At 41.7% G+C, this 72089-nt stretch overlaps 1 protein-coding gene across 2 annotated transcripts; it reads right to left on the bottom strand.

Moving 5' to 3' along the window:
- Positions 1–48228: 48228 nt before the first annotated feature.
- LOC147620930 (alpha,alpha-trehalose-phosphate synthase [UDP-forming] 5-like) lies at positions 48229–66479 on the bottom strand. Of its 2 annotated transcripts, none has more exons than XM_086825204.1 (6): positions 65944–66479; positions 63089–65165; positions 62710–62983; positions 62224–62543; positions 62053–62109; positions 48229–48584 (listed from the first exon to the last, which is right to left on the bottom strand). In XM_086825204.1, exons 2-4 carry the CDS (start codon positions 65074–65076, stop codon positions 62241–62243), a joined length of 2565 nt encoding a protein of 854 aa, XP_086681330.1. In that variant the 5' UTR covers positions 65077–65165; positions 65944–66479; the 3' UTR covers positions 48229–48584; positions 62053–62109; positions 62224–62240. The 2 variants fall into 2 exon arrangements, with proteins under 2 accessions (XP_086681330.1, XP_086681331.1); XM_086825205.1 differs by lacking the exon at positions 65944–66479 and adding an exon at positions 65532–65720.
- Positions 66480–72089: the final 5610 nt, after the last annotated feature.

The following is a 72089-nucleotide window of genomic DNA, read 5'->3' as shown; positions in this document are numbered from 1 at the left end:
TAAATGGATCCAGACAAGGGAAAGTTAATTTGATTGGAGTGGATGAAGAAGTATAAATTTTGGGCAATAAAAGGACTAGAGGGGTAGAAGTAGAGGATGAACTAGGGCCTGTTAGTATAAACTCAATGCTCGTCTCTGAGCATGTATCTCACTTTGATGTATAATGCACATTTGTTAGGCCCCCATTATGAGGAGTAGCCATGGTGCATATGTCTTCAGTGGGAACCCTAGCTTAGACGCCGATGGGATCATTATTATGACCATTGATGATGGTTAGGAGATGGAGGCGATAGTATGAGGAATATTCCCTAAAATATTCCCTTGGATACCAGGTCCATCGTTAGTGGGTGGTGGTCAGTCGGTGGGCCGCATTCTTGATACACGAGCAATGACTGTGTCTATGTAGTGTAACCACCCTCATTGTATACGCATCTACCACAATGCCTACAGTACTATATATGGACATGGTTGCCATATGAGCTAAGACATCCAATCCTTGTGAGTATCTACCCCCTTCTACACTTCGTACATCCTCCATCTAGAGTCTGTTTAGATCACTATCTAAGCTCTACTTGAGAGCGCACGGGTGGATAGCACCATCACTTTTACCTCTTTGAATTTTTGAATTCTCTCCATTGTATATCTATTGCACTGTCTAATGTGCTTTGTCTTGCTATCTCTTTTTGCTATGCGCCATATTCTTATAGGGCCATCTAGGAGGAAAAAAGGAAAGCAGGTGGAGGATCAGTCCAAAGAAAGTAGGAAGAAAACCAGGTCCAGGAGGCACATAGGCATGCAGGATTTTCCTTTGGGTGTCCATGAGGAAGAGTATGATCTGATGATGAGAGACCATCTAGAGTCAGTTTAGATCACCATCTAAGCTCTACTTGAAGGCGCTCGAGTGGACAACACCATCACTTGTACCTCTTTTGTATAATCAAAATATTTGAATTCTCTCTATTATGTATCTTTTTTTCATTGTCTATTGTGATTTGTCTTGCTATCTCTTTCCGCTGTGCCATATTCTTATAGGGCCATCTAGGAGGAAAAAACAAAAGCAAGTGGAGGATCAGCCCAAAGAAGGTAGGAAGAAAACTAGGTCCAAGAGACACATAGGCATACATGATTTTCCTTTAGGTGTCCATTAGGAAGAGTATGATCTGATGAGAGACCTTCAGCAGAAGGGACCTAGTCTAACATGGCCCCAACTTTTGCAATTGTGCCCCAGACTTAGAAGGACATGGAGGAAATTGGTCAGCACAAGATGCCCTAGGAAAGAGAAGAAGGGTGGTCAGATTAATATAGTACATGTGAGGGGTAACAAGGATTATTTGCCAGTTATGGATGCCTGAGTGAACAAGCACAGAGTTCCCAAAGTTTATATTGCTGGTGGTGCCCAAGTGTGTGTAATGACCCAACAAACAATGGATGCTTTACATATGAGGTTGGAGCCCCATTTGAGTTTAGAGTTAGAATGGCAAATAGTGCTAAAGTTAGATGTTTGGGAATTGTAAAGAAGCTATAGGTAAATGTTCTGGGATTGGAAGCAGAATTAGATGTGCATGTAATGCCTACAAAGTCTGAAGCATATCCATTGATTCTTGGGAGGCCATGGCTGATTGCTATGAGAGCATGGTAGGACTGGTGGAGAGGACATCTAATCTTAGGACTGGACCAGCCTATGAGGAGGAAAGTTAGATATGACATGGCTAAAGGAAGGGAATTGATTCCATAGGGTAGTACATGTGAAGAAGAAGAGGAGGAAATGAGGATTCAAAAACAGAGGAGGTTAGTTTAGATGATGGGGAGGAGGTCCAGTTGCTAGAGCCTGATTTTGACCTTATGTGTATGTCTGTACAGCTGTGTATTGAGGAAGGCAAAGAGCTCAAATTTGAAGTTGAAGTACAGCCAGGTGGAGAAGGAGTATTACAGAAGATACTAGCTAAGAATCTAACTAAGGCTAAGAGAAAGGAGTATAAAAGAATGTTGTAGCAATTTCTGGACCTGTTCATTTCTTCTTATACACAGGTCAGGAGAGTGACTGTAGTGCAACATGAGAACCAGCCAGAGCCTAAGCCAGTTGTACAGAGGTTGACAAGATTGGGAGTTATACAACAACAGGTGTTGAGAGAGGAAGTGGATAAACTATTGAAGGCAGGATTTATATATATATCCATTTGATAATTTAGAATGGGCTTCTCAAGTAGTAATTACTCCAAAAAGAAGAATGGTAAATGGAGAGTCTGTGTTGATTTTAAAGCTTTGAATGCAGTAACCAAAAGCGATCATTACCCACCACTACCTTTAGAATGGGCTTCTTAATTACTCCAAAGAAGAATGGTAAATGGAGAGTCTGTGTTGATTTTAAAGCTTTGAATGCAATAACCAAAAGCGATCATTGCCCACCACTACCTTTCCAACATGAGATTTTGGATAGTGTGGCTGGGCATGAAAGATAAAGTGTATGTGATGGATATTCAGGTTACTTTCAGATCTCAATTTCTCTAGAGGATCAGAGGAAAACCCTCTTTATTACCACCTGGGGTGTTTTGCTTACAGGGTTATGCCTTTTGGGCTAACAAATGCCCCTGCAACCTTTCAAAGGTTTATGAATTTGGTGTCTGAGCCTATCTAGGGTCCTTCATCAGGAGTGTTTATTTTTGTATACACAGTGGCAGATGGATTCATTGTGAGAAGTTGAGGTTGGATTTTGTTAAAACCCTAAAGATCTCTCTAGCTAATAACTATGCATAAACATGCATAAGCCAGACATATACTCATCCACCTGCCACCCCCGAGTCCAAGGGTGCACACATAAATACAATGAAGTACCACATACCTTACCTTAGTGTCCCATACCACCAAGAGATATGACTTCACTCCAATAGCACATAGCTCTAGCATGAAATGGCAAGAGAGTAGACACAATGCTATACACAACAGAACATCCCTTGAGAGTTACCCATGTCCCTATTATATAGGAGGGCCCTCAAGTGTCTCTTGACTCTCCATTTTCATGTGTGACCCTTGGTTGCCTAACCCTAACCTCAACCCAAGGTTAGACCTAACCCTTGCCCCACTAGAGCATGTTCCCATGCTCCAATGTTCACATGCCTAGGGTGGGTTGGCCTCCTAGTATATGCACATATAATATGCACATAACATACTTCCCCTCTCTCAAAACATTGCACTCTTGCAATGAAAAGAAGGAAAACTACGTTGAACGTTCTCAACTAACTCCCAAGTCAAATCCTCAATTTCCCTATCTTTTCACTTAATTTTAACCTCAGGGATTAAGTGACTATGAAGCTTCCTTTCCCTGAATTCAAGTACCTTTTCAGGTTCATGTGGAACATAAGACAAATCTTCAACTTCAACGAGTTCTTAAGGAGTAACTGTGTTATCCTCACCTCCCAGCTTCTCTTTCAATCTACTCACATGAAAGACTGGATGAACTCTGACATGTGGAGGTAGTTTTAATTCATATGCAACCATGCCAATCTGATGTATGACTCGGAATGGACCACAATATCTAGGAGATAATTTTGAGCACTTTCTTGTTGAAAAAGTTTGAGAATCTTTACGAACTTTCAAATAAATCAATGTTCTTGGCTCAAAAGACCGAGGTGAGTGTCCCCTATCACCATAAAACTGTGCTCTATCCTGAGCTTGGGTTAGCATTTCGTGTATATCTTGCAAGAAATCCCTCGATGCATCAAGCTCAATGTCCTTAAGACCGACATCAACAGGTGCCTTGGGTTGATACCCATACACAAGCATGAACGGACTATAACCTATGCTTAGAACTGTTATAGGCAAATTCCATCATTGGAAGATATTTCCCAACTCGATGGTTTTCTAGAGACATATGCACGAAGCATACCCTCTACAATCTCATTCACACGCTTTGTTTGCCCATCAAACTATGGGTGATCAAAGAAACTCATACTCAAAGTAGTTTCCAATTTCTTGAAAAGTTCTTGCCAAATGAGCCGTGAACTTAGAGTCCCAATTGCTCACAATATCAGAAGGTAGACCATACAGTCTAAACGGTTGCTCGACAAATTGGTAAGCCAATTTTGACACTTTAATTGTTGTCTTTGTGGGTAAAAACCTAGCCATCTTTGTCAATCTATCCATGACTACCCAAATGGCATCATGACCCCTGTTGGTACGTGGAAGTTCCGTAATGAAACCCATGGAAATACTTTTCCACTTTCAAGATGGAATATCTAAATGATGTAATAACTCAACAGATTTAAGGCGCTCTGCCTTATTAATCTAACACTGATGACATTTGACCACATAATTCTGAACAAAATCCTTCATTTTTGGCCAATAAAAAGTCCTTCTAACCAAAGCCAAGGTATGTTGTATGCCCGGATGTCCTACCAATGGCGCATCATGGCACTCAAATAGGATCCTCAGTTTAATTTTTGGCACATCCAGCATGCAAACCTTATTATTTTGTAATAAAAGACCATTCCAAATAAAAAATTGGTTGGCTTTTTCTTCATTCACTAGGTTTTGATCTGCCTCAAAGTTGGACCCTGATTTTGCCAAATTCTAATATTTTCCAAAGAAAATATATGTACCGAGTTTTCCCTTGAGTGAATCGTACAAGTTAGAAGTAATTTTCGTGAAGCTAAGTTCATTAACTTCACCAATTTGACTTAACGCATCAACAATGCTATTCAAGCTACCTTTTCTATATTTAATCATGAAATCAAAGTCCTACATCAATTTAGCCCCATCTGGCCTTTCTACCTTTCAAGTCCGATTGATCACAAATGAATTGCAAAGACTGATGATCTGTCAAGACCATAAACTAAGACCCGTAGAGATATTGTCTCCATACCTTTTCTATATTTAATCATGAAATCAAAGTCCTACATCAATTTAAGTCCGATTGATCACAAATGAATTGCAAAGACTGATGATCTGTCAAGACCATAAACTAAGACCCGTAGGGATATTGTCTCCATGCCTTTAAAGAATAAATTATTTCATACAACTCTTTCTCCTGAACTAGGTACCTAGTCTGTGCATCGTTGAGTTTCTTACTCTCGAAGGCCACATGCTTCCCATCTTGGAACAAAGCTGCGCCTACTACAAAATCACTAGCATCAGTCTCAACAATGTAAGGCCATCTAGGATCTAGTAAGGCTAATACAGGAGCATCTCGAACTTTATATTTCAAATTAGCAAAAGTTTCCTATAGCTTCTCATTCCACTCAATCGAAAAATTATACTTCATGTTTTTACCCTTAAGAAGATTGGTAAAAGGCACTGTCAACTTTGAATAATCCTTGACAGATTTTTGAAGAAATACCACGGAACCTAAGAAAGATCTTAACTGCTTGACTGTATGCGGAACTAGCCATTCCAAAACCTTTTGGATCCAATCCAAATCTATACTTAAGCCATCTTGAGAGATCTTATGACCCAAGTATAACAATTCCTTTTTAAAGAAATCACACTTAGATAATTTACAATACAGTTTCTCCTTCCCGAGCCTTCCTAGAACCTCTTTAAGATGATTCTCATGCTCAGCCAAAGTTTTATTGTATATCAAAATATCATCTAAGAAAACCACCACACATTTTCCTAACAGATCCTAAAATATATCATTCATCTATTGGAAAGTTGTTGGTGCATCAGTGAGACCAAAAGGTCACACTAAAAATTCATAATGGCCATAACGTGTCCTAAAAGCAGTTTTAAGAATATCTTCCTTTGTAATACGGATCTAATGATAACCGGTTCACAAATCAAGCTTTGTGAAATACTTAGCTCCTTTGCAACCTATCAATAAGATCATTTGATCTAGGCAATGGGTATTTGTTCTTAATTGTAACCTTGTTAAGATGTTTGTAATCAATACACATCCGCTAGGTACCTTGATCTTTTTTCTTAACCAGGAGAACTGGTGCACCCCAAGGAGACTTCCTTGGTCTAATTTGACCCATCCTCAAGTATTCAGGTAGTTGCTTTGCTACCTCATCTTCCTCAGTTTGGCTAAGCCTATATGGAGGAAGATGAGGTAGTTGCTTTGCTACCTCATCTTCCTCAGTCTGGCTAAGCCTATATGGAGGAATACTAACAAGTTCATAGTTAAAAAGATTTTCCATTAACTCAAGTTCATTAATAAAAGCTTCCTTGGGTACAACAATGTTTTCCTTAAGAGTAACAAGGTTTCCATTGTGATGGAAAGATATCGAATGTTTGAACCAATCAATAGAAAAATCCTTATTTTTTCGATGAAATCATTCCATCCCTCATAACATGAAAATCAAGTCTATTTGAGTACAACTGGATGTCTAACAGTAGTTTGGACACCTTCTTATCCCAGAATTGGACTTGTCCTCAAGCCATCCTGATCTTGTACATGTGATCATTTTTGTGTGGTTTCCAGCTTCATCCTCTGTACCACAATGTTTGTCAATAAAATTGTGAGTACTACTTGGATCAAACAAAATATGAACTTGATGTCCATTTATTGATCCATTAAACATGAAATAATTTGTTTGGACCAAAATTGTCTTCAATCACTGAAAGTACAATCTAAACATTGGCTTCCTTTAAGATGCGTAATATTGACTTCAGAAAATTTACCTTGAAGTTCTATGATGTGTACAGATTTCTTTGCTATGAACTTCTTCGGTGCCGCCTTTTGTCCAGGCACCGAAGGTGGTGTAACTCCATTCAAAGGGGTGTCCCTTTTCCTTACATTTGAAACATGTGATATTATCCTTGCTCACAAATTTCCGCTTCTTGCTGACGTTGTTAGAATTTTTTTGTTTTGGTGTGAAAACCAACTTTCTTTTTTGTCCACTATTTGAAAAAGTGAACATGGATTTCTTTTCATTAGATGATGGTTTTGAAGTGTTGGCGCGCCGACCATAGTATGAAAAACCAGAGCGCCTGAATAACATCCTTAGCCGTTTTGACCTTGCATTTTTTTACCTCGTATTGATAGTCATCACAAGCTAGACCATTGATGAAAACCCCACACAAGGTATGATCATCAGACTTGGCTTTGGCAACCAATTGTCTAAACTTCTGCACATAATTGTCAAAAGATTGATTTTTTTACCTCGTTTGATAGTCATCACAAGCTAGACCATTGATGAAAACCCCACACAAGGTATGATCATCAGACTTGGCTTTGGCAGCCAATTGTCTAAACTTCTGCACATAATTGTCAAAAGATTGATTTTCCATGCTATTTTTAACAAGCTTGGTAATTATTTCAAATTTATCCTCTGGTTGGAAAAACTCTTTTTTAAAAGCTTTCTTGAAACTTTGCCAAGTGGTAGGAATGGAATCTTCTTTGAGATCCTTCCACCAAGTTAATGCCTTTCCTTTTAATAACCCCTGTGCCATCTGTAGCTTTTGTGCATCAATGTGAATGCAAAATGTGTAGTCCACCTATTAAGCTAAGCATCTACACATTCCTGAGTCCTTTTTCTCACCGCCGTACACTTTTGGTGTAAACGAACGGAGCAATGGCTTTGGTAGGAGCAGGAGGTGCCGCCGCCAAAAGATCTTTTTTCAAAGTCAAAATCTACATCTTTATAGTGACTCCATCTGGTCATGGCATTTGGCAATAGTTGCCTCTAGACGCTCTGTCACTTCCCAAAATTCACTCTTTCCAACAACCTCCTCTTCTTCAACTTGGAATTTTAGATCTTCCCTACCTGAGTTCGGATGATCACTCATCTCATCGACATTATCATTGACTGAGAAGTCAATATGAGCCATGGTAATAAAGTTCTTCAAAAATCACGATTCACAAACGGAAACAACTACAAATACGAGGCACACTCGCATCATTAATTATATGCGAATAACTCGCATCTATCTAATGTCAGCATGTAAAAAACGTACAACATTAAATAACCCTCGAAAATATTAAATTCTCAAGAAAAAAGAATTATCATGATTTTTTCTAATTTTTGTATTTTTCTAGGGCCTTAAAATTTACTAATTTTGAAATCCACCAATCTATCTTATGGCACTCCAAATATAAAATTTTTCAAAAAGATTTAGCAATAAAATTTACCGAAATATAATTGATATTTTAAAATACCAATTTTTAAGATTTCTAAAATAATTTTTAAAAATTTTCTAAGTTTGGTAATTATTAAAAAAAATACCCTAAGAATCCCATCGATCATGAAAATTTTCAATTTTGCCTTATAATTTTCAAATCCAATCGAAATCTACAATTTTAATAGAATTACTAATTTTTTGGGCAAAAAATAGATTTTTTAAGGATTTCGAATGGTCATGGGTGCCCAAACGGACACGCCACATATCGATCGACAAACCCAAAAATTCCAAAAATTGAAAATACATTTATCTAATTTTATATTAATTTTTAAAGAAAAGTCAAAATTTTTATTGCACCCCTAATGCATTAGTATACGAACGGTCAAAAAAATTTTGGAATCCGAATGGTCACCCTAGAATGCGGGCAGCCAAGGGAAAAGACAAAAAACCCCAGAATACAGAAGGTAAAAGAAAAGGACCCTAAAGGTCAAAGGGCTCAACATGATTTTTTTAAATTAAAAAATATAATGAATATGAAGAAATTTTCTTTCTCTTTTTTAAAGCTTTAATCAAAGATTAATTAAGCTTTAATTAAAAGCTAATAAAGCTTTATTAAAAGATTTAACTAAGCTTTTTAAAAGCTTAATATTTTTTTTTAAGAAAACGCGGGGGCGGGGCGGGGGGCATTGTGCACCGGCCGCCAGTGAAAAAAACTCCCCCCCCCCCTGTGCGCGATTACGAATGGGAGTGGAGGGTGGGGGGGGGGGGGGGGGGGGGGTAAGCTTCCCTTCCTCACTTCCCATTTCTCCATCTCAATTCCTACTCTTCTCTGTTAACAAAGAGATTAATGCCTAATCTTGATTAAACACTAATCATTCCTTAATTATGATTAGTATTAATAAAAAATATTCCCACCTAAAAGGTGTTCACATGCGGGAGAGAAAAAATGAAGGGAAATTCAGATTTGAGAGATGGAAAAATGCCACGAACACGGGAGAGAACCCGATGAATCAACATCAACCCCCCTACTGAATTTCAATAGAAAAATCTACAGAAAATTGATAACATGCCCGCGGGAAACTCGTAAAAAATGCATTAAAAATGCCTTTTTACAAATAAAATGTTCTTAAAATTTCCTAAATAATTAGGAAAAATTCCTAAAAATTGTAGAAGTTTAGGGAATCGTTTCTACCAAAAATATCTATAATAACATGTGAGGTATTTTGGTAAAGAATCTATAAAATGCTTATTTTAACCATAAAAATAAAAAAATAGCATTTCCACTCACGGAATTTTTTCGCAATACGTCCATCTAAGTTGAGAAGCACCACGTTTTGACTGCCATATTGACGTTCCCAATGCATAGACCACCAAAACAAACCGAAAAATAACATTTTTTGCTTAGTAAATGTTAATATTTACTTTATTATTAATACTAAAAAATTAGAATAATGAGAAAAATAAGAGGAGAAAAACATCAAAAATTAACTAAAGACTGCTTTGATACCATTGTTAAAACCCTAAAGATCTCTCTAGCTAATAACTATGCATAAACATGCATAAACCAGACATATACTCATCCACCCAACCACCTCGAGCCCAAGGGTGCACACATAAATACAATGAAGTACCACATACCTTACCTTAGTGTCCCATACCACCAAGAGATATGACTTCACTCCAACAACACATAGCTCTAACATGAAATGGCAAGAGAGTAGACACAATGCTCTATACAAGAGAGCATCCCTTGAGAGAGTGCCCCATGCCCCTATTATATAGGAGGGCCCTCAAATAACTCTTTACTCTCCATTTCCATGTTTGACCCTTGGTTGCCTGACCCTAACCTCAATCCAACACGTGCCCCATATAATGTGAACATAACAACTTTGAAGAGATTGGATGATTTGGGTGGGCAGCTTAATCCTAACAAATGTCATTTGGCTAAGGCCAAAGTAACTCTACTTGGTCATGTGGTTACAAAGAATGAAATTGAAGCTGATCTTGAAAAGGTGAAGGCTTTGCTTTTATTGAAAGCTCCTCAAAATGTGAAGCATCTGCCAACTTTTACCCATAAGGTAAGATATTTGGCTAGGTTTATCTTTCTTTTATCTGAGGCTTCATATCCACTACAACAGGCATCCCAAAAGTTTCCCTTTAGTTGGCAAGATAAGGAGGAAGAGGCCTTTATGCAGGTGAAGGAGATTCTGAGTACTTTGCCAGTAGTAATGCCTCCTGATTGGACTAAAGTATTTTATGTGAACCCCAATGTTAGTGAGGATGCTGTAGAAGTAGTGTTGTTGCAGGCACACTCTTATATGAGGATCGTATATTTTGTCAGCAGTAGGACAAAGATACAAGGGGAGAGGACTTATTCTGAAGCATAATAGGTAATGGTGGCTGTGGTGTTTGCTCTGAGGAAATTTAGATCTTATTTACTCCCAAAGCCTTTTACAATTCTTACCCATTATTCTTTGCTGCCTCATCTGATTCAGTCTGACATTCCTTCTAAAAGATTGTTTAAGTGGTTGATTGAGCTGCAAGAGTTTCAGTTTACATGTATGGTGGAGGACAGCATAAGGGCTACCCTAGCTGATATTCTGACATATAGGCAGAATCCAGTGGTACTGAAGGAGGAAACAGTGGAAAAGAAGAAGGTGCTCAAATGGAAGGACCCTTAAACAGGGCTGTCAGATGCTTTCACCCTATTTTTTGATGGGGCTTTCAAGAGAAGATCAGGAGTGGCCAATGGAGGAATAGTTTTATTTGGATCCAGAGGGTAAGGAAGAGTTTCAAGAAGGAATTAAATTACAAGTGCAAACTAGTAATGAATATGCCACTTTGGAGTATGGCCTTCAACAATGTATCAAGAAGGAAATCAGAAGACTTATCATTAAAGGAGATAGCTTGTTAGTCATTAAACAGCTTCAGGCTGTCTGGAAAGCTAAGAATCCCGAATTGAAAGAATGGAACTTTCAGATTAAGAGGATGCTACATAGATTCCAGGAAGTCCAGATTTAGCATGTGAAAAGAGAGTTCAATCAAGTTGTAGATGTATTAGCAAAGGAGGGGTTGGGTAAGGATCTGGAAGTACATGCCATCACTGTAGCACATCCCAACTATATTGGAAGAGAGAATTTACAAGACATTAAAGATTTCTTTCACACAAGTCTTGTACTTGTACATTTGTCTAAAAGGCAGAAATATGTTTTTAAAAGAAAGGCTTTACAATACACTATTCTAAATGATCATTTGTATATGAAAGGCAAGGACCTGATTTTGAGAAGATTTCCAAACAGGGAAGAGGTCTTTGCTATTATGGACTTCTCCTACCATGAAGGGGTATGTGGAGGACATTTTGCCTTAAAGTTGACATAGGAAGATCTTAACTACTAGATATGTCTGGCCCAGTGTTTATGGCTCACCCAAACCCCCCTTGGAACAGTGTTTATGGCTCACCCAAACCCCCCTTGGAACACATCCACCAACAAGAAGATTACCTAGTGAACCATAACTGTCGTGAGGATCTTTCCAATGGTCGAGCCCATAACCCTTGAGGTCTCCAAGCTCTACAACTCCTTGAGAAGCAATTCCACCGCGCCTCCCACGAGCGTTGTCATCCCATCGCGTTGCACTACGTGTACATGTCCCTCCTCTCACCTCACTTCACTCACACACACTCACTAGCATGGATTAGAGAGAGATTAGCAAGAACAAGACTCTATTGCACAATTGGAGAGTCTTTTGTATTATGAGAGATATTCACTTATATACATGGCCATAAGTGTTCACCCTCTTTGGCTCACAAGAGGCCTAATGCTATTACAATGACTACTCTCATAATATATCCATGAAATACATCACTTGGGACTTCATCCTAACTTTCTACCACACGCTCTTAAATCTGAAATCGCCATAACTACCACACGCTCTTAAATCTGAAATCGCCATAACTATTCCATCGAACCATTACAGGCCCTCGTCCAAGTTGTAGATTTGGACACCATTGCTTTATATCTTGAATGTATTGACCTTTTGGTGTATCTACCTTGAATCCTTGATGTAAGATAATGGTGGTAGCTCTTGTTAACCCTAGGAATGGGTTAACATTCCCCCCTTTTTGATGTCGATCGTATCCTGTCGATCACGTCCTCATGATCACGTTGAAGACCTTTGTGTGGGGAGAATTGATAAGCTTTGTTGATGGCTTTAGATGTTGAGTGATATTCAATGGTCTTTGTGTGGAGAGAATTGATAAGCTTTGTTGATGGCTTTTGATGTTGAGTGATATTCAATGGTGTTTGTTCCTCCGAAAGGAATAAGAAGGGCTAGTAAGTAAATTAAAAGGTTAGAAATTAGCGGGAATTCCTAATGGGGTGGGGGTGGTGGGGGTTTTGCGAGTGATTGCATTTTTATAATTTTGTGAGCATTTTTAAAATATTTTTTGCTCACTTTTTTTTGGCAATCATAATAAGAGTTACATGTGATTTGTGTTAGTTGGGAAACTAAGATATGTTAATGATGGGGGAGGAGAGAAGGAAGAATCCAGAGAAATGTAGACAAAATCATCAGAATGAGATTGTGATTCTCAGTTCCTTATCTGATTCATTGAAGTGATATTCATCATTTGAAGAAATTGGCCGTCGATGATGTATCTTTGTGGGAGGATTATTGTCAAATGTTATTGAGTAGGACCTGTTCCTGCATGGTTCTTCCCATGTGTTTTTAATGCTTTTATGTATAATTAAGTATTCTATGAAGCAAGTACAGTAAATGAGTCAAATGGACTCGTATTGAGCTGATGTTTGTTGAAGTAGCCACTTGTTGGTGAGGCATGAAAGAATTACGTCGACTTGCAAGGCTAATATAGCCATCTTCACTATAAGGAATAGAGATCAATGTGTTGTGAATATTTAAGTTTTCGTTTGGAGAGGTTTGCAATTTGAAGGTAAATTCCAGACGATGGGTTGTACCATTAACTAGGTTGTCACCCACCATGGCCCCCCCATCCAGAGATGTACCTCGAAAGTTGTCAATGATGAGGCTCTGGTGCAAATGTCCTCCAGTGCATGAGTATTGATATGTACTCATGGAGCAGCTTTGCTACATTAACTTAGCCAAAAGAATAGTAAGCCATAAGCTTAACAAAAATGTATTGGCTCTATTGAAGATTGTTGGGAATTTCTTGTGATATTCTACCATATTTAGGTAGGCCATATGTGTGACTCTCTTGTATTTTTATCTTTTTTTTTTTGTTTGTTACCACCTTGCAAGCAATATAGGTTCTTATAGCTACTCTCCTTTTTGAGAGAATAGGTTCTTATGTCTGCGGCGTAGCTTCTTCACTCATGCTTCTCATCTAGAGGGGTGAAAAGAACGTTGTGAGTTTGTCTTTGATGCGCTCATAAGTCTCCATTTTGCAGACGTGGGGATTGATTCTTGAATTTGTGGCTCAATTGCTGTTGAGGAGGTAGGTACAGCTAATGATTGGTTTGCCATTGGTGTTGACTGAACATGCAAGCTTTTGTGTCTATGTTGTATGCACAAGAGAGGTTGAATGGCTTGCTTGGTGTTGCTTGGGTCTCCATTCTTGTCAAATGAAGGAAGTTTTTGGAATTAAAGTCAGTGTGGTGAGGCTTTCTTCACTTTGTTCAATCTTGGCAACCATATGATTGTATTACCATCATAATATCCTTGTTGTTGAAGCACATTCATAGGCACCCATATTTGATGAACATTAGGAGTTAGTGCCCTTGAGGCTTCTTTCTTTGAGCAGGCTTGGGGCAATTCTTGATGTGCTTGGGAATCCAAGCTTTGGTAGTACCCTTGAGCTTACAAATAACCTTTTTGGTACCTACACTTGTTGAGTTGTCAAAGTTCTTTGAGGAACTCGATTAGTATTTTGTGAACAATGTTGTGGAGTACTTGTAATCTTCCTTGGCCTTTGAGTTTTGCGTTGAGGAAGAGACTTTGATTGTCGAGGCAGCCAAATTGGATTGGCACCTTTGTAGTGTGTGTGTGTAGCGGCCACCGCAGGAGGAGGAGGAGGTATGCGTGCATGTGTGTGTACTTAGAGAGAGAAGAGAGAGTGAGTGAGGGAAAAGAGAGAAGAGAGAAAGAGGCCACATCTCTTTAATTAGGGTTGACATGTGGGCAACCACATCTTTTTGATGAGGGTTTACATGTGGGTGATTGGTCGGACCGACGGACAGTCGAGCGACCAGCCAGACATAAGGCCACCCGAGAAAAAAAACAATCTAACACAACAAAGGACGGGATGGGATTCAATTGAAAATTGATAGTTTAAACAAGATTTGGCCGATGACACAAATAAAAAACAAATTTCTTTTCAAACAAAGCATCAAGCATTCAAATCCACGAAGTTTCATTTTTTAACACTTGTTTTGGAGTGCGTTTGTGAGTGTTCTTTGCCGCATTGGCCATGCGATTGGGACCCGATTTACAAATTGGCCATACTGTCGCTAGGCCACAATTTTTCTTATATTTCATATGATACAAGAAGGTGACCTAACGCATGTACAAGATGGTAAGGCCCTCGGAAGGGTTGACCTATGGCCTCTACATATGCTTAATTGATTAACTTCAATGAGGAATGATGAATAAATGGCTTGCTACTGAAACTAACTTATAAAATATGAAAGGTTGCTAGCCGGCCAGTAATAAAAGTTGTTAGTTGGACTTGATATTCATGAAAAATAGCCTTGGGCTACAAGTAGCCGCTTTTCCACCCACATTTGGATAGCATTAAGATACCTTGATTTGAGTATAATTTTTGAGGGAGCTTTTCTTGGTTGCCCTCTCTCTCTACTTGAACAATCTCTCTCTAACTATTGCCACCACCATGTCCACCCACCATCGCCCCCAGCCTAGCCCATCCCAACCCCACACCACCCTCTCTCTCCTTCTTCCACCCTCTTTCCTCCCCCTCTCCCACCCTTTCACTCTCCCTCTCTTCTCTCCCTTTCACTCTCCCACCCACCCTCCGTCTCTCACTCTCTCTATCCTTGTCTCTCTCTGCTAACTCTCTCTATCCTTCTCTTTTCTCACTCTATGTATCCTCCCTATCTCACTCTCTCTATCCTTCTCTTTCCTAACTCTCTCTATCCTTCACTCTCTTTGGTAGCTCTCTCTATCCTCCCCCCTCTCTCTCTCCTTCACTTCCCTCTCCCTCCCTCCCTCCCTTTCACTCTCCCACCCTCCCTCTCTCTGCTTCTCCCACCCTCTTCCCTCTCCCTCTCTCTTCCCTCCCTTTTACACTCTCCCACCCTCCCTCTCTCTCCTCTCCCACCCTCTTCCCTCTCTCTCTCTCTCTCTCCTTGTCCCACCATCGCCCAGCCCACCCTCTCTCTCCTTCTCCCACCCTCTTCCCTCCCCCTCTCTCTTCCCTCCCTCTCTTCCCTCTCTCTATCTTTGTCTCTCTTCTAACTCTCTCTATCCTCCCCCTGTCACTCTCTCTATCCTTCTCTTTTCTCACTCTCTATATCCTCCCTATCTCACTCTCTCTGTCGTTCTCTTTCCTAACTCTCTCTATCCTTCGCTCTCTTTGGTAGCTCTCTCTATACTCCCCCCCCCCCCTCTCTCTCTCTCTCTCTCTCTCTCTCTCTCTCTCTCCTTCATTTCCCTCTCCCTCGCTCCCTTTCACTCTCCCACCCTCCCCCTCTCTCCTCTCCTCTCCCTCCCTCTCTCTCATTGTCCCACCCTCCCTATGCATAATCTCTTCTTCCCTCCCTTTGGCCCCTGTCTCTCTTTCACCTCATTTATCTCTCTCTGCCTCATCTTCATATGCATTTGCATTACATGTGAGTTTATTTTCTACATTTGTATTTTTGCATTTGCATGACATTGCCTTCTCTTTATTATCCAATTACATGATGTCAATGCATGTATGTGCCATTATAATACATTACATTGCATGGCATGGCATGGCATGGCATTATATCTAGATGTTATTACATGTGCATGTCATTGCATGGTACTCCATGCCCTTTGCATAGTGTTGTAGGTCATTTGCATAGTGTTGCATGTCATTGCAAAAGCAGTTATTATCCAATTGCATCTCAATGCATGTATGTGCCATTACAATACATTGCATTGCATGGCATGGCATGGCATGGCATCTGGATGTTATTACATTTGTATGTCATTACAAAGTACTCCATGCCCTTTGTATAGTGTTGCATGTCATTGCATGCCTTTATTATCCAAATGCATGCCAATGCATCTATGTGCCATTAGAATACATTGCATTGCATGGCATCTAGATGTTATTACATGGTACTCCATGTCCTTTACATAGTGTTGCATGTCATTTGCATAGTGTTACATGTCATTGCATTCCTTTGCATGTGTTTGTATATCATTTGAAGCTTTTGCATGTGACGACATATGATTGCATGTGAGTACAATTAACAATAATGTAAAGAATTATACATACAAGATAATTTCATTCTAGGCAAGATATCTACTATGCCTTGTGTACTGGATATTAAGAAGTAGTGAAGAATGTAAATTTATTAAGGTCAATAATTTTTCATTTATGATTGAGATCATAGCCTAATTATTTGAGAGGAAGAGAGAGAGAGAGAGAGAGAGAGAGCACGAGAGCGAGAGCGAGAGGGAGTGAGAGAGATAAGAACATGATGACATTACATCCTTAGGATCAAAAATACCGCTTTAAATTATAGATAAAACCAAGTTCATTCACATACACCTTCTAAATATAACTCTTCTATCATAACTATTATTCAAAGCATACAACAAACTGAGAATTTGACGTAATTAATCAAAACAATAACAAATCAAAAATTTGCTAAGCAATTAATAAAAAAGACAAAGCGATCTATAGTTGAGACCACTTTATTCCAAAAAAGGTTATTACATCTGTAACTAAGTACTTATAAGGGCTACTGCAATCAAACATTGTTTAAAATTGATAACATACCATAACTACCTATGGTTCCTACACCTATATGCTTTTTTGGGCTACTCTATTCTTTAACTCCTCTCATAGGGGCTCCTCCGTCTCTTTGGAAATATACCTATAACTTTTCCAAGTGCCGTTAGTGCTTCTAATCTTCATATTCCACACATACAAATCTCTAGAATCAATAGGCTCATCCACTAGCATCTTTGTCCAAAGATTGTGGGCCTCTGTCTTGCTGATTCTGAGACGTTCTGCCATATCTCCCCCTGTTTTCTTGTATAAATCTTTGCAAACCCTATCTAGGGTTTCCTTCAGAGTATAGCTGGGACCATTGGAAGAAGCCATTAGAGATCAACAAAGATTAGTTTTGATGATGGTGAGGGTTATAAGGAAGAGAACGATAGTGAGGGAGAGAAATACAATGACAGGGAGAGGGAGGCAATAAGATTTGGAAGTGAGGATTAGAGTAAGAGGCAAGGGTCAAATTTATACACAAAGCAAAAAGCAATTCACAGTTTTCACTAGTCCTTAGTCTCTTCCAAGGTCTTGTAGAGGTTTTTGCTTCTTCAACTCATCATGTGTCAGGCCTTCCTATGTCCTTTGCTCCTCCACTTTGCGGAGTTTCTAAAATTGTTATATTTTCTGTTTGCCAAAATTTGGCCCATAATTTGCACTACATGCCGCCAAGCTATAGAGCCTTGTTCTCCCCACTCTTGTATCCATCTTCTAAACAACTCTAGGGGGATCTTCCTCACCCCAAGGCAACCCAAAAATCCTACAATGCACATGCAATAGGTTTTGTTCATTTTCTGGATTAAAAGTACTAGGACACAAAAGGGGAAACTACTAGGTTGTATGAGGCCACTGTCTAAGAGTTCTTCAATTTGCCATTGAATTTCTTTTTGTTGAATTTGATTTTGCATATGAGGGGCCATCTGAGGTGGTCAACTCTACCGGGGAGAATCTCAATTGTATGATCTTCTAGGTAAGATGTAGGTAGGCTTGGGGGTAGGTAATATCTACAAAAGAATCTTTGAATTGATCTAGAAAAACTTATTAACTATGTGATAATTTATGCTTAGTTATTTTAGTTTTGCTCACATAAACCAAATAAGCTTTCTCATGTTTCCATAATGTATGTTTTACTTGAGTGTGTGATAAACAATGGATAGAGTTTATGCATACCATCACTATGAAGAGTTAGCGTTTCATAATGATGTGTAATCTATATCATATTTGTGTCATAGTCAATTTGAGGATTAAATTGATGACAAAAAGGCATACCTAAGATAATATCACTAGTGTACAGAGGTGCAATTAAGAAATTTCTTTTCTCTTTATAAGGGGAGATGAAAATTTCTAATTGTCTAATTTCCTTACTGCCATTATAACATGTACCTTGGAATGCATATTTACCTTATAAAATGATAGGTGTGTCTCTAGTTGTAATTTCTCAACTACATGCTCAGAAATAAAATTGTGTACTACCATCATCACGGAATACAATAATATCATGACCATTAATTTTACCCTTCATTTTGAGCAATGAATAAACTGAAATAGGATTACTTCGCACATCTCTTTAGTCGAGATTACCATCATCGTGTAGCACGTCACTCACCATATTTGTTAGGCACCTTCTCATCGATATTGTGAAGCTTATCAAATGGTTTTTTAGAGATCTTCCAACAATGAGCAGTAAAGTAACCTAGTTGGTTACACTTATAGCACGTAGGGCGAGGTTTTTTAGAGATCTTCCAACAATGAGCAGTAAAGTAACCTAGTTGGTTACACTTATAGCACGTAGGGTGAGGTTTCTTGGCAATATTAGTATTGTGACTAATTGGCTAGGGTTAAGTTACATTGCTTGGATCATTAACAACCTTTACATTTGATTGGAATTTGTGCATGCATTAATTTAAATCTATGTCTGAAGTGTAATTGTGGTTTTTCAAATTTTTGAGTAAGCCCATGCTTCCTCTTGGTGTATTTTAATCATACTGCTTGAAATAACTTGTGATTGAGGAGTCAAAATAGTGTTCACTTTTATAAAAATATCGACTTTAACAAAAATAGCTTGCTTTATTGGTCGTGCAAGCCAAACTACTCAAAATAGGTGTAAATCTTAAACCATATAAATGTGTACATCTCTTGTAAAATTAAATATGCATAAGGGAGTTTTCACATGTCCCAATTATCCATCAAGAATAAATATGGACACTATCCCAAAATAGAATAAATGGCACGCATTGTCACAAAATCAAATAGTATTCTGCCCTCGACACCCAAAGTTAACGTAATAAATATGGATGCTGTCCCAAAATAGAATAAATGGCATGCGTTGTCACAATATCAAATAGTATTCTGCTGACACCCAAAGTTGAATGTCGCAAAATCTTCCTGACCACCACTAACTCAAACCTCTCTCCTCTCATACCTAATCTCTCTTCTCTCTTGTTTGTCTTCTCTCTGCTCTCATACCTAATCTCTCTCCTCTCTTGTTTGTCTTCTCTCTCCTCTCTAAGGCCTAATCTCTCTCCTCTCATACATAATAATCTCTCTCTCTCTCTCTCTCTCTCTCTCTCTCTCTCTCTCTCTCTCTCTCTCTCTCACACACACACACACACACACACACGCAAAGTACAACACACATATATACACAAGTCACCATTACATTATAAAAAATTATCTATTACAAAATTTCATTATTCAAACTTAAAAAATAGGCTTAGAAGAACTAAATATGGTAAAAATGATTATAAACATGAGTATCAAGAGCACTTAGAATCTATCACTAGCAGTTGCTTTTTAGGACTTCCTATACCTTTTTTTAACACATATATGCACATAAGCCATCATTATATTACAAATTATTTTTCAAGTATATAGTTTCAGACTTTTATCATAAATAGACTCAAAAGGCCCAAATATGGTAAAAATTATTGTAAACTTGGGTATCTTTTGAGAATTTTTATGGATTTCTAATATTGGGAAAAAATTTCTTGAAAGCCCTCAAGGCTTCCCAGAATTTTTTTACAACCAATTTTTCAATTGCAAAATTTCAAAGTTTTGATATCATATATAGACTCAGAAGGCCCAAATATAGTAAAAAAGACTATAAACTTGGGAAACTTTCGATGTCTAAATGGACTCAAAAGGCCCAAATATGGTAAAAACCCCAATCTAAACTCCTTCAGGAGAATTTATAAATAATGAGAAATGTGAGGATATAAAATTCTATAAATTCACTTCTCATAACACTCTCTCCTCCCCAACCCCTCTCTGAAAATAATTTTAAACACAAAACCCCCCACCTCTCCCATCCTAAGTGGCAAGCTCGCCACTTGGGATGTGGGGAGGTGGAGGCTTTTTGTTTCTAATTGTCTTTCTTTTTATTTGTTGAACCTCTCTCTCTCTCTCTCTCTCTCTCTCTCTCTCTCTCTCTCTCTCTCTCTCTCTCTCTCTCTCTCTCTCTCAAAGTAATTTGGAAAAAAAAACCCCACCTCTCCCATCCCAAGTGAGATGAGCTAGCTATAGAATGTGGGGGAGGTGGGATTTTTTAATTATTTATTTTAAACTCACTCCTCTCTCTCTCTCTCTCTCTCTCTCTCTCTCTCTCTCTCTCTCTCTCTCTCTCTCTCTCTCTCTCTCTCTCTAATTTGAAAAAATAAAAATAAAAAAAATAGAAAAAAAACCAATGCCACCTCCATCCCCAAGTGGTGAGCTTGCCACTTGGGATGGGGGAAGTGAGGGTTTTTTTTCATTTTTATTCATTTACTTTTAAACTCACCTCTCTCTCTCTCTCTCTCTCTCTCTCTCTCTCTCTCTCTCTCTCTCTCTCTCTCTCTCTCTCTCTCTCTCTCTCTCTCTCTCTTTGTTCTCATAGACACTCTTTTCCACACCCATTGTTTTGGATTTAGTTGGTTTTTTGGATTAGATCTTTTCATTGCCATTTTCCTCCCATGTCTTTATGACCTTGTCATTGCCATTTCCTTCCCAGATTCGTGTGACCTTCTCACTCCCAACACTCCTAGGGGATTTTCGTGCATCTCTTGAGTGTAGAATCCACTTTTACCATGTTCATAGTTGGATCATGTCCTCTTGGACTACATTTCTTTATTCTCTTATATCGTGCAACTCCTACTAATATGTGTTCACAATAGGACAATATGACGAGATCAGAGCCTCAGTTCACTTTTCGAGGGGAGGCGGTAGAGTACGTCAGGTCATATGTCTACTTGGGAGAGTTACTTTCATAGGACCCACCACCACAGGACCCACCGCGTTTCTCCCTGAAGGAGGCACTAGCTTGCTAGATTAGCTCGAGGGCATGCAGCCTTGGGGGCACTTGAGAGGCAGTGCGCACACATACAGTTTCAGGAGCCACGCACCAAATGGTGGCTATTTGATATGCTTGTCACACCGACCCTCCTGTACGGAGCTCCAATTTGGGGACCTACTATATATACATCACAGATCTCAGAGAGGGACAGATGAGGAATGGAGGCAAATGGAGAGACCACTGATTATGATGATTGTCCGCATGATTCGGAGCAAATCGTCAGTACCACATGAGATTGTTCGGGCTGATCTGGGTGCCCCACCAATAGTAATCGAGGCCCTATTCCAGGCAGTTACCTTTTTACAGCGACTATGGGAGCTCCCTCAGCAGAGGTACTCTCGATTGGCATTGGCCTCATCCATATAGTTGGCAGAGGTTGGAGATACTCATTGTTGGTACGCTCAGATGAGATCATGGTTTGACCTACATGGTTTACGGATAGAGGCACTACCACCCTTTCAATACAGTCTGGATTGTCCATTTTTGGATCTCACCCGCTCAGAGCAAAACCGCGTGATCAGGATAAATATCATCAGAGTGGACACAAAGAGGACATGGACTAGCCCCCTTGAGCCCTTGGGCACAAAAATGGCTCATTACAAGAGCCATTTTCTACACCTCTCACTCGATGATTTTATCACCCGCCCGGCGTACATGGATGTACACCTATCACATGGGATACGTTGTGCCATTGGACAGATCCGGACCTCATCACATCAGCTGCAGATTGAGACAGGGCGATATGTGCATCAGATCTTAGATGATCGCATTTGTCAGCTATACTACCAGGAGGTAGAGACAGAGGAACACTACATTTGCCGATGTACAGTCTATTATGAGATCCGAGGGAGATATCACTGCCTCTTCCGAGAGGGTTTTGGGCCGTTACGCAGGGTCATGGAGTTTGAGGATCAGAGATGCGTAGGATTGTTTCTACTTGAGCTCAGGAGACGTAGAGAGACTCTCTTGGCAGACAGGAGGCCGAGCCATGATGTACCTAGACAGATTTCTTCGGCACCAGCACCAGCAACCCAGCCCACACACCTCCTGATACCTCCTCCATTGGGCCATCAGGGCACCGACCACGCTCCTCCCAGGGAGTCACCACCACACTGATAGAGCAGTTATCTTATGTCGTGCTCGTCGACCACGCCCACCAGGATCCCAACCACGACATCCTCACCATGGCCAGATTAGAGCCATTATTGCTCGGCATATCGGAGGCGCCTACCTCGCTTCTACGATCTCTCCATTCTAGACAGCCCCATGGCGGAGATACTTGATCTAAGGAGAGGGCAACACTTCAACTAATCAACATACATGGATCTACCTCATATACATGGATCAACATACATGGATCTATCTCATATACATTTTTCAGTATTTTCTAGTATTTTTTTCTACTCAGTATCATCTCGGAGTCTTACAGTTTTGTTCTTATAACTGTAGGACAATCAGTTTATTGTACTTTTTAGTCTCATTTAGTTGTTCTCTTTGATGAGACACCAACTTCAGATGTACTCTCAGTTTTGGTCTCATAGGCCACTATGGCCTCTTAGAGATGTTAATATATCATTTCATTTCATTCTCTCTCTCTCTCTCTCTCTCTCTCTCTCTCTCTCTCTCTCTCTCTCTCTCTCTCTCTCTCTCTATGTTCATAGACACTCTTTTCCACACCCATTGTTTTGGATTTAGTTGGTTTTTTGGTTCAGATCTTTTCATTGCCATTTTCCTCCCATGTCCTTATGACCTTGTCATTGCCATTTCCTTCCCAGATTCGTGTGACCTTCTCACTCCCAACACTCCTAGGGGATTTTCGTGCATCTCTCGAGCGTAGAATCCACTTTTACCATGTTCATAGTTGGATCATGTCCTCTTGGACTACATTTCTTTATTCTCTTATATCGTGCAACTCCTACTAATATGTGTTCAGATAGGACAATATGTCCGTCTATGACTAGGCATATTGTAATAATTACAGGTTTTTTATGCTTCTCTTTGGCTAAACCTCCCACCTCCTCCTGTTCCATATGGTTGATTATTTGGAGGTGCATTATCAAAATGTTTGGTGGGCTCATGTTGTTGCCTCTTTGCCACCCTAGGATTCTTATTCTTGGTATTATAGTAGTAGGAGTTGTCAATAGTGTGGTTGGTCTTATTTTGCAGATGGCATTTGTAACCTTCATATTTACCCTTTGTACACCAAACATCCATCCTGCAAGAAACTAGGGTTGGCCACTCAAAGCATGGAGTGACAACATGGGTGTAGGTTACCATCTTGGCCACTCAAAGCATGGAGTGACGACATGGGTGTAGGTCACCATCCTAGGGCGGCCGGCGCAATAGCCAAGAATGCCATGGAAGCTTAGGCATGAGCACCAAGAAGACATGAATGTCTATAGAGTGAATATGATTAAAAAAGGGTACAATGTCCATGAGCCCTATGTGAATATGCCTCATATAGGGTACTCTAAAAGTACACATGTAAATGTCCCTACGCCCAAGTGCCTAGGCCCCATTACCCCATGTGCATGTGCACCCAAACCTACTTCATTACAAACCATCCCCTACAATGATTTCGTCCTTGAAATCGAAGGGTGGTCGTGCCGCCCAAAGAAAAGACATATACAAGTGGCTATGTACAAAAGCAAAAAAAAAAATCACATCCATGACTTAATGTAGCGGAAGACCTGTGCATGAATCATATGACTCCCTGGGTCAAATGGAAAGGATAGAGGACTCTCGTCGATAATGAGGCTATATATGCAACCTCCTGGATCAAAAGGAAATCCGAGGCATGAAAAATCCAAGGCAATGGCTCCATGATAATCTGGTGCAAGTGGAGTAGATAAGGAACCACTATGATGACGAATCTAGTCGAGTATCCTCCAGGATCAAAGGGATATGTATGGTATATACCCCGAACTGTCGAAGCTGGAATGGTAGTAGCTCCTAGATATCAAAAGGAAAGCTTGACTCCAAAGAGATAGTAGTCCCAGGGTCAAAAGCAAAACTCATAAGCCCATCCTCATAACCACACTCTGAATCTAGCATGGAAGGTATCCGCCGAAGAAGAAACTCGAAACTCCTGGCCAGAATCTCAAGTGGTCCTGGCACAAAAGAATCATCATGTATGCCAAGACTGGAATATGTCATAGATGCATCTGAATGTCAATCCATATATCCACAAACTATGCTCCTCAAATAGCAAAGAATGCATCCAAAGAAAAATGTCCCAACTCCAAAGAACACAAGATCGTGCCGACATCCGAAGGATCCAAATGAACATAGCTCAAGATCGGCCTCATATAGAGTCAAATGTGAACTCATGCCTCCGTCATATGTAGCACCACTCAAAGAGTCAAAAGCATGATCCACCATATCTATGTATGTATGAGTATGATCCGACCCATGCACAATATCTCCATGTGTATGACACTCTATATGTATGTGACCCTCTAAAACAGAAGTTGGATCATCATAAAGATCGTCATCACTAAGCACTGTGACCAAGTGACCAAGTGTCTACACAAGAGGTATAAGTGGTATCAATCAACTCACTACCAATGGAATCTCCAAGGTCACTAAGGTCATCCCCAAAGGTATAGACCAACTCCATCACTGGTATCCCTATATGTCCTAAATACCATGATAGATCAATCTCCAATAGTACTGGATCTAAGGAAATACCTAGATCAACTGTAAAACTCTCAAAGTCAATGTCATAGGATATGCTAGAAATATGGTCAACAATGTCTCACCTCTATGAACTCATCACTACTCTCATGCACTATCCTTGACTGCTCAATCACAACAACTCGATCCACTCGAATGCTGCCAGGAATGCTATGAAAACTAGGAGTAGTGGTTGTATCCAAAATCTCTCCATATGTAACAAATCTAGAGGAGTAGCCCCAAACACATCTAATACTAGAACCTCGGGTCTATGCTCCTCATGGTCTATGATGTGATCAACGACATATGAAGTGTCAATCCTATGTGTGACTAAAGATGTGTGACTAAAGATATATGACTAGCCGAATGATCATGACTAGTCACTTGCCAATATGTGTGGAAGGAGAGGCGGAGGCGGTTGGTTTCTTCCTCAGTGCATGTAGCTCACTATTTGAATTTGTGGGCTTTAGTGTGGGTGAGGGAAAGGGCTTGGGTTACGCGCTATTCTACCTCTTGGGCAGCTTGGAGACGGTGCTAGAGCTCAGTGAGCTCGGTGGTAAGGGTGGTGGCGAGTGTGGCCTTGTGGTCCTCCAAGGCTACATGTGGAGTTGTTGGATGGCGAGCATAACTTGGTGGGGCTTTCTGCTTCTGGTCTATCTTGGGGAGATGAGAGCATTTTCTGTTGGGCTACGGTGACCTGCTCCTACTATCTTCCTGCATATAATGTGTCTTGATGAGAACATGTGTTGGGCAAGGTTGGAAAATCCATGTGCAAAATCCGGGACAACGCCATGGGTTGAGCAGATGCCCTCGGAAGCGTGGGAGCAGAAATTGCTCATGTGGGCCCAGTGTAGCATGTCCATGCTATTTTGTTGAGAGGAGTATGGGGACGAAAGACCTACTTTTGAAAAGGGAGGGGGTGGAGAGGATAAATGAGGAGGGGGGTTTCAAAAAGGTTCTCTTCAAAAAATTGGGTGGTGCGTCGGAGATCCTCCTCTTCCTGCGCTTTTCTTCGGGATTCTATTTCATGTTCCTCCTTGAGCTATGCCACGGCCACAACAATAGCTTGGTGGTGGGTGGCCTTGTGTTCCTTGGTGTTGGTGTGATGGCGTTTGGGTGGTTGGAGAGCTGAGAGACATGGTCGGGGTTCTGGGAGAGGAGTGGGAATGGGGGCGGTACTCTGGAGGTGAATGGGTTGGGGGAGTTCGCGCCATCCGGCAGCATGGTAGATTACTTTGGGAAGAAGGGAGGAGGCCACAAGCCTGCCATGGGAGGTGGCGCATACCGTACCGCATGTAGCTCCTTGTGGATGTACTCCACACGCCCAATTGACCTACACCCCTTGATGAACATGTGTGAGGGTGGACAAGTAGCACTTGTTGAACCTGTCTGTCCATTGGGTGGTGAGGAGGAATGAAAGAGCCAGGGCTAGCATTATGTGCTCTGGGCGTGAAATATTCTACCATTCCACACCGTCCTTGGTTGTGGGCCCTTGGTATGTACCCTTGACGTGGGGCATCACATTGGCCAACTGAACATAGGGCTACATGTGGGGGAGATGCATCACCTCTCGAACGAGGTCCAGACTAAGGTGGAGAGTCTGGGGGTGGCCCTCGTTATTGCTAACCTAGCCTGTAGCCTAGTTGGCATCATAAGTTTCCATGAAGTAGAGGCAGTTGAGAAGATTTGGGCCATAGGGCTCAAGAGTGGGTAAACCTTCAAGCCCTATCTACTCCAAGAAGGCCACTATGGCAGGATTGGTTATGGCCCTGTAACAAGGTTCCATATAATAGAGCAACTTGTGCTCAACCTTGTGGTTGTTCTTCATTAGGATGTGGACAATGTGGCCACTCACTTGCCACATATAAGGGGCTTATCCAGGTGGGAAAGTTAAGTGGGGTGTTTCCCGTACTCCTCTCAAAACGTGGACTGACAAGTCGTTTCTTCTTTTGGGGTGTATAAGGTAGGACCTCATAGGAGTCAGAGTGGGCGGGAGCTGCCCATGATGTTGAGGATAAAAAATTGGCCTAGGAGTGTGAAAGCTCGAGAGAAAAAATGGTAAGAGTTCACCTAGGGGAGAGAGAGAAAAATGAGTGAAATGAAAGTGGTGGGCCCCTTTATAGATTTCCAGGAAGTGAATGGCCATGGCTTCATGAGCGAACAACCATGGTTAAGGAGATTACGGCCATGGCTAAATAGAGTGAACGACCGTGGCTTCCTTGAGTGAATGGCCGTGTCTTAGCAGCAGATGAGGAGTGAATGCCCGTGGCTTCATGAGTGAACGGTTGTGGCTAAGGAGAGCGTACGGACATGGGGGGCTAAACAGAGTGAAATGAAAGTAGTGGGGCCCTTTATAGATTTCCAGGAAGTTAACGGCCATGGCTTCATGAGTGAATGGCCGTGGCTAAGGAGCATACAGCCATGGATAAACAGAGTGAATGGCCTTGGCTTCCTTGAGTGAAGTCATGTTTTAGCATATGAGGAGTGAATGGCCATATCTTAGCAGATGAGGAGTGAATAGCCATGGATTCATGAGTGAACAACTGTGGGTGGCTAAAGCAGGTTACAAGGGAACGCCTATGGCTTAGATGAGTGTACGGCCCGCCATGGCCAAAGGAGTGAATGGTCGTGGTGGACAAGAGAACGGACATTGCTTCGTTGAGTGAACGGCCGTGTCTATAAATAGGGCACCCTGTAAATAAGTTTTGTATCTCAAGGCTAGATAGTTAGCACCCCATTGTGGGTTTTGTACTGACTCCTTGCCCAGTTTGCAAGAGTGAGAAGGCGGCTCCAATTAGGTTTTGGCAAGGTTGGTAGCTCTGTTGGGAGCTTGGAGGCTTCATTAGAGGGAGCAAGTGGGGAAAGGGGGATTGGAGAAGGGAAGGATTGAGTGGGGGTGCGCCAAGGGAATCGGATGATAAGGACTCGTGGAGTTGTCGAGGTTGAAGGTACATCACTATCGGAGATAGTGGATGGGGTTATACTGTCGTGGATTCCTCATAAATCTTTGCTTTCCTTTTGTCCCATGCGGTAGTAGCGGGGGTGTCAATGGAGGCTATCTTGGGCTGCCATTGGAATTTTAGGGGTTTGGGGATCATGGGAGTAGGAACGGTGTACCTTGGTTGGCGTGGTACCCAGATGTGCCAATTGTCTTCAGAGAAGTGTTGAGCTTGTAGGAGAGGCTTAAGGATCCACTTGTAGGTGGTCGTAGTGTGAGGGTGAGGTTGGTGGTGATGATGGCTTTGCTACATTAAAGGTCTTTGTGTCAGGGGTTATCTTGCATCCTGTGGGCTTGGGGCTATTTTATGGGAGGGTGGTGTGAGGTACGAGTCATTGGTTTTGCCAAGGTGTGAATGCAGGAAGTGGGTCTTTGGGGGACCCACAAAGTTGCAGCACCCGCATAATTATAGCATTGGGATGCAAGGTTCTTTTTGGGCACCTAGTGTGAGAATTCCGCCTCCATGAAGAATTATTTGTGGACACGTTATCTTACATGGACATCCACATCAAGCCGCACTCTCTCTTTAGCCACTGATGACATATTGTGGGTGCCCTCCAACCTCCTAGAGTACATCAACCACAACGAAAGGCCCTTCCAAAAGTGGCTCAGAAGATTTGAAGCAATGGGCAATGAAATCTGGACACTTCCTAGAGCTTGACAAGAAGCAAGTACACAAGCTGCCATTGGCCATTGCTTCCTATCATGGCTGGCCTGCTTTGTTTCTTCCTTTCAAATGGAGAGTAGGAAGAGGAGGTTGAAATGCCATAATTGTGCCGCCTTGAGCAGAATCATCCACCACGATAAGGAAGAGCCTTAAAGTGTAGTGCACATAGGTGTGTAATTGAAAGCCTGATCGTCGCAAAACAATTTTTAGGAGGTGCACTCGGGGCTTGCAGAAAATCCGCACCGCTTTGAGGCCAGTGGAAGTGGCACAACAATTGAAGATGAAGATGACTCTGCCCCCCTTCCGGAGATAAAGGTTGTCTCTCTATGTCCGATTGTGGTAGGGGGGAGCTTTTCATTTTTTGCATGATATTGAAAAGTTATGTGGCCTCCGAATGGATGAGTGCTTAAGCATACTCAAGGTGAAGGCAGAGTTCCCATTGGACAACTCTAACATAGGTAACATGGGGGAGAACCTCCTCTCACTCATAAACTTGGTGGAGGAGACGATAGTGATTGCTATGGAAGGAGGTAGGAATGCAAAGCAGGCAAATGTCACTGAGGAGGAGTTCCAAGCAGCACAACAAGTGTATCTCGCACAATTGTGCCTTGGACACCACTCCAACATAAAAGACGAGTCCAAGTCCAACATTGACTTGGAGCGAAAGGATGATGTAGCAACAAGAGAGGGTGCTAGAGATGGATAGTTATGCTATGCGGGGCAGGGGGAACGCAATCTACTACAGGACCATATCCGACTCTTGCCCACTACATCGGACACCTCCCACCCAATGACTTTGTGATTATTCACAAAGAATTCACACCCAATGGCAGCTTCCCTCTTTTTGCATTAAAAACCTTCTCAAAGCAACTCTGCGTGGCCACTATTGGGGCCAGTTGGTCAATTTTGTAATCCTAGTTAAAAAGTCGTTAGTCATCCACTTTTGGCCAGTTGGTCAATTTGTAATCCTAGTTAAAAAGTCGTTAGTCATCCACTTTTGGGAGCGGCTATAGAGGCAAGGTGCTTGCCTAATTAGGAATTGCCAAGTCGCTTGGCCATGACTCACCTCGAGAAATTGTCACTACTATTCTAACCTGCGACCTCCCTATAGCTAAGAAGTGACAAACCTCTCTTCTAAAGAGTATTCCCAAATCCCACATGTAAATTTTTATATTAATACAATGTTGAAAGTTGCTTTTAAGTACATGTGTTTGATTTGTAATGTAAAAATATTTGCCATTTAATTTTAGTTGGTTTTCAAGTGAAATAAACATGTTTTCCCTTCATGACATGTCCGGAAATAAACGTTCAAATTTAAGGAAAAAAACTACCAAAAATTTTAGAAGGGCCAGAGGGGTACGAAAAAGGCCAGGGCCCCCGTACACAGCATTTTCGCACCCCTCTGGCCATCACAATTTTGATAGCTTTACGCCCTCCACTAGAATGAGAATAACTTCTTTAGCCCCTAATTAATCATATAAAATGGTGGGACATTAAAAACTACATTCAACAATATATATTTTCTTTATTTTGGAAAAAGTGGTCAAGGCCACCTTTGGTTTGCAAAAAGATATTGAGAACCAAATGAAGATGTACTGCAATCTACAAGAGCAATGCCATCCCTTTTGATCTCTAATTTACCTTAATTTTACAAAGGAAATCAAAGAATTATGTGCATTTTGATTTTGAAGTTTTAAAGGTAATCATGTCTTATATTTACATCATATCCCTTCCCTTGCATTCTTCACTTTCAGAAAAGATCACTCAAGGAGACCAACTTCATAATGTATTGAGTTGTCAATAGAGCATCTCAATTCCATAATATTTAAATAAGGGATTTCAAACCTCCTTTAGTTGGTTTTCAAGTGAAATAAACATGTTTTCGCTTGACGACATGGCCGAAAATAAATGTTCAAATTTTAGAAAAAAAACTATAAAAAAATTTAGGAGGGCCAGAGGGGTGCGAAAATGGCTTGTACGAGGCCCTCGGACACAGCATTTTTGCACCCCTCTGGCCATTACGATTTTGATAGCTTTACACCCTCCACTAGAATGAGAATAACTTATTTAGCCCCTAATTCATCACATAAAATGGTGGACATTAAAAAACTACATTGAACAATATATATATTTTCTTTATTTTGGAAAAAGTGGCCGCCAAGGCCACCTTTGGCTTGGTAATCAGTGAACATGCAAAAAGATATTGAGAACCACATGAAGATGTACTGCAATCTACAAGAGCAAGGTCATCCCTTTTTATCTCTAATTTACCTTAATTTTACAAAGGAAATAAAAAATTACATGTATTTTGATTTTGAAGGTTTAAAATCAATCATGTCTTGTATTTACATCATCTTCCTTCCCTTGCCTTCTTCACTTTGGGAAAAGACCACTTAAGGAGACCAACTTCATGATGTATTGGGTTGTCAATAGAGCATCTTAATTCCATGATATTTAAATGAGGGATTCTAAATCTCCTTTGAAAATAGTGGTAAAGGTGATACCACATGCTGTAAGAGGAAATCACAATTTTGATAGCTTTATGCCCACCACTAGAATGAGAATAACTTCTTTCTTGCTTATTTATTGTAAGATTTTTTATGTATGCATAGCTTGGCTTTATAACTATCCATCTCAAGTGATGCACAATAGAAATGTTACAAATTTCCACCCTAATGGCAATTTTGATCTATGTCTGATTTTAAGGGATTTGAGTTTTAATTTTGATAAAAACCTTCAAATTTCAGGAAAAAAACTACAAAAAATTTTAGGAGGGCCAGAGGGGTGCGAAAATGGCCTATACGACGAGACCCCTCGTACACAACATTTTTGCACCCCTCTAGCCATAACGATTTTCCTACTCTTAACCCCATTTGAGCCACCCCATGCTCTTCGTGATGAGAGTTTATCCTAAATTGACACATCTTACTAGAAAAACCATGTGGGCTAGAAGGGTGCGAAAATGGCCATTGTAGGTGACCCGGAGGGGTCTTTTTCGCACCCTTCTAGCCCTTTATTGAAATGTGATGGAAGATATATTACATGATTAAATCAAATAGACAATAGCAAGATAGAGTGCACATTCGATAATTTCAAGCTGTACACATCGACAATTGGAAGATATATTACACATTGAAAATTCATTAATATAAAAAATTGAGATACATCATTGAACACTTCTCATTTTTCGTTTCCCTTTTCTTCACAAATACGGTGGGCCAATGGCATATCCTCTACCATTATGGGTGACCCGCCTTGCATGGATGGCACACAAGTTGGTGTCCTTAAATAGATTAACACGAAGAGAAGAGGAGAGAGAATGACAACATTAGACCCTATTTTTGTAGGGGAGTTATGGGCTACAAAGCTCAAATTATAGGCTCCAAGGAGTCTGCTTGATTGACCTTGTCTCCTTAATAAAGCACAAAATTAGCCTTAATCCCTAAAGATTAGGAATCCTTACAAGGCCCAAAAGATGTCCAAAGGTCTCTTAATGAACTTTAGCAAAATTAGCTGCCATTTGGTGATTCTACCGATGGTACATCATGGGTTCTTTGGGCCGAGTCATATTGTACACAAAAGGATCGGCCATTTTTAAGGTCCTAAAGTGTTCGGGGACTTTTTTAGTCTCCTCAGCTTTAGCGCTTTCTTCTTCTATCAGTCTTTTGGCTTCTTTTTCTATGAGCGCTAACTTTTTGTTGCGTGCCTTGCATGTGGAGCAGTAAAGCTTTTGAGGTTCATGCTGGGAATCAATGGGTTCCTTCAGTTCAAAGGTGACCGTATTGACCAGAATGGGAATGTTAGTGAGCTCCTTCTGCCAAACTTGGCAAAAGTAATAATGTGTGTAGACGGCTCCAACATATTTCAACCAATGTTCTTCCGACTTAGTCGAGAAGATGTATGCATATTTTTTAGGAAAACCCTTGGTTTTACAAGTTCCATCTGCAAATGGTCTTTCCATATAACAATTCTCTATCATTACCACTCTCAGGCTCATGGTTTGTGACGTCGGGCATGTAGGCGGCACTTAGCATGTAGAGGGATGGGATTTCCTACCTATTAGCCCTGTTAGCAAATCTGGTACTCGTGCATCTTGAAATTATGTCCAAGGTCACAAGGATATGTACATCCAATTCTCAGAGTCCTCTGGATCTAGAAGGGGCATAAATTCTTCACTATCCCACTCCTCCTTGAGCATCTTATGGCATGTTTGGCACATGTGGATTGCAATGGATTGGGTCATCATGTGGATTGCAATGGATTGGGTCATTGTTACTACAATGTCATCTTCTACTAAAGGTCAACCACTCACATAGGATGGGCTTCCCAAGTGCGCAAGTTGACCTTTATTGTTAGATCTTTCTTTTGGATGTAAATATGGTCCGTGTCCCAATTGATAATTTTGGTTTCTCTCATGAAGGGATGACCTTGGATGAAATTGCAGAAAATATTATTGGGGCCAAAGTTCATCACCATGAAGGTGTTACGGAAGTTAGTTTTGAGGATCTTTATCTTCAGATCTTGCAGAAGGCATGTGGACCTTGCGATGGCTCCATCAGCAAGTTTCACAAGTAACGCCATGTCATCCATGGTAGGTTCTCCCCATTTCTCCCAGCATTGTTTGGTAACAATGCTCACTCCCACTCCTCTGTCCAAGATGGCGTTAACTTGAAGGAAGTTATGGGTACCGTTGCATGTTGAGTTCATCTCCTTTGAAGTATTGCCCTAGTTTGTTGACTCGAGCAGTGGGGACGCTAGTTTGTTGACTCGAGCAGTGGGGACGCTAGTTTGTTGACTCGAGCAGTGGGGATGCTGGTGATTCCTTTTGTGGTTCTATGAATCCGTCCTCATCAGTCTCATCAAAGTTTGCTAATTATGCGGGCTTTTGCATTCCTGCTCCTAGGCATTCTTCCATCCAATCCTTCAAATCCTTCCATTGACTTAGGCTCCCTTGGAGTAAGGTGCCAATGGGGATTTGGATTTGAGAAGAAATGAAAGAGGAGAGACCTACAATGTCTCTACTAGGAACAGATACAGTTTCTTGAGCTGGATCACCCTTGTTCATGTTTAGGATCTTGCAGCTGTAGGGTATTAGAATGTGGACTTTTGTGTCCGTTCTTTTTGGGTGATCATCTCTTAGGGTTTTTGAGATACTCCGCAACCAGGTTTCCCTAGTGAGGGGTATGCACAGTTCTTGGTGCTACCATTTGAGAAAGTCTCTCAAAGGGTGCTTGGTCATGGGAACCTATGTTATATTCTTGGGCTTCCTCAGTTGGTATTACATCGAGAATCAAGGGACATTCTTCAAGGTATGTTGTTTGAGGTTCCTCCTCTAATTGAGCTTGACAGTCCCTGACCAACTCTTGAGCCGCCTTCAACCTTTCTTTCTCTTTAATGGGATTAGGATGTTTGGCTAACTTTCGAGGTTGACACACTAGTGGGCTCACGTTTTGTCTTTCCCGACTTCTCCCAACATGTCTTATAGTGACTATGCTCACCCCAACTCCGCCATCAAGTATGGCTGGAACTTTGTATCCCTTATATGAGATCAAAAGTGTAGCATTCATGTCTTTGCTTTCATAATATTGGTATTCTCCCAATTTATTAATAGGAACTTTAGGAAGACTTCCTTCTCAATCTGAATATGAATTTTCATTGTCCTCATTCATCAGTCTCGTCTCTCTTAGCCCTAAGGCATCCACTTAGCCATTTTTGTACATTATTCCACATGGTAGGCTTACCTTGTAATAAGAGTTGGCCTAAAGGTATAATGACTCGAGTAGACAAGATTGTCTGCAAAACAATTCTACATTCCTAGGGTGATGATTTTGTTTTTAGACAAAGTTTCCTTTAGAAAAACATATAGACCTTGCAGTAAAGAGGCCATTATTAGACTTCTTTTCTATTTCCTGACCTTCATTTCCAAGATATTGAGGAAGAGTTCCCAAGGATCCCACAAGAGAATCAAGGTCGAATCCATATTTCCAAGATCCTGGAAGAGAGTTTGCATCAATGTGATTGAAGGTACCTTAGATCTTTGAGGAGATCTAGGATTTGTTTGTTGCCAAAGATCCTTCAGATCTTGGTTTGGTTGTAGTTCAAGGAAATCTAAAGGAAGGGATTCTCGCTCCTCTTGAAGAGTTATGTTTCTGGGTTTACATGGAATATTCCCTTGCACTTCATTGTCCTTCGTTATATTTTAATTCATCATTCTCGTATCTTTCTCAGTGTTGAGATTGATCTAGACTCGGAGTCTGGCACCATCAAGACTTCATCATCCACCTCTAGTATTACTGAGAGTGGTGCAGGGGACAAAATTGGGGTGTCTTCACTAGCCCAAACACACTCTCTAACTCCAATTAAGTTTGTTTAACCAAATTTGTAGCTACCTTGAGGCATTCCTTTTCTTCCACTGTGTTGGGATATTGTATCAACTTTTTAGGTAGCTTTTGAAAATTTAGTTCCAAACTACCATCAATGGTTTTTTGGTATAGTTTAAAGTTTCATTAATAGGGATAGACTCGAGACGATTCTGAAGCACACCAAATCATGTCCCTCTTAGGATAGAGGTGGGGATTTCCTACCTCTTTTGGAATGATCTTAAATTCGTCTTTTTTAACTGCTTTAACACTTCTTTGGGTGGTCCCATAAAGTTATCATTGTAATCAATGGAATCTAATGCACACTCGTTGAAGGTTCTATGCCTTTGTACATACGACATATCATTCAATCTTTCATTTTGTAAACCTTATAAGAAGAGTGAGATCGATCGTGTCTGGCTAGGTTTCTCTTCAGGTCCACACCTATTATAAAGAAACTTGGCTTTGTTGATATATCAAATCATCTCTTCTTGTTTCTATTTAAGAGTATCGAGCTAGTTTACGAGCTCCACTTGGCGCCAGTCTTGGTATAAGCAATCAAAAAGGGTTGCTTCAAATCTTCATAAGTTACTTTTCCCTCTAGTTCTAAAGTTTTAAACCATTTGGCAGCCTTATGCTCTAGGGTGAATCCAAATGCTCTAGTTTCTAAATGGCCATGGCCATCTCCAGTCCCACTGAATTTATGCATAGCATTGGAGACTCTAGAGTTTCTTGAGGTACATGTGGCAAAGATGCCACCATAGGACCTGGAGGTTCTCTGGCAGGGCTCTCGCAAAATAGCTTCTGCCATTCTTATGGCATCCTTAGCCGATACCATTCTTGCTACTGGTGGTGCAAGATTAACTAGAGGTTCTACTGAAGCTGATCTATCCAATGTGGTGGAGTAACATGAGTCCTCACTGCTACACCATTCCTAGCTGGCATTGTGTACACTCTTGGGTGAGTGTAGGTGGGAATAGGATGACGTAATCCTGCAATTGGATTTGGACCTACTATCGCACTTGTGGGTGTGATCAGGGCAATAGCCATAATTAAAAGCATAGGCATACGTCTTGCCAATGAATGAGTAAATTGTTGTTCACCCAAAGAAATAGGTGGAACCATAGTATTGATATAGTCATAAGGCATAAGGCCTGTAGGTTTCGCCCCATAAGTTTTTACTAAAGAATCTGGAAACTAGAAAGTCATAGAGGGTAGCAGAGGAGTAGTAGGCGGGATTCTTTCATCATGGTTGTTATGGAAAGAACTCTGGGAATCCACTTGAGGTTCCAATTTCCCAGGCTCCTCTTGAGAGTACTTCATCCTCCCCTACCTTTGCATTTACCTCATTGGAAGTTGATTCAACACCTGATGCGTGTGGCTCATAATGAGGAACAAGAGAAGGTTCCCTCTCCCCCTGCCTAAGCTCCTTCATTAGTACTTCCACCTGTGGCTCAGACAAGGAATGTACTTATTACCCCATACATCCTTATAGAAGTAGAATCTCCAGTCAGGTCTATTTATTCAAAATGCATTAGGGTTCTTGGGACATGGACTAAAACTTGTTCTCTTAATAGGAATGATATTGAAAGCTTTGTTTTTAGAGTCCATGTATACGTATTTAAAAGACCAAAGATGATACGAACAATCTTCTCAAATTTGAACCTCTTGATGATATCTTCTCCTAATCTTCAGGAGATGGTTCACTTAGTATTTATCTGACAAGCTCTTCACCTAAGGATGCTCTAAGAAAAGGATTAGTATGGCTTCTTGAAATGGCTCTTTCCTCCCTCAAGAGGAATTTCTTGAAACCAAGCGTCTCTGCTCTTAATTGATACGTGGTCTGACTCGCTACTCGATTCTTCAGGAAATCTTGTTCTCAATCCAACTTTCTTAAATTTAACAGGTTCAATTCCAATGCCTACTGTGGGCACGTGAGAGGCCCTATCATATCCTCCAAACCAAGAGTTTTTTAAGACTTTACTGCTTCTCAAGTTCATAGGATAGATGACAGTTGAGTCTAGAACTTCGAGGGGCCAATAACAAGATACACTAGCTTTTGGTAAGAGGAAATCTGAATATTATTCTTCTCTTCCCTCATCACCAATTACTCCCTCTATTCGGTTTCGTCAAAACAAGAATGGTAACTTGTTGATTAAATTGATGGAAAGGTCTAAAGTCCTAGAAAGAAGGTGTTCTCAATTTCCCAAAATAATCTCTAGTATATTAATCCCAAGAATATCCAAAAGTGAAGGTAACAAATTTAACTCATTCAGCAAACCCCAGTATGCAGCATAATTGAATGTACACAAGGTTTTCTTCCCAATAGGTGGAGAAGAAAGATGGTTCTCTTGAACGACCATTTGGCAAGGTCTGTTGAATGCGCATGGAGCATACTTTTGTTATCATGGATTTCCCAAGGCCAACTAACTATGACTTTTTTTAAGGAAGGCCATTCATGAGAGAATTGTTGATGATTCATGACTAGAAAAGTAATAACATTTATCTTCGAAAAGAAGAGCAATTGATCAAAGTTAATTTGGCTAATCACAATGCTCAACTAGTCACTAGATCTCCAATAGATCTCCAATAGATCTGGATTTTGATACTACTTCCCATTCAAGGAAATCCACTGTAACTAGTGTATGTCTTATGTCCAAAGAAAACATAAATTGTATGAAGAAGAAGATTTATGTTGAAAAAGTACATGCTATAAATGGAGATATAGACATTAATCTTAACCAAATTGCAATAGAAATCAATAAACATAACTATGAGATAGAGTCTATTCTAGATATAATATACTGTGAAAATTGGATGCAATTATTGGCAAATATGGATGTAGTACCCCAAAAAAATTGGAACCAAATTCTCGAAGGGTAAAAACATGGAAGCTAATTTGTTTATGGTGAATCTCGTAATCGATAAAGAAAATATCTAGCAATGAAGCTTCAAGAAGAAGTGATTGCAAATATATCCTTTATATGAAAATAATAAAAGCAAAAAATAAACAGGGTAAAATTATGAACAAACCTTTGAGGATTAGGCCAAGCCCGCACCTTGATCTTAAAAGTGAGAATCATTTCTTACAATATGTGGGTGTTGTGAAATCCTATGATAACTTAGTTTAAACTCTTGGAGAAGATTTGAATCGAATCACTCCTATTCATACCTTCGAGTCAGTGTCATAGGACCCAATAATCAAACTGAAACATCTTCAGAAGAGATCTCCTCTGAAAAGATGACTCAAAGTGCCAAAAAGAAGAAGAATAAGATTCTGAATGAAGATGAAAAAGAAACAAAATGGAAAACTCGAGAAAAGAAACAACTTGGAAAGGATGTGTTCAAAACCCATGATTATTTCAGAAACTATAACATAGGAGAATGCATTATTTACGATGAAAAGGCTATGAGAACTAAGAAAGAAAGGATGCTCATATGAAGGACTTACTGAGGTTAAGCAAGTTAATCTTGCTGAACTTGGTGAAGAGCCTGAGCTAGTTTACATTGCTACCGACCTAACAAAAGAGGAGGAATTGCCTAGTTCTTATTGACGGCCTAGAAATACACAGATATGAAAGGAGTGTCACCTGAAGTATGCAAGCACACCATTCCTATTATGGACGATGCTCAACCAATAGGGAAACGGTCTCGTCCTATGAATCCTAATTATGGAAAATTAGTTCAAGAGGAACTTGACAAGCTCATCAAAGGTGAGTTCATTTACAAAATTGATCACATTGAATGGGTTTCACCAATTGTGGTTGTGCCAAAGAAGAATGGAAAACTCAGAGCGTGTGTTGACCTGAAGAAAGTCAATGTAGCCACAGTTAAGGACCATTATCCTTTTCCATTTACTGAACATGTATTAGAGAGGGTGGCTAGAAAGGAGGCTTATAACTTTTTGGATGGTTTCTTAGGCTACAATCAAGTTCAAATTGATCCTGGTGATCAACATAAGACAGTTTTCATTGACCAATTCTCCTGCAACCTTCCAAAGGCTAATGTGTATGGCTTTCTAGGACTACCTAAGAGAATTTCTTGAAATCTTTATGAATGATCTAGTTATAGCATCACTTTGGAAGGAACATTTAAGTTGTTTAAAGAAGGTGTTTCTCAGATGTAGACTCTATAGAATCTCTCTGAATCCTGAGAAATGTTAATTCATGGTAAAGCATGGAGAAATCTTGGGGAACATTCTCTCAAAAAATGGTATGTCCACAGATGATGGTAAAATCAGAGTGATCCTAGAAGCATCTCCATTAACAAACCATAAGGGAGTGCAAAGGTTCATGGGTCATGTCGGCTATTATAGAAGATTTATCATGTATGTAGAAATTGCAAGACCTTTGTACAAAATTTTGATTATATTTGTCTGGATAGAGGATTATCAAGAATCATATAATAAACTCAAAAAGGCATTAGCATCAGCTCCCATACTACGAGCCCAAAAATGGGATATAATCTTCCATGTGCACATCGATGCCTTTGCATTTGCTATTGGTTGTATACTAGCTCAACCTGGAGAACATAATATGGATTTTCCTATCAGCTTTGCTAGTAGACAGCTCAGTGATGCCTGAGCAAAATTACACAACTATTGACTTTCTTGAGATCAAAGGAAAGGCCTTGGCTGCCCTCGTAGTAGTGGTTCCAATATGGAAATGCCTTCAAGGCCATGATGATCAAGTTGAAGAAGCGAATGGTTGCCACAATGGCCGGGTTAGGGACTTGATCATAGTAGCGTGATGAATGCATGTATCTTTGTGAGCATGGTGGCCTCTGTGCATGGGTTCTAGGACATTGGTGGGGTGAACCAAGGAAAGTTGTACTGTATCTTGGGGCTCGCTATTTGCTCCTTCTTGAATAATTCCCAAGCCCAGGTATGCGGGATTTATCCCGCAGAGGTTGCGAGGGGGCCTTACAATATTGCTCCTAGATGTAGGTCTTCATGAGAAAAGGTCGACGCCAAATGGGTTGCTCGCCCATGAGCTCGAAGGCTATGGGGTGAGCATTGGAAGGGGGCCATTAGTAACGCCACATTGTCGATGTGGATGTTGGCATTTCTAGGCATCATGTTTGGCATCTAGATAAGGCTGAAGGACATGGATGTCCAATTAGTCTATAAGTCTGCTAATTGGGGCATGTTGGAGTTGTTGATTGAGCTGGATATTGATTGCTTGCTCAAACTCCGTGTAATCTAGTGGGTCATTCCAGTTGAGGGGGTTGAGTGGTGGGTCCACCTCCTCGTGATCTTGGGGGGTGGCAGGGGAATCTCTCCTTCCTCTCCAAGGGTGTGGGGCAAGGGAGGTCAGGTAGTAATTGCGACTAGGGTGGAGGAGCTGTCGAGGGAGAGGTAATGGTGCGAGGGTGGTGTTGAGGAAGGGTGGGGGCCTTGCTGATGTTGAGGGTATACCCTTGAGGTCTTTAAGGAGGCCCAAATGAAGATGGAGGGTGGGTGGTGGTGGAGGTGTGGGTGAGGGAGGAGGAGAGGGAATGTGAGGGGGTGTAGAGGATGGTGTAGGGAAAAGTTTAAGAATTGTGGTGGAAGCGGTGAGGGCTGTTGAGGTACGATATTGGGTACTTGGGGGTGGTGGAAGTGATGGGGGGTGTCAAGGTACGATATTGGGTACCTGGGCGTGGTGGTGGGTTGGAGGTTGTGAGCTTGGGCTGGGTTTGGATTGATGAGGGGGTGGTGGTTGGTGAGGAGGGGACAAGGGGGGACTTGGATCAGTGTTGGGCTTGCCGAGATCGACTCCCATCATTTTCGTCGTCATCCTTGGAGCCGCGGTCGGCGGGGGAACTTGGAATAGAAGAAGTTGTGGGCTTCTTCAGCTTCCTTGGGGGAGATGTCAAGGGGGAAGGCCACATGGGAATCATCAAATTGGATGATCCCAATTGGCAAGGATCACCTGGTGTTGGAGGTAGCAACGGTGGTAGAGGACTAGGAGCCCGTAGGGGGTGTAGGGTGGGAGTTGGAACGTAAGGATTTATAAGCCCAATATAATGTCTCCCATCCTTGGTGCTGAAGGAGATGTAGGGGTTCAACGATTTCGGAAGAAGGGTAAGGGTAGGGGCATAGACCATCGGAAACAGCGAGGTCTAGGGTGTCATGGTGGTGGGGTGCCCGTATTGGACGAGGTTTGCCCAATTGATGAGTTGGCAGTAAGAGGGTGGACGGGGAGGGTGAAGAGGGAGGTGGGTTTGGAGAAAGAGTTCTAGGATTGAAAAATGAGGGTGATGAGGAGGGAGATGCAGTCAGACATAATTTTGGTGAGGATATAGGAAAGGGTGAGGGGGGAGATGGGGTCGTCCGATGAAAATGTCGTGTTGGAGGAGGTTAAGGCGGAGGGCACAGTGCTGGAGGTCGAGGATTTGGTTGGGGTTTTGCGAAGGAGTGGCAAGGCAAGGTAGCTCCATGGTGGAGTCCATCAATGCATTGACTTTGTGCTTGACTATTGTTGGTACTAGCCTAGAGGGTGGACGTTCCTGCAACTTTGATGTATAGCAGTAGAATCCCTTGGTGTAAATGGTAACACATTGGCTTGCCAATGATCTCAGCTCAAATCTGAGAGGGATTGCTATACCTTTAAACTTTCTTGCAAAGATCAACTTGCTGGACACTTTTTTCTTACACAGAAACAAGAAAATCAAGAATAGAATGAAGTTTAGGGCAAAGATCACTTACTGATGTAAAGTTTTGTACCAATCTTGCTTAAAACACTTAATTTCTTTACTCTGTGCACTGTTTTCTTAATAATCTTTATGGATTTTCTTCATAATCTCTGCATTAAATGTCACTGTTTCAAGAAACTCTACACAGCTACATAAAACTTTGCACAAACTTAAAGAAACTACAATCTTCAATTTTCTGCATAGAATCTGCAACTGTTATAATAATATGCACCATAACTTTGTTCTACACAATAATCTTCAATTTTTTGCACAGAATCTACAACTGTTATAATAATCTACACCAGAATTCTGTTCTACACAGCAATTTACACTCTGCACAAAAATTAAAAAAGTGCACAGCAATCTTGATGTCTACACAGCAAACTATACTCTGTATAAACTTTCAAATCTGAATATTCTGCACAGTCTGCACCAATCTTTGAAACTGCAACAATGAAATTTTTGCAAAATTGCTTAAGAAACTGAGCTTCTTGTAAATCTGCTCCAAAAACTCCAAGATTTTAAAAAATAGGACAGAAATAGAGGCTTAATGGATTATTAATTAAAACTGTAAGCTCTCTAAACAAGATAATGCAAGAAAATCTCTCAATTTTGGTTGTAAAAATCTCTGTAAACCCTAATTTGAAAATCAAGAAAATTAACATCAAGAAAATCAAGATCAAGAAGATTAAGAAGTTCAAGAATCAAACTGTAAATTGGATTAGGGTTCTGAAAATAGTGTTTAATGCAAATTCAAAAATGATTAACAGAAATCTCTTTGCTAATCCTATCAAACAAGAAATTAGCAAATCTAAAAACTATGTGAAAATCAATTTTGAAAATGATTAATACTAATCACTCCCTAAGCAAGGACCTAAGCCAAGGGCTCTGGTATACCATTGCAAGAAACTAGGATTACTCTGATACCATTGCAACAAACTAGGGTTGGCCTCTCAAACAATGGAATGACAACATGGGTGTAGGTCACCATCCTGGCCACTCAAAGCATGGAGTGACAACATGGGTGTAGGTCACCATCCTAGGGCAATAGCTAAGAAGGCCATGGAAGCTTGGGCATGAGCACCAAGAAGACATGAATGTCTATAGAGTGAATATGATCAAAAAGGGTACAATGTCCATAAGCCCTATGCCTCATATAGGGTACTCTAAAAGTACACATGTAAATGTCCCTAAGCCCAAGTGCCTAGGCCCCATTACCCCATGTGCATGTGCACCCAAACCTACTTCATTACACATCCTTAGTCTAGATATGTTTTTCCCTACATGTCCTCTGGCAAGCTTCAATAAGGTGGCCTTCAGTTCTTCACCTTCAATTCTTTATGGACATCTACTGCCTGCTTCATTTTTGAGGTGCATTATTTTAATGTTGGTGGTATTTGCTGATATTGTTGCATCTCTACCACCCTAGGATTCTTATTCTTGGTGTTATAGTAGTAACACTTGTCAGTGTATGGTTGGCCTTGTTGCAGATGGCACAGAGGGAGTTGGCACACTCACATGACCTTGATTTTTACACTTGGTACAGACATCCATCCTCAGTTTAGATTTGTTTTTCCCTACATGTCCTCTATCAATCTTGGTTGGAGTGGCCTTTGTACACACTCACATTGCACACTTTGTATGGACATCCATCCTCAGTTTAGATTCATTTTTCCCTACATGTCCTCTAGCAAGCTTGGCTAGAGTGGCCTTTAGTTCTTCGTGAACATCCACTTCTTACTTCTTGCTTCTTGCTTTTCTTTTCTTCTAAGGTTTTCGCTCTTCTTCAGTATTTCCAAATCTGAACTGGAGTCCAAGTCAGAAGTGTCTTCTTTGAATTCTCACTTTCCATAACTCTTATCATTTACTACATGAGTGTGCCGCCACTAGGTCTTCTATTACTAATGCAACCTATGGTTCTCTCCCCTTCTCCGCTAACCTTGGAAGACAATATGCCAGATGATGCTTCAGATGGGGTCCCTTCAGGGAGATTCCTTGAAGCAGTTCCCATGAAGTTATCATCAAAATCTATGCATTGAAATCTATGGCACTCTAACATGGCTCAAAGTTTTTATGCTTTTTAGATTATGAGGCATTGTGTAGGGTTGAGTCAACAAGGATTCCTTCTAGAAACCTTTCATCAGAGAATTTTTCAGTGTCAGCACATCAAGAGTGGAGGTATCTCACGATGTTGATGTAGTCTCTGATCGATTCTTTCTCTAACTACTTGACATGATAGGGTTCCATCAGGTTCCCTAGGCGGGAATACCCAACTGTGAATGTGGTCTTCAATGTGTTGAAATCAGCCTAATTGGGAAAGCCTACATCAATGCCCTAGGATCCTGCATGCCATTATAGTTCTATCACTACAACCCACCAAAGGTGGTGGAGTGTTCCATCAAAAAGGCTATGGTGTTCACACCAACCAACCCATAGCCATCGGTACCACTTTGCATAGGATGTGGCATTGACCACATGTACAAGGATTTCCCACTAAGAGCATCCAATCATGGTTCAGCCAAGTATGAGCCTTAATTTACTAAGCATCAGGGATGGGTTGTTATAAACAATTCATCTCCATGTTGTGACTAGAATGCATAATAGGAGGAGAGCCACTGCTCATGAAGCTGGACAGGCTCCAGATCATCCTAGTACTCAAAGGGCACGTAAGCCAGCTCAAGTCCTACTTGTCGACAAAGTTTTAGAATAGGCTAGAGTTTCCCCTAAGATTAGAAGATGAAGAACCAAAAAGATAGGAAAAGGGGAAGAGTGAGTGACAGTTCAAGAGGGATTAGGAGAGGACATGGTTTGCAACATCTCTTCGTTCTCTTCAGAGAAAGAAGTGAATCCCTAGCCCATAAAAGACCTAGAGGAACAAGTCATAGACCCTGGTAACTTGTCTAAGAAGTTGGCAAAGTATCCTAATCTTATTGAGGAAAAAGCAGACTTGAAGAAGCCCAAGAACTAGTAAGAGCATGCCAAGCTCAACTGGAGGTTAAATCTCTAGTGGTCCTCCCCACCATTAGAGAGGATGTTAATGCAAAAACTAGTTTCACCTTGCTCAGGAGAAGACCAAGGAAAGAACCAATCCATCCCATGACCCAAGAAAACTTAAAACAGGGTTTAGGGAATGTGGACAAAAGCTTTGAGGCCATCGCCTCCAAACTCTGGGATGGCAAGCGAAGAGTACCACACTCAAGGGGACCCATACACCATTACCGGCCCCAAACTCTATGTAAGTGATAAAGGACAAACACTTAGAGACATAGCTGGACTCTCTGCCTTCCTTTTCTCCCAAGTGTAAATTTTGATTGTCTCCTTACCCCAAGAAGGCAGTCCAAGCCCATGGTAGAAGAACTTAAAGGATTGGATGGATGGAAAGTTAAAAGCAAGAATAGAAGAACAACTGATTCAAGACTCCTCGGATGAGTCAAAAAATGATGAACCCGCTAAGGTAGAGATCGTTCACCAAGCCTTTCCAAAGGTACCAGTGAATAAGCTAGGCCACTACTTTAAAAGGGATGAGATGAATGCCACCTTCCCTGTGAAATAAAAGGATAGCCAAGTCACCGCCATCTTAGACGGAGAGACTGCGATTAACATTATTACCAAGCAATGCTGGGAGATGTGGGGGAAACCCTCCCTAGACACTACTGGCCTAATAGTCAAGCTCACTGGACGGAGCCACAACAAAACCCATGGGGTTATTTTGTGAAACCCGAGAATTAAAACTTTTGGCCTAAGTTTACACCACTCTTTTATGATAATGAACTTTTCTCAATAGACCTAATTCTTATGATCACATCCTAGGCGAACCCTTTATGAGAGATATCCAAATGGTCCATGATTGGGATGACATGGACCACATCTATGTTTGAAAGAGAAATGAAATCCTCAAAGTAAACATATAAACATAGAAAACTCACCCAATGGTGAGTAGTGGACCTTTGCCAAAGACTCCATAACCACCAATAACACCACTAAGCTAAACATATGATAAACCTGTCACAAAACGTCGGATAAAGAATGTGAAAGTTTGAAGTTTGCCTCACTTTTAAAGCCAAAAAACTCAATACACATTCTAGCAACTTTGGACATCCTCCTAACTAGGAAAGGCACAAGATATGCCACGATGGATGCCAAGGAAATCGCTTTCGTATACATGTTGAGTGCTGCAACAATGTAACGTGTATCAAAATTTGAACGCGATCTCTGTGACCAAGAGGTGGTAGCTTGGGGTCTAAAAAGATAAAAAAGGAATGATCTATAAATTTTCTAGAGAGGGAAAGAATGCCATTGGCTTTGATACGTCAAGGCCATAGACTCCCATGTAGACTTCTGCCCCCATCAATGGTAGAAACAACTTAATCTTTCTGAAATTCCAGTCGGGTTATTGGCCATAAAGAGAGATGACTCCAGAGGATTGACTAAGCTTATAAAACTCTCTCACTCCACAAGATGGGCAAAGAACAAACCCTTAGTCAAAGCTAAAAAATAAGCTGAGTGCACTTTATAAGAGAGCGCTTGTGGTGCGGAAGATCTCAAACAGGTGCTCGAGCATTTTTAGAAGTTAAGATGACAAACTTTCTAATGGAAAAAGGATATTGGGAGTTTATTATAGGTGATAAGGAGCCCGAGTTTCTAGAAGAAAATCTAGCTCTACTACTATAAGTACAATCCTTTGAGGCATAAGACGGCCAACAAGGTTATGTATTGGCTCTCTATTAGTGTATCTGATTCTATGATTGCTCATATACAAGATACAATGAAACCTAAAAATGCATTGGATACCTTGGTTAAACTACATAGGACAAGTACCAAGGCTAGAAAGATATAGTTAAAGCAAGAGAGCTGCATAAAGAAGATATAGTTAAAGCAAGAGAGCTGCATAATGTGTAAAGATATAAGATACTTGTAGATGCCCTATGCTCTATTGGAGCACCAATTGATAATGCCAATGAATGAGCTTAGAAAAGATTACGAACAGTTTTCGACATTTATTAAAACTCGAGAAAAAAACTTATATAGCCCTTTTGATTAGTGAGAAGATGAATGTCTAAAGTAAATCATCCTTCAGCAATATGCAAGAGAGCAAGCCTTCTACTTCAACACAAGTAGAGATACAAATAGATCTTTATCTAAAGACCAAGGTGCAGACCTATACGAATACATAAATCATGGATAATAACTTGATTCTCAATCGCAATTATATAAAAGAGGCCACTCTAGAGACATAGAAAGCCAAAGAGACAAATGTGAATAGCAAAGAAATCCGAGTGAAAATAGCATAAAGTACTATCACTATGAAAACAACATAGTGAAAACATCATAGAATACTGCTAAAAGAGACCACTCTAGAGGCATGGAGAGCCAAAGAGGCCAATGTGGATAGAAAAGAAATCAGAGTGAAAATAGCATAAAGTACTATTACTTTGGAAAACGAAGACATATAACAGAAGAATATTGTAAAAAGTAAAATGATAATAAAAAATAAAAAGTTGTAACAAAGAAACTATGTATCTTCAATTAAATAGGTTGAAGATAAAAGAGAGAAACTATTTGTAATATAGCATATGCGTAGTTCTACAAGTGTCACATGCATCTAACCACAACACTAATCATAGTGAGTGATTTAAAGAATTGAGAGATTTAAAAAAACCAAGTTATGCAAAAATTAGTGATGATACATGAGGACACCTTATCACACATGTTGATAAAGTTCTTTTGTCTATGCAAGGTTTTTTTTTTAAAGTACCTTGCTGATGTGCATGACAAAGAACTTGATTTCTGTAGGACAAATGATTGAGCAAGGCCTGCAAGTAAATGTTGATGTGCTTCATGTGCCAAACATAATAAAGAACCTAGCTTCTACTCAACAAATGATTGAGCAAGGTTTGCACGTGAGATTCAATCCTCTTAACATGGAGGACTTTAATAACTAGTGCCGCTTAGTTACAAAGGGAAACATTGGCTCCAATGTTTGAAATAGTACATATGTAATTGTAAACATTCATATTTAGCATAAACGCATTGGACATGTTAATACTCAATAGTTGAAGAACATGCATGCCCAAAGTATAATTGTAACAAGTTTACCGAAGTTCAAAGTGGATGGAATGATAGAGACTATAGAATATGTGAAGCGTGCCAATTAGGAAAGCAAGCTAAGCATGCATTTCCTCATGATAAGCACATAAGTTAAAACCCTTTGGATGTGGTGCATTCTGACTAACAAAGCACATCACAACATACCCTTGCACCAACGGGATGTCAATGCCAAAGCTTGCTCCATCATTTTTGGCGAAAACACTTACAACAATGCACAAGCATTGTTACATTGGAAAAATATTCTAGCCTCCATAAAAGTAGTGCATGCACGTGAAAACTTACAGGTACATACACTCGCAAGGGAGCTTCCATAGAGGCACAATTCTCAAAAGCACATCAAGGACATGGGTGCTTCTTACCCAATGTAATTAGCACAAGGATACCATGCAAGAAACAGAATAAGTATGTTCTTTCAAAAACTGATTGCTTTATATAATACAGAAAATCGCTTATTTGTCCTCGATTTCCTGCACCCTCCTTAGAAGGATTAAAAATTGACTTCAACCAGTCCTACAAGCTACTAAGACTTTGGGCAAAGGAATATTCACCCCATATCTTCTATGCCATATAATTTGGTATTATCTATACAAGAAAACACCTTGCACAGTATCAAAATTGACCAAAAGTGAGGTTTATGAACACAAATGGTTATTATCCTTCATGACATGGCCTTGAACCAGACCAGGTTCATCAGGACCATTCTCAAGTCTTTCATCAGCCCAGCTACGCACACATATCATTAATTCTGTCGGGAAGTGTAGCTGCAAAACAAGGCAATGCAAAACTTGAGCACTTGATGCATACTAAATTACATGTTACATCTCCATTCCTGTCCGAAAAGATCATTGAATGCTGCAGCATGTACCCATAGATAGACCAAGGTAGTTTCCCAAAATTTTGTTTACAGAGTTTCAGACCTTCGCCTTCATCATGCATAGCATAGATAGACTACATGCCAGAACATCTCCCTTAGGGAAGTGGAAATGTATCATAAAAAAGGAAGATTGCTCCGAAAAAGTGCATCAGCGGTCAGTGCAGATGCATTTATGACAGTGTGGACACAGTGCATCAACTATGCACTTTTTTACAATGGGGGTGGGTATGCATCATGGACACGGAAGATGACCAGAAATGTGCAATGGCCAGTGGAGTTGCATTTATGACAGTGTGGGTGTTTAGGGGCAGCATTTTCTTATTGATGGATTGGAAATGCGTTATGAACAGCTAAGATTACCCCAAAATGTGATGATCAACACATACGAGTTGGTAAGGGTTTCAAGTATGTTGAAAGAGGTGCCGAGTTCAATCCTGCTTGCTGCGGCTGATTGCATCACTGTAAAAGTGTGCGGGTGTAGGCCGCACGCGGGTGTGTCCGTATACCACTTTAAAAAAAAGATTACCCCAAAAAGTGTGATGGACAATGGAGATGCATTGATGACAATGTGGGCACTTGTGTGGACGCCCTTAAGGACTTTAAGTGGAAATGCAATGTGGGCACTGCATGAACACCCTCATGGATTTTAAAGGCTTCTTCTTGATGGGCTGTTGAAATGCGTTGTGAACAGTCAAGATTGCCCGGACGTGTGTCATTGTCGCGGCATGCCCTAATCAGGTTGCACATGGACATGACTTTCATCTGCAGAGGTTTGAGGGCAAGTATGGCCAAGTTTGGCAGCATTTTGGGCACCCACACAAGGAGTGCAGGCGTCCATGGTCAAGGACACTGGACAGCATATGGTTTATTGTATGTAGTCGTACACCATAGCAACTAGCTGGCCAGCCAACCAGCACAATTGGCTATGCCATCGCATGCCCAAAAACAAGGGGCTTTTCTTTTTGGGCTAGATAGCCAAATCCGATGGGATGTGTTGTGCTTCAAGCCTTAGACCTTCAACAATGCATTTGAGCTTGCTAAAAACATTGAAATGGAACATAACCAAGAAAACCAGCCTCAAGGAGCTAAGGCACACAATAACTCCTAGGGTCAGAATTCGGCGGCCTCCGGCTCCGAGAACCAAGACAACAAACCCAAACTAACTCTTAATCAGAAGGCCAAGGAAGGCAAGACTGGTGGCAAGCTCACCCAGGCTGAGGAAGCCCAGTATCAGCGCAAAAGTCGATATTTATGGTGCCACGACATACGGCACGCGTCAAAGGTGTCCCAAGTGGTGGTGGCTCAGCCAGCGGCTGCCCTGCCCCAGACCCAGACTCCCCAGCCTTACCAGCTAGTAGGAGATCCTCCAGAGGAAAAAGCGAGCATCAAATGTGCTGTTCAACGGTACAGCAGAAGGCCGCCTGATTTGCTACCTTCAGGGGTGCTCTGCACGAAGTCTTGGTCAGCTGAAAACCAGCCCACAGGTCATTCCGTTCTCATTCAGCAATAAAGAAGATACACCACTGCGGTATGGGACCTTCAGAGGTTTGGGACCCAATCCAGTGTACTCTCTCTGTCTCTCTCTCTCATCACTCTCTCATGTGTAATTTCTGATTTGTCAAATGCTGAGTACTGCTCTAACCAAGTACAAGAATCCTACTCCAAGCTTCTGCATGTAACAGTTAATTAAGTCAGCTTCCAAAGTCGTGTTACATTGGTATCACATCATCAAGCTCTCCTTGTAATAGGTGATTCTGAGGCATTTTTGCATTGGGGTTCGTAAACAGCAAGTTGCACTAGGGTTTGTGCATTTTTCTGCCACTTGGTCTCGCACATCTTGCATTAGGGTTTGCGCTAGGGTTTCTTGCAACCAAGTCTTGCACGTATTTTGCATGCAGAGAGTGTGTGAGACATAAGATCTTTTTCTTGACATATCCAATACCCAGATGGAGATCTTTCAAGACGTGATGGAGAGGTATGGACTGGACTTTTGCGAGCACTATTGCCAAGCAAAACAACAAGCCCAAATCAAGGGATAGCCTATCGACGTCTTGGAGAAGATAGCTAACCATTTGGCAGCTACTATTGGCAATTACAGAGTGGAGTTCAGCAAGGGTTGAGACAGCCCGGGCTTCTGAAAGACAGTCTCAGAGGGACCAACAGAGGTACAGATGCCAGAGTTTACACCGGAGTCAAACCTAATTCCCGAAGGCCAGCATGTATTTGGGAGCTTCAGGTGTGTCTTCAGATTTAGTATGGAGGAGGATGAGATCAATGTGGCAGCAGATCCAGAGGAAATAATAATGGAGGCAGAGCAAAAGAGTTTGGAGCAGAGCCTACAATTGGTGACACAGAGGGAGATGTGCTTTCAGCTTCCTCAAATTTGTCAGTTGAGACAGCAATTTTCTATGAGTTGCAGCTGCAGCTTGTGATGACCAATGCGACGGTTGGTAGGTTTCTTTTTGAGCAGTCGTGTGATCAACAGGCAGGTGACAGCCTCCAGGAGGCCATCATCTGGGAGTGTATGATCCCATTGGGAGTGGAGCAAAGGTGCATCATGTGCCCCAATTCTCCAAGTTTAGCAAAAGGGGATGTCGCATGCATGTCCTAATTGGGTTGCACATTTGGGCACCCGGACAAAGGAGTGCTAGGCACAATGAGGACGGCACATGGTCCATTGGATGTAGTCGTGGACCATACCAAGTGGCCAAACAACCAACCAGCACATTAGATGCCTATCCAAGGGCAGGTCAAGGGTCATAATCACTATCTTGTGAGCAGAGGCCACAGTGCTTGTTCCCCAGGCAGAAGACATGGCTTCCATGGTCATCAGTGCTGCATCTTCCATGCTGCATTTCCTAATGCTCTAGTGAAGTACAGTACATCAGATTAGGGTATCCACTATGGTAGGCCTGGCAAAGCATACAGCACAGATCTCAGTTTGGATCTGTCTTCACTGTATATGTTCATGTTTTGGCAATATGCAGTAGATTAGGTCACCTTGCTCTTGTCTTTCTGTATTTGCAATTAAGTGATTAGGTCTTGTAATTAGCATTTCTTAATCAGCATTAATCAGGTCAACTTCCACATTCATGTTATAGCCATAGGCAGTGGGACATGCATTTATAACACACAGGGCATTCCAAGTGTCTAAACAAACTTTGGGACTTTTCACACCTTTATGTGGCGGTCAAAATGCATCATGAAAGGGTAAAATTGCCCGGAAATGTGCAATGGGCGGTAGTGGTACATTTATGACAGTGGGCACTCCAATTGTGTAGACACCATTTTTGTCATGTGCACAGTGCGTATCTACCGTGTGCTATACGCATGCAAGACTAGTTTTGAGGCTTGGGGAAGCTTGGAACTAGGCAGGCTGATTGACGAGCTGAGTTAGGGATATACGAACGGGCGGGCACCCAAGTATGGACGGGCGGGCGGCCAAGTGTGGACGCCTGATGACCGGCCAAGAGCCTATAAAAGGGTGGCCAAGGTTAGTTATTATATAATAGAGAGTCTCGCGAGTTTGTGAGAGCTCTATGGTCTTGGAGCCTGGACCTAGTGCAGACGTGCACCTGCTTTATGCAGCCGAGGCCGGCAGCAATCTCGAGGCCCTCGAGTGCAGCTTCGTGGCGGTATGGGACGTCACGAGGAGGAGATTGGTCGGTACGTCAACCTAGTTAGCTCAGCTCATGGCTCGGTGGGGACAGCCAAGACTGTGGGCTCGCCCACGGCTGTCATGGTTGGGAGGTGAGTCAAGCCTGCACCCCCTTTGTTGTTTGTTGTTCGTTTGTTTGCAGGATTCGAGTTTCGAACCAAGATCGATCACGAGGGGATCCGTGGGGATTTGACAGTGGTATCAGAGCATACCTCGTGAACGAGCAAGTCGGTAGGTAGAGAAGATGAGGTCGAAGTATGGTATGTGTTAAAAAACTTGCTGTTTTTTCTGTGCATACTGCAGTTTTCAGAATTTGTATGTGTTTTTTCTTCATCAAAGAAACCCATGTTGATGATGGGAGATGGTAGTTTTAATAGGGTTGATTGCTTTGCAAAGAAGAGGCCTTGCGTGCAGTCGCATGACCTGCAGGGAGAGAAATTGAAAAAAAAAAAGAGAGAGAAAAAGCACGTTGCTTTCGTTGCTTTCGTTGAGCGCATGAGAGAGAGAGCGAGAGAAGAGCTGGCGGGGTTTTGTAGACGTGGCAGCACGCAGGCAAGTTGCAGGCGGGCGGGTGCGTCACTTGGCGGACTGGGCCTGTAGGGCAGTTGGGCGGCCAAGCCTGCCAAGCCAGGCGGCTTGCGCAGCCACCCCAGGCCGGCCAGGCCTGCGTAGCCAGGCAGCCAGGCCTACGCAACCTAGCGCACCGGCCAGGCCAGGCCACGCACAGTCGGCGCCCAGGCCACGCACAGCAGGATGGCGACTAGTCAGCAGCAGCCGACGGCAGGCGCAGGATGGCGACTAGTCAGCAGCCAACGGCAGGCGTGGAGGCGTCGGAAAGGAAAAAGCCGGCAGCATGGCGACGTCAGCTCACCGCCGTCAGGCTAATCCAGGAGGGAAGCGAAAAAAAAAAAACGCGAGTAAAGCATTACGTTTTTTTTTAGTGCTTTCGTTTTTGTTTTTTTAGGGGAGTTTAAATTTTTTTTTTTTAAAGGTTTAAAAGTCCTCCCTTTTCTAAGGTTTCCAAGGTTTTTATTTTTTTTAAGTCAAGAGAATATATATATCCATATATATATATATATATATATATATTAAAATATATATATATATATATATATTTATTCACAAAAAAAAACACAAAAGCTAAAGCAAAAGCTAAGCATAGCTTTTCGAGATTTTTTGGCTTTTGGGAAACCTTTATAAACCCCCTCACGTGGGCTTCTTGCCACACATCTCTCGAGTTCTCAAGTTCTCCAGTTTTCAAGCTCTCAAGCTCTCGAGTTCGTTCGCACTTTCATTGTGCAAAGATCGAATTTTCTCTCCGCGTACCCTCTTCACGATGTCGACCCAAGAATCAGAGTTGGAGCCCCTCGTGGAACGCGAAGGCTTGCCGGCTACGGAAGGCACTGATGCCGATCTTTTTGACGAGTTTGTGTCAAAATCAGATTTCCAAGAGTTCAAAGTAGCTCTCGAAGCTTCTTCGGCGGAACGTCAGAAACAAATCGCAGCCCAGATGCAGGCTTTGCAGAACTCCATCGCTCTCTTGACCAGTACCCTCTCTACTTTCTCGGGAATGGATCTGCTTTAGGCCCCAATATTACTCCGGAACCATTCGGGGGCGAGCAAAAGCAGAGAACCAAGGAGATCGTGGACACTTCGGACCAACCTTCGAAGAATACAAGTTCGACACCAGCGAAGAAAAAACGACTCCTTGGGGCTTTGAAGCTCAAGAAGGAAGGACGTTGTTTTATCTGTGAAGAAAAAGGACACATGCGTAATGAGTGCCCGAAGAAAAAGGGTACCAAGTCAAACACAGGACCCAAGCCAAAGGCAGCTAACCAGTTGTCTTTGACAGGTACGTCAATTACTGTACTTTCTCGCTCTAGTACTTGTTCTGATTGTCTGTTCAATTCTAAAGTATTTGGCATGCATGATCTTCTCCGAGTTTATGGAGAAGTGAATGGCCATAAAATTCACATTCTTTTAGACCCTGGCAGTTCGCATAACTTTGTTAACTACAAACTTGTGCAGAAATTGAGTCTTGATACGACACTCAGCGACCATACCTATGAGGTACGTCTACCTGCGGGCAGACAAGTTTGGGATCGCAAGGTCGAGATGCTTCCAATCCAGATTCACGACTACAAAGACAGTCTGGAATGCTATGTTATGCATCTGGAAAATGTAGACTTGTTATTAGGGATTGAGTGGTTTAAGACTCTTGACGTCCAGATAGATTGGTCTAGTCATATTTTTTCTTTTCAGCATAGGAACACCAAGTACTCTATTTTAGGTGATTGTATTCATCTCTCTCAGGGACCTCTTGTAAATACAATTGATTTTGGAAATATAATGAATTCTTCTTTGTACACCGCTTTCCATTGTGTCTTGATTCCACTTTCTTCTTTTCTCATCCCTTCCTTGGATGTGAATGAATTAAGTGTGTTTGAAAGCAAAGAATTACAGAAGATACTTGATTCGTTTCAAGATGTATTTCCTAAGGAATTGCCATCGGGTTTACCACCTGAACGGGCAGTAGATCATCGTATTGACTTGATCCCTGGTGCTCATCCTGTGAGTATTCCACCTTATAGGATGAGCCAAGCTGAGGAAGATGAGTTGGCTAAACAACTCGAAGATTATTTGAGGATGGGCCAGATCTGTCCAAGTAAATCACCTTGGGGTGCACCTGTGTTGCTTAGAAGAAAGAAGGACAATACTTGGAGAATGTGTATAGATTACAAAAGATTGAACAAGCTGACAATTAAGAACCGTTATCCTCTCCCTAGATCAGATGACCTAATTGACCGGTTAGCAGGAGCGAAATATTTCACGAAGATAGATTTGCGTACTGGCTACCACCAGATACGTATTCATGAAAGGCATGTCGAAAGAACCGCCTTTCGGACTAGATATGGCCATTACGAGTTTCTCGTATTACCTTTTGGGTTAACCAATGCTCCAGCCACTTTCCAGCAAATGATGAACGATCTTTTTCGTGAACATTTGGGAAAATTTGTGGTGGTGTTCCTGGATGATATTTTGATATATAGCCGTACTCTTGAGGATCATGTCAGACACCTCACGATTGTCTTATCTATTTTGAGACAGAATCGACTTTATGACCGACATCATTTACTTGGGACACAAGATCACTAGAGATGGATTGAGCATTGACTATGACCGAGTTCAGAAGGTTTTGGACTGGCCTATACCGCGAACAGTGAAACAACTTCGTTCTTTTCTCGGTTTTGTAGTTTTTCTTAGGAAATCTGTACGGGAGTACTCTCAGCTCACACTACCGATGACCGACTTATTGAAAGGTCGTGGACGTAAGTCCAATCAGCCTATCACTTGGAATAACGATTTGGATATGGCCTTCAGACTTTTGAAAGATAAAGTCAAGGAAGCACCTATCTTAGCATTGCCTGATCCTAGTCGGCCTTATGTTCTTGAAACTGATGCCAGTGACTATGCTATCGGGGCTGCTTTATTTCAAGATGGTAGACCGGTTGCTTTTGAAAGTAAAAAGCTAGACGACACTCAATCTCGTTGGCCAACCCTTGAGAAGGAGCTTTATGCTGTGATTCATGCTCTCAAGGTTTGGAGACATTATTTATATGGCTCCAAGTTTGTGGTATTGACTGATCATCAGTCAATCAAGTATGTGTGTGATGCGGATGATTTGAGAGGCAGGAAAGCTCGTTGGGCAGAGTTAATGCAAGATTTTGATTTTGAGATCCGTTATCGGAAAGGATCCATGAATAATATTGCAGATGCGCTTAGTCGGATTAGAGAGGTGAATACTTTGTCGTTCACCGAGATTTCTACTGACTTATTTCAGTCATTGAGAGGGCTTTGCAGGACTGATAGTTATTTTGGTCCATTTTGGCAGAAGATCCAGGACGGGAGCTCATTGATTGACCAAGACTCGGTGACTGAGCAGTCTACCATTCAGGCTGCAGGAGGTCAGTGGATGATTCGGAATGGTTTACTATTCCGTAATGACAAAATTTGTGTACCACAGATCCCGGACATTAGGTCCAAGATTCTGAGGGAGTGTCACGACGCCCCTTCTGCTGGACACCCTGGGGTACACAGGACACTATCATTAGTGAAACACACTTTTTATTGGCCGAAGATGAAAGGGTATGTAGAAGATTATGTTCTCAAGTGTCAGATTTGTCAGGCAAATAAAGCTGAACGCTTTAGACAGGCTGGGTTGTTGCATCCTTTGCAAATCCCAGGTAATAAGTGGGAAAGTATTTCCATGGATTTTATTACCGGATTGCCAAGAACACATCAAGGCCACGATTCTATTTGGGTTGTGGTAGATCGCTTGACAAAAATGGCTAGATTTTTACCGACCCGAAAGAATATTACAGCTACGCAATTAGCTCGGCAGTTTATCGAGCAATTGTTTAGACTGTACGGGTTACCGCAAGACATAGTCAGTGATAGGGACTCTAAGTTTACGAGTGACTTTTGGAAACTTGTTTTCGAGAAGTTGGAAACAACTTTGAATTTGAGTTCCTCAGATCATCCTCAATCTGATGGCCAGACTGAAAGAGTGAATCAGATTTTGGAGGATATGCTTCGAGCATATGTATCCAAAAGACAAAGTTCATGGGAGGATTATCTTCCTATGTTAGAATTTGCTTATAACAGTACTAAGCATACGAGTACAGGGTTTAGTCCTTTCATGCTTATGTATGGTTTTCAACCTAGATCACCTGTTACAGTAGGATTCTCAGGACTTCAACATGATGCAGCACGTAATTTTTTGCAAGATATGCAGGAAATGTTACAGGTTGCAAAGGAATCTATTAGAAGTGCTCAAGACCGAGACAGGTTTTATTCTAATAGACATCGTTCACCTAGAGAGTTCTCTGAAGGAACGATGGTGTATTTGCGAGTTCCGAAAGATTCCGAGACTTTACGGACAGGTAGATCTCCGAAATTATCCCCTAGATACTGTGGACTATTTCGTGTTACACGACGGATTGGTTCAGTTGCATATGAATTGGATTTGCCTTCTCATGTGAAAGTTCATCCTATATTTCATGTCAGTAAACTTAAGGAAGTACTGGGTGGAGCAGATCAGTTAGTTACTCCTCAAGAAATTATAGATGTCCAGGACATGACATTTGTTCCACACGAACCTGAAAAGATTCTTGGATTTCGTGAACGAAGATTGCGTCATACGCTTATCACGGAATACAAGATCAAGTGGAAGGATCGTGTTGAGGAGGACGCTACATGGGAGACACTGACTTCTCTTCAGAGAGATTACCCTGGCTTTTTAGTGAGCTTAGGAGTGAGCTCTTAGAGGAAGGGGAGTATGTCATGTGCACAGTGCGTATCTACCGTGTGCTATACGCATGCAAGACTAGTTTCGAGGCTTGGGGAAGCTTGGAACTAGGCAGGCTGATTGACGAGCTGAGTTAGGGATATACTAACGGGCGGGCACCCAAGTATGGACGGGCGGGCACCCAAGTGTGGACGCCCGATGACCGGCCAAGAGCCTATAAAAGGGTGGCCAAGGTTAGTTATTATATAATAGAGAGTCTCGCGAGTTTGTGAGAGCTCTATGGTCTTGGAGCCTGGATCTAGTGCAGACGTGCACCTGCTTTATGCAGCCGAGGCCGGTAGCAATCTCGAGGCCCTCGAGGGCAGCTTCGTGGCGGTATGGGACGTCACGAGGAGGAGATTGGTCGGTACGTCAACCTAGTTAGCTCAGCTCGTGGCTCGGTGGGGACAGCCAAGACTGTGGGCTCGCCCACGGCTGTCATGGTTGGGAGGTGAGTCAGGCCTGCACCCCCTTTGTTGTTTGTTGTTCGTTTGTTTGCAGGATTTGAGTTTCGAACCAAGATCGATCACGAGGGGATCCGTGGGAATTTGACAATTTTACCTGCTGAGACATCAGTCCTTACATCATTGGAGCCAAAAAGCGGGTGCAGATTCAAGCTGCTTACATGTAAAGGTACACGTGTTAAGTGGGGGGCCATCCAGGCCGCCATCAAGGATGGACGCACAATGCCCGTCAGGGCCTAAATTTGACGGCTGTTTTTCCTGTCAAGGGCCATTTTGCCTGTCAAAAAAGGTAGTTGAAAAAAATTCCTGTCAAACGACAAGCCCGAGAAAAAAATTTGCCTGTCACCTCGACAAGCTATTCCAAATACTGCCAGTCAATTGAAATTTGACATGCTTAGTAATTATTACTAAATTTCCAATGGCCATGTGTGGGCACTGAATGATGCATTTATGGCAATTAAGTTTGGTTGTTCCAGCAAGTACTGCTGCATGTGAGTGCGGATTTTCTCGCCAAAATTTCATCAAAAGTACCTCAAGATCTGGCTTACGACTAGACACTTTGGATGCTTTGATGTTTCTATCTATTGATGCACGTGGGAGTTCTTTGATTGACTGGGATGATGTGTTTGATATTTGGGGTAAAGCAAAAAAGAGGAGAGCTATGCCATTAGAGTGATTTTTGGATTGCACAACTTTGATGATTGTGCAAATTTTCAGTCTTTTGTCCGAGGTTTATTGTGATCTAGTGGTTTTTTATTTGATATCTTTTGATGATTAGGGATTTTGCACTGGCAAGATATGCATGAATGTGATTTTAAAGAGAGCCGGTCCGTAGGTTATTCTCTATTTTATGTGTCTTCTTTTTATGGTATCTGTGTTGATATAAATTTACCATTTGACAAGAACTTTTTTTGTTGAAACCTGTCAAGCGAAAGGCGGGAAAAAAATTGCCTGTCATAAAAAATTTCATAGGCACCCGTCAAATTTAGGCCCTGATGCCCGTCCATGACACCCATGGGAGATGTTGAGAGATGTAATCGCAATGTTGTGTGTATGTGGAAAATTGCACCCTAGAGATACAAGATATTGTGGTAAGATAAGAATGTCACATGTGATATTGTATGGTGTGTGAGTGTTGCCCAAAAAGAGTGGAAAAGGGAGTGCCACATGGATGATGATGTGTAAAGTGGGATAAGGCTAGAAGACCTATATCATTGTATGGTTCATTGTGAATGCAATAGAATAGAGTTGTATTGAGTGTACAATCTCTCTCTCTCTCTCTCTCTCTCTCTCTCTCTCTCGTCATGGAGTTTTAGTGTGATATAACCCACCTTAAGTTTTACACTTAATCTTGTGTCTATCACCATGATCAATCCCATTTTAGGATTGTTAACATGGTATCAAAACTTGGGTGGGATCTTGGTCATGGTGAATATTTATGTATAGATTTCTTGGTTATGAACTTATGTGCTTATTTGATTAAGCATTATTTTCAGTTTATTATGAAAAAAAAAAAAAGCACACTCATTGTTATTAGTGTTGCATTTGGAGAGCGATTATGCCCATGGAGATTTGGAGATTATGGTGCTGCCCAAAGAAGCTGAAAATGGAGATTTCAGCAAGTATGAAGGCTATGGAGTCTTCGGTGTCAACAAGAAATCTGCCAAGAAGTTTGTGGAGGTAATTTGTGAAGTTTTGCCTCAATGTTTTTGGTTATTGAGCATGGGAGAATGCTCGTGGAGGTGCATGCTTGTCAAGTTGATGGCAAGTGAGATGGACTCAATGGAGTTCACATGTGTGTGTATCAAGATGAGGATGCACATGTGTTTGCTCATAGAAAATGAGTGAGAATGGTGGAAGTCGTGGAAACTTTCACATGTGAATGCACCTATGGTTTATCATAGGGAGAAACTCAAAGAAAGCACCCTTGAAGATTTCCGCAGGAAAGGTAGACACATGCATATGGGTCGCGCTCAATATGATAGCCATGATCGTGGTCATTGTGAACCTCATTCAAGAGGTTTGAGGAGGCAAAAGCATTGGAAAATGAAGGAGCTGCATTATCAAGAATTACAGCAAAAGAGAACTCCAAATTAAAGGCTTTGACAGGTAACCACAGAGATCTAGAGCTCAAATGGAAGCTCATTAAGAAACATTTTGATGCTCTACATGGACACTTGGGTGAAGAACCGGCAAAGCGCCAACACCGTCAAAGGCTAAGCAATTATCAAGCGAAGAAGCATAGCTTAGGAGTCTTCATAGAAGATGATCTTAACCTCAAGTCGGAGGTTTATGAAAGCATATGTGGCAGAAGCAACATGAAAGGGTCGTGAGGAGCTCAAATGATGGCGTGAAGTTGATAGTTATCAAGTATACAGAACTCTTGGTAATGGGTTCAATCAAGAGAGAAACAGAACCTAGTCTGTGATTGTGATAAGTTCACAAAAGTAGAAAGTATACGGTGATGCAGAATTGCAGTAAGAAGAAGAGATCATAGAGAAAAAGAATCTGCCAATTTTCGGCTTGCAAAATATGAGCGGCTAAAATATTGGAAGGACAGAGGACAAAACAGGCTCTGGAACCTGAGAGTTTTTCACTGCTATGACAGTGCAAGATTGTTGCAATACCCGGCTGTGGCAGACAATCCGAGAAGCGGCCAAGTAGCAGATTGGAAGCTTTTGGCTATAGCAGGTAATAGCACAAGAAATAGACCAAGAGAACCTAACCATGGAGAGAAAGACTTGAAGCCTTAGCTATGGCGGATAGCTACAACAGAGAATCGAACCAGAAGAAAAGTCGAGAGGAAGGATGAAGAAGACGACTTTGTGTGAAGTGGGTCCAAAGCAGCAGACTAACGTAAAGCATTCGATGCTCATAAAAACACCCAGCAAAGACTACAGTGCAGCAAGCAAAAATTTATTTTCTTAAAGTTCTAAAAGACTTTGTAATTTTTATTCTCATCCACAGTTGATAATGGGTAACCGTACCCGAGCATGCGTGCTCAAAACAAGAAATTTCTTAATCATCCATCGGTATAAGGGGTACCCTGTCCGAGCTCACCGAGAAGCTCAAAATGGTTGCTATGATGTGTGCATGAGCGATGCACATGTGAGGTGCATGCGTATGGGTTGGTTCCCACCCGAACATTTATGTTCAAATTGGACTCAATGGTTCCACTGTGAGCGAGTCGGCTCAAAATGGATTCGGTGTCTACGATGATAGACACGCGCACACATGTTCGTTTGATGGACACTCCAATGTATCATAGAGGGAGAGTGTTGAGAGGTAACGATTGCAGTTACGCAATGCTACATTGATATGGGTGATGGGTGAGTTGTGGAACACCTCAATTAAGAGGGAGTGTTCAGAGATATAATCGCAGTGTTGTGTGTATGTGGGAAAGCACCCTAGAGGTGTAAGATATTGTGGTAAAATAAGAATACCACATGTGATATTGTATAGTGTGTGTGAGTATTAACCAAAAGAGTGGAAAAAGGAGTGCCACATGGATGATGAAGTGGAATAAGGGTAGAAGCCCTGTATCATTGTATGGTTCATTGTGAATGCAATAGAATAGAGTTGTGTTGAGTGTGCAATCTCTCTCTCTCTCTAGTCATGGAGTTTTTAGTGTGGTATAACCCACCTTAAGTTTTACGCTTAATCTTGTGTCTATCACCATGATCAATCCCATTTTAGGACTGTTAACAGGAGAGCAATAAGATTTGTGTAACTAGCCTCAGCCTTCTTGTCTCTATGCCTCTTCCAACTGCCAACCACAAACCCTGTCCGCCCAAATGGCCTCTTTAGCCTCCTAGCTCTTATCAATGGACAAACCGAGAGTTGAGGTAATATGGAAGCAGTTTTAAGGAAAGGAAATTAACTTTACCCAAAAATGGTAAGCTTTATTCAATGTCTTCTTCACCATCCTCCATCCTTTAGTTTGCTGCATCAGGTAAAACGCAAAGTTCATATAGAAACACACAGCACTTCATACCAAAAAGTTATGACTTCAGACCAACATGATGGATAAGTTTTTGGAGGATATAAAAACCCTGACCTGCATGGCCCTTCAATCTAATACTGCTGACACACTTTTCCCTGTACAGGATCAGACGTCGTGGCAAGCCCCGCCAAGAGTCTCAAGACTTCCATTGTGTCATCTAGAAAGTATTTTGCCTTGCTAGGTTTTCGCCCAACTGTGCAAGCAAAGATTTCAGCGCTTGGAACATGGGGAGGCAGAGCCATGGCTGTCTCAATAGTCTCAAACATGTCCTCGTCTGACCTGTCATCTCCAACGCACAATACAAAATCTGGTGGCAATTTGCGATCTGCTAGCGATGACAGAAGCTGCTCTACAACCACACCTTTGCTGACCCCCTAAAAGGAAAAAAAAAGAAAAGAAAAGACAAACATGAATTTCCAATACCAATTGAGTGAGCCTGTCACTTGAAAAGACACATACATGATCATTTACGAGCTGATTACACCAGCGGGCAGGGATTTAAGTATAACCAGCCTAATTGCACAAAAAAGATTCCCATACCTGTGGTTTTACTTCAATGATTTGCTGTCCACTCTTCACAGAGACAGGTTCATTTGCAAGGACACTTTCAAGATGATCTAAAAGCTCCTTGGCTTGCCAAGTGCCGAAGTCGGGATCTGCATCTTGATAGTGCCACACCAAGGCACTCTCCTTGGCCTCAATAAAAGACCCATCAGTGCTTTCCCTGTAAAGATTCATCACAGGAGCTACAACTTCTTTCCAGCTAAAATCCATGACTGACACAGGTGTTTCCCATGGCGAATCCCGACACCACCTGCATTCAACCAGCCGATAAGAAAACCAAGTGAACACCATTGCTTAGTCATGTGCATGACACAAATTACCAGACCATGTAGAAAAGAAGAGAAGTTGCTAGTACCTGCTGTAGAATCCATGCTCAGCTGCTATACCAAGCTTCTCACAAGATGAAAACCATTCACTCAGAGGCTGCCGGCCCCTTCCACTAATAATAAACACCGTGTTCTTTGGATCCTGACATAAACTGTTTACTACAGCCAGTACTTCCTGGCTAGGAGTCTTGTTTACGGAGGTTTGAGGCATCATAGTACCATCATAATCTAGAAGAATTGCCCGGCTGGTTGCATTCTTATATGCGGTAACAATATGTTCATCAAGAAGCAGCTTCTGAAAGTGAGGGTCAAGAACTACCACTCTAAAGGTAAGTCCAAAGCCTAGCCCATAGCAAAGCCATTTTGAATGGTCACGGCATGACCTCTCCAAGTCACCCACGCAGCTCTGAGCCCAGTAAGCAACATCATGGGTGCTGATATACCTGTAATGCTTCTCATGCCGCATCTGCCTCTCTGGTTCTGGCATGGTTATGGCCAAGTTCATAGCCTCAGCAACTGCTTCTATATTCCATGGATTGACCCTTATGGCCCCACTTAGGGATGGAGAACAACCTATAAACTCTGATACTATAAGCATACTCTTCTTGGCAACACCCACTGACAGCCCAAGACTAGCATCAAGCTTCGGAGTGCCCTGTCTGCAGACTATGTATTCGTATGGGATGAGATTCATACCATCTCTAACTGCTGTAACAATACAGCACTCTGCAATGTTGTAGTAAGCAATCCTTTCATACAAGGGCACATGCCTCTCCTCAATCAGTAGCACAGGCTTGTAATCCTTGGATCCAAACTCCTCATTTATCCTTGCCACAGCAGACTCCGCCTCCAATTGGGCTTCCTTGACATCTTTCCCCCGTCCTCTTGCCGGATTCACAATCTGAACCAGTACAACTTTGCCTATCCACTTAGAATGTTGGCTTAGCAGCCGCTCCATGGCTAATAGTTTCAAGTTAATGCCCTTGAATATATCCATGTCATCCACACCCAACAACACAGTCTTTCCTTGGAACTCGGCTCTCAGCTCTGATATTCTCCATTCGGTGTCAACAAGCTTAAGGCCGTCCTCCAGTTGACCCATATGCACACCTACAGGCATTATCTTGATCCCCACTGTTCTCCCATAGTAATCTATCCCAATGTAGCCTCGTTTGGATTCATACTCCAAGCCAAGCATCCGACTGCAGCAAGAGAGGAAATGGCGGGCATAATCAAAGGTGTGGAAACCAATAAGATCAGCATTCAGAAGACCCCTTAGAATCTCTTCTCTCACAGGAAGTGTGCGGTATATTTCAGATGATGGGAAGGGGCTATGAAGGAAGAAGCCTAACTTTATTTTATTGAACTTATTTCTAAGAAAGGTTGGCAAAACCATGAGATGGTAATCATGCACCCATACAAAGTCATCATCAGGACTGATGACCTCCATAACCTTGTCAGCAAACACACGGTTAGCCGTCACATATGCTTGCCACAATGACCTGTCGAAGCGCCCGCCATGATCTGGTGTGAGCGGCAGCATGTAGTGAAAGAACGGCCACAATTGCTGCTTGCAAAAGCCCAGGTAGAACCTATCCCTCACATGTGTGGGCAAGAAAGCCGGTACACACTTGAAGCTTTCGAGCAAAGCTGCTGATACATCATCTTGTTCACATGCATCAACATCCACATTAAGGCAACCAATATATATGACCTCCATATCTTCTGGTAGCCCATCCTTCAGCTGCAATAGTAGGGAATCTCTATCCCAGCTAAAAGACCACCCTCGGTTGTCTGGCCTTCGAAAAGCCTTGAGGGGTAAGAAATGTGCTACAATGATTATGCGATCTTGTGCAATAGAAGAAGGTATGTCAGAGGCAACACTGTTTGTGTTCTCCTCCTCCCGAGTCTCGCCACATATGCCTGGAGATGAAGAGATACGAGCAAACCGCTTCTGTGGAGGAAAAGGAAGACCTCCAGTGAGGTCTAAAAGGTTAGCGTATGATCTCGAAACCATTATTCTGGATTGCTGCTCCTAAGTGCTGCTGATGGTTTCAGAAGATGTGTAGAAGGTGCTCCCTCTATATGACAACAGGGCAGAAGATCCTGCATCTCAAAAGCAAGCAGGCAATCAGTGCCAGGCCTCAAAATTGGAAGGGTGCAATGGGTCCGGCCATTTATTTCCGAGAGATTTCTATATTATGCAATGATAGACAACAATTCATCTGGTAGCCGAGTTACAGCTAGGGCTTGAACTAGGCCATCATGGAGCAGAGTCCAACTACACTGCGCGCCTGTGGGGGCAGGTTTGATCCTTCTGAGATGTTTAACCCTTGATATGGGCTTCAATTTTTATCCTTTCTAAAATTTCAATAAAACAATTACTTATAAAAATTGATCCTTTTGAAACCCTTGAAAAGAACAGCTCAGTTTAATTCCCAACAAAGGAAAACAACAAAATAATAGAATTACCCTTGGAGCTGGGAAGTCCCTCAAATGTCACGCTTCAGATTAGGGTTTTCAAAGTCTAAAAAGCTCTAAAGCTAGCTGAGGGTTTAAATCCACCCACAAAACAAAAGAAAACAAAAAAACCTTTTTCGGCAGGGGTTGGAGCCTTGATAATAAAAATACAGAGAAGGGTCTGAGTAAAGGTTAGGGCAGACAGTGCAGGAGAGGGGGGCCAAAGAGGCAAATATGAAGAGCAAACAGAGAAGAATCTTGGGAGCCCAACACAAGAAGACAAGCATATGCTTTATACTAAACCACAGGAAAAAAGTGACAACCAAAAATCAAAGAAAGAAGAAAAGCACCAAAAAGCAAGCCTTCAGCATTGCTGCTTTTTCTGCCTTCATAAAAGCAAAATGCCCAAGGAAAGGATCTTTACCTTAAGGGGGAAAAGCAAATGCATGCCCCACCAAACACCTCCGTCAAACAACCTTCAGCCTTTATCCATTCTACAGGGGACCATCATGACATGTATGAGGGCATATATACCGCCATAATGGTGATGAATGGATGATGATGATGATGATCGCCCAATTTCGCCATCGCCAGCTGTGACCTCTCACAGCACCCGATTCGCACGAAGGACAAATTCCCCTCTTTGGTATCTACACTATTTCGCCTGGTGGACTCTTTGGAAAGAGGTCCCGTGTGACCCCAGGCTTTGGTGGGCCTGCTTTTCTCTCTCTCTCCCCTGAGCCCTCTCTCTCGCGGCAACTTGCAAGCTGTGGGCCTGTCCCTCACGCGAGCGGCCGCAGGACAGGGGTCAAATAGTGCCCACTGTCCACCTGAAAATTCAAAACGCCCACCGTGCCCGTTTCACAAAGGCAGGACGGACCAGCCAGGACAACCTTGTTCGGGGAAAGACCCTGACTTCCCACCATGGGAAAATATATTTTTGGAAAAATTGGAGGCGGCATTTTCCCTTGAGATGATGAGACGGGTTTTTCAAAAGTTGAGCAAGCGCTAGGATAAAGAGAGCCTGTATTTTCTCGAACCCATGCCCCATATAGAGAGAGAGAGAGAGAGAGAGAGAGGTACTAATGTCCATAGAATGCAACACGAGGGCATATACGACCAACGGTGGGACTTGAACTCAGTAGAGAGAGAGAGAGAGAGAGAGCTATGGTATACAATCGGCCATTGAAGCTCCACTATCTCAACTCCCCCAAAATTGGAAGAGTTGATATTTTTATTTTTTGGGGGGTTGGGGGGGCAGGGCACATCCCTTTCTTAAGTGCTTATTTAAATTCTTTACCCTAAACCTCATGTATTTAATGTTGCAACAAGGGTTTCATTTTTAAAAGCCCATTGTGAAAACTTTACTTTTGTTGTTTTTATTTAAAAATCATAAATATATGAAAATAAGTCAAAAGTCCTTATCATTTTTCTAAATTAATTAATTAACTAGAGGAAATTAATTAATTAATTAGTTAGAGGCAAACGAAACGTTTTGGTGTCTTATTCATACATTCTTTTGAAAATCAACAGCTATTCTTTATTTTTTATGCACAATGGGAGTTTCTCCATTACACGTGCCACTTAACCAACCTATCATGGCATTCCCTTCCTTATGTCTAGAAAACACCCCCCTTTTCAATACTTTTCTCATTCATAAAAGACTATCTTCATTAGTGAAAGACTATCTTGAAAGTGTACTTACATTTTTTTTAATGTTGAACCACCCAAGTGTTATCTCATGGAACCCTAGAGAACCTAACACAATCTTTAAGTGAACTATAATGGGCTTGTCACACTTGAGTAAGCCAATAACCTTTTGACCCATTACGCACATCCATGAGTGGTGCCTACACTCATTCTCTTGCAATGTTACAACACGCCTTAAACAATAAGAATCAGGTCCAAGTCGAGCAAGACCTTACACTCTAACCAATGCACTACTCATCTATTAACTAGGAGGAAGTGTTCTCTCTATATCAAAACTCCCCAATTTTCCTTGTAATTTCCCAGTTCTATTTTTTGGATAACACAGTGCCATGTAGCACAAAACCATACATTGGTCTCAATAGATGTCTACACAAATAAGTCATGTGTTTCTACTAGTTATAATGCCCTTATACATATAGTCAAAAATGGCTTCAAGGCAAACATGAAAGCTTATACTCTTGTTAGAGTGGATTATATGAGACTTCTTGAATCAAATATGTGGTGTGATGTGTGCAAATACTTAAGAATCTAGCAATCCTAGTTTTTACATGTAGCATTTTACGTGCATTTCACAATTCATAAGGGTGGGTGTGGAGGGCAAGCAATAGGTTAATTATTTTAGAGCTTGGAATTATGGTTAGGATAGGCTTGTGGGGTATGTTCACAGGGTAGGGAGGACTTAGGGGCGATAGGGAGGTCTTAGAGGCACTCTTTATTGTGTTGTGTTTGCTGAGAACAAGCCTCTAATTAGAGAGGCACTCTTTAGCAAAGTGAGGAGGTTTCAGTACACTCTACACAATGGTCTAAAATTAGTGTAAATTAAATTACGCAATTATGAACTAGTGTACACATTCGTAAATTTGCCATGTGAACTTCTATGAAGCGTTGATTTTTACACACCTTCCCACCCTCTTCAATGTTTATGCAACAATGATGGTTGTTTGCTATTTGAAAAATAATAGTCATCTATGCAACCCCTAGGGTGGCCTCAACTAGAGTAGACAAGTCTCTACACAACAAAGCATAAATAGTTGTTTTGAGACAACCTTCTCTTTGGACACAATATCATCCCCTCAATCTACCATAATTTTGTTGAAGTTTTTTTGTCGCTTTTATATGGAGCCACTCTCTTAATATTGTATAACCTATGTGATTGAGTTAATATGGTCCATGCACATCATTTTTTTAAAAGATGAAACTTTTACTGCCTTCAACGTATATCTTGAAGATTAATAGAATATAAATTTAATTGAAGTGCATCATTTTGGCATGTGTGAAGTCATAAAGTTAAATCACAACTTCCTCGGATTTTGGATCTTTGAAGATGCTTACTTTTTAAAATGCTCACAATGAGATTGTCATATCCATCCGTGTTAAAATGGTTTGTCATATCCATCCGTGTTAAAATGGTTTGATAAATTTATTGATTTGGACACCATGTACATTTCAATCTTTACTATATAACATAAAGTGTCTTTCATGACAAGACACCAAATAATGTGCTTCACAAAAAGTATGGATGGATTTTGTACAAGTATGAACTTTGGCAAGGAGTATTCTCCCCTTTAAGGTGCAATGTAGAATGTACACTGATGAAAAAGAATGAGCTTTAGTGTCTTGAATTTAGTGTAGAATGTATTTGCCTTGAGGTCTTCTATCTTGCGTACAACATTTTAATAAGAGAAACCACTTTTTTGCATATTACGTACATATTCACATTTGCATGTGAATTGTAACACGCGGAAGCTCTAGGAGTCTTCTTTCAGCCCTCAACACTCCTGGCAACATGCTGATGCAAAAACGCAAATATAGAGAGAGAGTAGAGAGAGAGATATATGCTGGAAATTCAGTATATTACTATAGTACAAAAAGGTACTTGTCTGCAGCCCTAGGTTGCCTTGAAGAAAAGGTGATAACACCCAGAATTCTGTCCCCCTATGGGACTCCTACTGACCCAAATCCCTAGGGGATTGAATGGCCTATACAATGAGCATGTGTGCCTATTTATAGGCCTTGGAATCATTGTAGAACTGGCCGACTGCTGGTCGGCCAGCAGTCGTGGGCATAATCCATACAAAACCTGCGTTTGTGTTAGATCTGGACCAGCCGCTTCTGATCTGGACCAACCTTCAGATCTGGACCAGCCGCTTCTGATCTGGTGTAGCCGCCTCTGAACTGGTCTAGCCGCCCACCTTTGCAACAAGCAGCCGATAGCTCAGCCTTATCCTTCCATGCCCCTGCTACTACAAGTCCACACTGGCCTCTGCTGCACCAGATGCTCCAAACTCCTAGTTCTAGTAATCTTTTACTGGCTGCCCCCTTCTGGATTAGCCCTGAGAAGGTACATGGCATTGATCATGCACATGACATCCCCCTCTACTAAACTTGATGACGGGATTCCAACCTGCTCTTGGATGACTGTCATCATCCCAAATCCTTTCCCGAAGTCCCTCTGTCATCCATCCATCCCTGGCAACCCTTTTCTCTGAAAGCCCGGCCTGTTCTCCAAACCACTCTGTCTTAGACTAAGATCTATGCATGTGTTCCATCTAGTTCACAATCCTTTCCTGCCCGACTCTGAACACTGTCTTGGTCTTCATTCCTGAGAAATGAGTCTGGCACTCTCACATCACCCTTGGAGGATGAACCTCCCTTGGGACCGTTGCCCATGAACCTATATGGCTCAGAGGACTGCCATCCCCTTTGGCTTTGTGGAACACCACCAACAAACCTCCTGGGAGCTCTTCCTGATCTGTGTTCCTTGCCCCGGGCTTCGTATCCGTGTACTTTCCTGTACCTTGGACCTGTACACCATCATATGGGAGTGATTTAGTGTCCAGCTTTGCCGAGCTTGATGCTCTGATACCAATGTAACATGCGGAAGCTCTGGGAGTCTTCTTTCAGCCCTAAACACTCCTGGCAACATGCTAATGCAAAAATGCAGATATAAAGAGAGAGTAGAGAGAGAGAGATATGCTAGAAATTCAGTATATTACTATAGTACAAAAAGGTACTTGTCTGCAGCCCTAGGCTGCCTTGAAGAAAAGGTGATAACACCCAAAATTCTGTCCCCCTATGGGACTCCTACTGACCTAATCCCTAGGGGATTGAATGGCCTATACAATGAGCATGTGTGCCTATTTATAGGCCTTGGAATCATTGTAGAACTGGCCGATGCTGGTCGGCCAGCAGTCGTGGGCATAATCCGTACAAAACTTACGTTTGTGTCAGATCTAGACCAGCCGCTTCTGATCTGGTCCAGCCGCCTCTGAACTGGTCCAGTCGCCCACCTTTGCAAGCAGCCGACAGCTCAACCTTATCCTTTCCATGCCCCTGCTACAAGTCCACACTGGCCTCTACTGCACCAGATGCTCCAAACTCCTAGTTCTACTGATCTTTTACTGGTTGCCCCCTTTTGGATTAGCCTTGAGAAGGTACATGGCATTGATCATGCACATGACATGAACATAAAGAGGTTTACATATATTCCTACTACATGTACAAGTTAGATTAACATAAATATAAAAATTTCAAAAGGAAATAAATTATAAGATTACAATTATCTTGTTTCCCATCATTTTAAAATCAGTTTGTATGTGTGTTAATACCTATTAACCCATGGCGGACGCACTATGTTTTACGTCATTAATTTAAATATTCTGAGTCATGGGCCGGGCTTGTCGGCACCATATGTTAAGGATAAAGGGATTGGGTGATCGCCGATGAGAGGCGCACCTTGGATATCAGTAGGATAAGGGTTAGGGTTGGCCGGCCATGTATGGGCGCCCAAGTGTGAACGGTCAAGTCACCTATAAGAGTCAAAATGTAACCCTAAAATCCTCATTCTCATGTGTTGTGAATACAAGAGTGCTCTTGCCTTATCTCTTTGGTTTCCTTCTCCTGCGTGTGTGTGAGAGAGAGAGAGCGAGAGAGTGAGAGAGCGATCGAGCGCACTGTGTAGCGGCACGGCGGCGGTGGCGAGGCAGTAGAGCGGCGCGACGGCGGCTCCTCCTTCACGGCTGCGAAGCGGGAATCCTTCAAGGCGGCGGTTGAGCGGTGAGTGACACACCCTTTGGCATTCTGTTTGAGCTTCCTTCCTTGGTTGTATGCTTGTAGCCATTCGTGGCTCGCAATACGGTGTCTGGCAAGTCCCCAGCTACGACCTGTGCGGCAAAAGCGCACATTTTTGGCGCCGCTGCCGGGGAGTTGCCCTGCACCAAGCTCCAGTTTGCAGCTCGGCTGCTGCGTGAAGTTTAATCTACACTGTAGGAAAGCGACTGTGTGTTTGTTGTTAAGGTGTTTCTGTGTTGCATTTCTGTTTCTTTTGTTATATTTTCGCTCCGCGTGTGGGCGTGCGTTCTGTTATCTGGTTTCTGCGTGTGAGGGATTTCTGAATCCCGAGATCTGTGCTGTGTGTGCGAACTGCGCCGCGGCCAAGGCTGAACCCTAAGGAAACCCTAGAGAACTTATCTCACAAAAAAAACAGAAAATAAAAAATAAAAAAATTATAAAAAATAAAAAAGAAAAAATTAAATTTTATTTTCAAAGAAAGAACCAAACATGTGGAGAGGAAAGATTTTCTAATTGGAGAAAAAAAAATTTGAAAAGAAAGAACCCCAATTGACCCACGACCCCGGCCCCGGCCTCGGTCTCGGTCTTTTGATATATATATATAGGAGAGTGAGCCTCCATAGCTTTCTCTCAAGTGAGAGCTTATGGGAAGTCGTGCCCTATATGTAGCCCACTCCCCAAGGAGTAAAGTGAGCATGTGGGATAAAGCCCTCACCCTTTCCTCCCCAAGCAAATAGGCTTTTGCCCCTTCCCCCCAAAGGAAACGGACTATTTTGAGGACTACAGGAG

The sequence above is a fragment of the Cibotium barometz genome, chromosome 31 (genome assembly GCF_041138505.1).
Source record: "Cibotium barometz isolate CiBa-2024 chromosome 31, ASM4113850v1, whole genome shotgun sequence".
NCBI classification, from domain to species: Eukaryota; Viridiplantae; Streptophyta; class Polypodiopsida; order Cyatheales; family Cibotiaceae; genus Cibotium; species Cibotium barometz.
Note: the sequence above shows the minus strand (reverse complement) of the source record. Positions and strands in the feature narration are given on the sequence as shown.

Bases quoted from the DNA above. Each gene is read 5' to 3' on its own strand.
- LOC147620930 (XM_086825204.1), bottom strand. From the start codon at position 65,076: ATGGTTTCGAGATCATACGCTAACCTTTTAGACCTCACTGGAGGTCTT. The intron at 62,984-63,088 runs GTACTAGCAACT...GGTTGAATGCAG, and splicing joins GAGCATGGATTCTACAGCAG to GTGGTGTCGGGATTCGCCAT. The intron at 62,544-62,709 runs GTATGGGAATCT...TTTTCCTTTTAG, and splicing joins TCATTGAAGTAAAACCACAG to GGGGTCAGCAAAGGTGTGGT.